Source organism: Lactuca sativa, chromosome 8 (genome assembly GCF_002870075.4).
Source record: "Lactuca sativa cultivar Salinas chromosome 8, Lsat_Salinas_v11, whole genome shotgun sequence".
Lineage (NCBI taxonomy): Eukaryota > Viridiplantae > Streptophyta > Magnoliopsida > Asterales > Asteraceae > Lactuca > Lactuca sativa.
In genome coordinates, this window is record NC_056630.2 from 126,526,886 (window position 1) to 126,589,251 (window position 62,366).

General features: G+C 34.9%; 3 protein-coding genes across 7 annotated transcripts in view; 2 read left to right on the forward strand and 1 right to left on the reverse strand.

Moving 5' to 3' along the window:
• Positions 1-802, reverse strand: part of LOC111920121 (putative calcium-transporting ATPase 11, plasma membrane-type) — a 9,721-nt gene extending 8,919 nt beyond the window's left edge. Inside the window, exon 1 of the mRNA XM_023915699.3 lies at positions 459-802. Within this exon, the coding sequence (XP_023771467.1) occupies positions 459-632 (174 nt within the window). The 5' untranslated portion in view covers positions 633-802. The remainder of the gene's footprint in view (positions 1-458) is intronic.
• Positions 803-32,706: 31,904 nt separating this feature from the next.
• On the forward strand, positions 32,707-39,221 carry LOC111920122 (nuclear pore complex protein NUP93A). Its single transcript, XM_023915701.3, has 15 exons — positions 32,707-32,963; positions 33,088-33,179; positions 33,658-33,724; positions 34,316-34,375; positions 34,843-34,932; positions 35,081-35,335; positions 35,410-35,505; positions 35,593-35,727; positions 35,840-35,893; positions 35,973-36,056; positions 36,190-36,276; positions 36,967-37,857; positions 37,975-38,156; positions 38,254-38,548; positions 38,939-39,221. The coding sequence occupies exons 1-15, from the start codon at positions 32,862-32,864 to the stop codon at positions 39,014-39,016; spliced, it is 2,568 nt and encodes an 855-aa protein (XP_023771469.1). The 5' UTR covers positions 32,707-32,861; the 3' UTR covers positions 39,017-39,221.
• A 9,078-nt stretch (positions 39,222-48,299) lies between these two features.
• On the forward strand, positions 48,300-59,509 carry LOC111920123 (E3 ubiquitin-protein ligase PRT6). 5 transcript variants are annotated; one of them, XM_052767098.1, is made up of 19 exons: positions 48,300-48,611; positions 49,075-50,181; positions 50,927-51,984; positions 52,072-52,212; positions 52,727-52,970; positions 53,058-53,768; positions 54,458-54,643; positions 54,731-55,428; positions 55,678-55,729; positions 55,813-56,443; positions 56,516-56,724; positions 56,880-57,394; positions 57,521-57,625; positions 57,918-57,984; positions 58,066-58,143; positions 58,265-58,333; positions 58,417-58,548; positions 58,829-58,889; positions 59,205-59,509. In XM_052767098.1, exons 1-17 carry the CDS (start codon positions 48,531-48,533, stop codon positions 58,489-58,491), a joined length of 6,027 nt encoding a protein of 2,008 aa, XP_052623058.1. In that variant the 5' UTR covers positions 48,300-48,530; the 3' UTR covers positions 58,492-58,548; positions 58,829-58,889; positions 59,205-59,509. The 5 variants fall into 5 exon arrangements, with proteins under 5 accessions (XP_052623058.1, XP_052623059.1, XP_052623057.1 ...); XM_052767099.1 differs by having other exon boundaries at positions 58,835-58,889; XM_052767097.1 differs by lacking the exon at positions 58,829-58,889.
• The last annotated feature ends 2,857 nt before the right edge of the window (positions 59,510-62,366 follow it).

The following is a 62,366-nucleotide window of genomic DNA, read 5'->3' on the forward strand; positions in this document are numbered from 1 at the left end:
CTATTCATGCTATATGTTTCTGTAACGTTTACATTGACCAGATAATAAAATAAGAGAGAAATACTGTGGGGGTGGAAATGAAATATGACGTTTACAAAATAAAGAGCGATAGACAATTAGTATATGTATGGATTTAACTCATTGAAGCCGAAAATTTTGAATTTGAACAAATGAAATTTTCAATATATTCTGTCTGTTCCATACCAATATTTTTCTAACAAACTTTAACGGCAGATTTTATTATGTTCATCACGATTTGACTTCTGACTTTTATGTTTAACTTAATGATTCCGTGTTATAGATCTTAATCAACAGAAATTTTGATTGTTTCCTTCAAGCATGTAAAGTTTTTTTTGGCGATAGAACAATTTACGAGGGCTTTGATTATCAAATCAAATACATATAGGCATGAGAGAGAGAGAGAGAGAGAGAGAGAGAGAGAGAGAGAGGATTAGAACCTTGATTTTGCTAAGTCGGTTCTGGTGAATAGAGCGCTTTTCGAGATCAGCGACATGACGGAAGCGACGGCGGTGGTTTTTGACGAGGGAAACGGCGTTGCGCCATTTCTTCAGAGCCGCTTCCGACGGATGCTTGGCCGGAAAATCAAAATCCTTCTTCAAATAGTCTTCCATTTCAACTGGCTAGCAGCTGCACCGCCAGCCGGCGGAGCACAAATTAGTAAGCGAGAGATTGAGGATGAGACCAATATTCGGTTGATGGCATATGACTAGAGTATCATCCTCTCCTTTGTAACGCAAATGAACCTCTTTATTACAGACTTGGAATTTGGAGACGCATCGGAATGAGATATATGTTGCTCTTTATAACTATAGGAACATAAACATTTACGGATAGTGGGGCCGGGTCCTGAGTCCTGATGGGTGGAAAAAATAAATTAGCAAAAAATAGGCCCATCAACGGTATGGCCGGCCCAAATTGGAATACTTATTTATTTTAGTTTTTGAAAGATGTGATACAGCCCGAACCTGAATTTTATCGAAGCCTCTCCGAAGCTGTTTTTATTCGCACACGTAACACTTCATTTATAGCCCATAGTCTATACCATCCACGTTTACTTTGACAATAAAGATGAAGGATAATGACGGGTAATATATAATTTTGATCTTCATCTATTTGGTCATTGAGTATTTTTTTTTTTGTCTATATTTATCTTTATAACTTGTTAAACTGTACATATTCAGTTCTTATGACCGGTTACTCCAAGTTAGCCTGGAAAATGATTTGATAGGATAATATATTTATCATTTTCTACACATTTAGTCCTTAATATTTTTGTACACTTTTAGTCCTTAATATTTTTTTGTTCAAAATAAGTCATTTTTATTTTTGTACTCATTAAGTACTTATGAATGATTTATTTAGATTTTCCTCACAACATCTTACGTGGGACAATTTTTGATGAAGTGTGTGAGGCTTTTAATGTTTATGTACAATGTCTCATTTTCACAACCAAAAATTTTCATTTTTAAATAAAGCAAAACTCTTTAATTATAAATCAATTATTAAGAAAAAAATGTTTATTCCAAAATACGTTTATCAAAAATCAGAGTAATATAAAAAACACGAAATCCTCAATATTGTTGATGAGTGTGTACAACAAATGTATTACCAAGCATAACTGGCCCACACGGCCACACTCATCATATTGGAATACATTTTCGGACTGGAAAGCCAACATGCAGGCTGCAACAGGTCCAATCAGTCATCGTACTGGAATACACAGGGTTTGTTGGCATGTCGCCTTAACCTAACCGTTCTTCTCGAGCCTCCGTGCCTATGGCTTACAGTCGGGCCGCAACAGGTATCTTGGCCTAGAACATATAGCAGGACCACCTCAACCTATCCCATCATCTATGGCTATCCCACGTAAGATGTCGTGAGAAAAAAACTAAAGAAATCATTCATAAGTATTGAATCAAGAACAAAAATGACTTATTGTGCAACAAAAAAAAAATATTAAGGACTAAATGTGCACAAAAATATTAAGGACTAAATGTGTACAGAGTGAGAAATATATTACCCTAATAAGTCATTTTTACCAGCTAACCTGGAGTAGCCGGTCATCAGGACTTAATGTGTACAGTTTAAAAAGTTGAAGGGGTAAATGTGGACGAAAAAACTCAGTGACTAAATGTGTACAAATCAGAAAATATATTACTCTTTTAAGTCATTATGCCTAAAGATAAAGTTGTCGTTTCTAATCAGTTTTTCATTTTCAGTCCTTTTCATTGCGAAATAAATATACTACATCCTCTAAAATATTAATATTACATATACAGTCCTTCTTTTAAACGTTAAATTAAAACACTAACAAATATAACTCAAAATCCAAATATTAGATTTTAAGTAGGGGTGAGTAGAGGTGGCAATCGTGTTGTGTCGTGTTGGGTTCGTGTCGTGTCGAAACATTAAACGAAGTTAAAAGTGTTTGACCCTAAACCGACTCATTTAATTAACGTGTCGTGTCGTGTCAACCTGTTTATTTTCGTGTCGAGTTCGTATCGGGTTTCGTATTAGGGGTATACATTGACATATGTCGTGTCATGTGAGGTTAAAAGATTTAGCATGATGAAAGAGTAAGAGTTTGGTAGGAGGAAAGGAAAAACTAATAGTTTGGAGGTGGAATAGATGAAATCATATCAAGTTCAAATGACAAAATTGTAAGAGTGGGAGTTGGGGAGGTTGAAGACGAGGTCACGAGGATGAGAGAGTGTTCAAAGGGACTGTGTAGTTTAGAGGATGAGAGAGTGGTCAAAGGGACTATGTAGGAGGAAAGGAAAAACTAATAGTTTGGAGGCGGAATAGATGAAATCATATCAAGTTCAAATGACAAAATTGTAAGAGTGGGAGTCGGGGAGGTTGAAGACGAGGTCACGATGATGAGAGAGTGGTCAAAGGGACTGTACAAAACGACTAAGTCCTTTCAACATTACAAAACGACTAAATTCGAAGGTTTTCTTTTACTTATGGTTTTGGTTTTGTATTTTTTCTAGTTTATTTAAATAATACAAAATTTTGCATATAAATAAACGAGTCATATTCGAATTGAAATTCTTAACCCTAACCTTACCCGTTTAATTTTCATATTGTGTCGAGTGAATTTGTTTATTAACACGGGTTGAAATATCTTACTTAAACCTGTTTATTTCGTGTCAAGTTCGTGTCGGGATTCGTGTCGTGACAATTTTTGCCACCTCTAGGGGTGAGCATGTGTCAATTGGGTCGGTTTTGACCTAAAACTGAACCCAATCCGAAAAGATTCAGTTACAACAAATTAAACCCAAACCGAAACCAATGGGTTCGGTGTCTTGGTTTTCGGTTTTTAATGGGTCGGTTTTCTTATAATGAGGCATTTTCTCTTGCACCATATGCATTTGAAACCTCCAAATTTTTTTATTTTTCACATAATTAATGACAACTATTCAAAAGTTTTGTAATTTATATATACTTAATGTTATTTTATGAAACAAATTGATTAAATCATGTTCATTTTTTTAAGTTATTTATAGTTAATGGTATTTGATGGTCATTGCACTCTAAAGGATTCCTCGTAATATCTTTACATAATAAGGGCTTGATGTCATTATGTTAATAAAAAATGGCTCGGTGGTATGTTAACGAATTGGTCCACTATAGAAACAAGACTTCATAAGTTTAGAGACTTGAGAACCGAATAAAAAATAGGGGGGCTCGATCGTCTTCCGAAAAAAGATGCGGCTATGTTGAAAAGACAATTATCTCATTTGCAAACATATATGGGCGGGATTAAATATATGACAGGGTTACCCGATATTGTAATCATCGTTGATCAGCACGAAGAATATACGGCCCTTCAAGAATGTATCACGTTGGGAATTCCAACAATTTGTTTAATTGATATAAATTGTGACACCGGTCTCGCAGATACTTCGATTCCAACCAATGATGACGCTAAATCTTCAATCCGATTAATTCTTAACAAATTAGTATTTGCATTTTGTGAAGGCCGTTCTGGCTATATAAGAAATCTGTTATTAATAATAAGATAAATAACTTATTTCATTTCGGAACCTTCATAGATTTATCGAATCGGTTACTATTTATGAATCTCAAAAATAGAGATAAAAATAACTAGGAATAGAATTTGATTAGTTGGTATTCAAAATATATGATTCAAGTAGTCAAGTCGAGAAAGAGATGGTTGAATCAAAATAATTTTATTTAAAGTTCTATGCATAATTTCATTTTTTTGCAGAGAATATCAATAGATGTATTGTCGTTAAAAAATTTGGACTCTTTTGTTACAATGTTTGTTAATTTAATACTCTTTGTATTGCACACTCTAAGGAAAACTCGAGGGCATGCATAACTTGACCAGCAACATACTCTTCAACATTAAGGGTGCATCTGTCCAAAAAATAGTTAAAAATGAAAAGTAAAAAGTTTATTTATGTCGATAATCCTTATTCAATATTCTAGTAGTGCTAAAAAAGAAACAAAATTCCATTGACATCTAAATCGATATAGTCAAACAAATGACAGTAAAGCATGCCTTTATTTAACAAATCTATATTTCATAGGTTTAAAAAAGTATAATGCTATGATATATGGTTCTGCTAACTTTGTTTAACAAAAGCCTTTTTAATATATATATATATATATATATATATATATATATATATATATATATATATATATATATATATATATATATATATATATATATATATTTTGCAAGTAACATGTGATGCTAAAAAAAAAAAAAAAAACAACTATGTTGGGTATTCTAATAGAAAACATAAGATGATAAAATCATATATATATATATATATATATATATATATATATATATATATATATATATATATATATATATATATATATATATATATATATATATATATATATATCAAAGATTAAATTAAAATATATGAAGTAGTAAAAAAATAATAAAGGCTTAGAAACTCAATTGTTGTGTCAAGAAAGTTACTTGTTAGTTTAAAAAATTTTGCAATAAGGTTAGGAATCTCTACATTTCTTCCATCTCTTGACTGTGCAACTTTTACAGCAACCTAAGTTTCCATCACATAAAAACTTTTTTAGATTTTCAAAGAAAAGTTAACCAAATGATACATTTTTGAAATCCTACATAAGTAATTTGGTGTATTCAATTTACTTCTCTTTCATGTATTGTTATTTACTTCTCTTTCATGTATTGTTGTTTACTTCTCTTTCATGTATTGTTGCTTCTTTTCTTTCCTGTAATGACATAAATTACATCAAAATCTGATTGTTATGAATCAAAACTTAGTGAGAGTTGTCGTTCAAGAATTACCCATGTGGCTGAAGTATCAGTTGGCTTCAAATTGTATTGTTCACCCAGAACCTTATTGGGTTGATTAATGTACATTTTCACCAACAAAAACCCCAATAATTAAAAAAACACACAAATAACTTCTAAATTTTAAATCACCTGACATTTGGTACCGTTTTCAATGGTGTTGGATGAGCTGTTTCCATCAGTTGGTCGGTCGTCATTCCTGCCCTCCAGCGACGCCGTCGTGTTTTAACTTACAACCTACAAAATCTGGAACACCATTAAACTGAGGGGAAAAAAGAAACTCTTACTCAAGGCAACTTACAAATCGATCCCAATATAGTCTGAAATTGAAATCATTGGGGGAAGTCCTTCATACCTCGTGGGCTTGCAGTTGCTCCTAACCCCAATCATCGCAGCCATCATCGGCGTTGAAGTTGTGAGTTCTCCACCTAAGCCCTCGGACGTCGACACCTTAACGGAGAAGGCACTGAAATTGAAATCGTTGGGGAAAGTCCTCCATACTGATATAGGCATATTTAGTTATAAAATCCATGCATTATCTTAATACTTTATGTTGTTTTTGTCTCAAATATTGAAAAATGGTACTTAATTACTTTAAAATTTCATTTTTAGAAACAAAGACATGCTCGGAAGGAAAAGAAAGCGGATTTAGCGATTGGAAGATTTGAATTTGTTTTTTGAAGAAAGAAGGCAAAATTGAAGAAGAACTTGGTGAGTTTATCCTAAAACTCGACAAGTTGAAATGGAAGATCCCGACAAAATAGTGCTTTGTCGTACACGCGATTTTAGTGAAAAACTCGGCGAGTTTGGGTCCTTCAACTCAACGTGTTGAGCCTATTTTCAGAATCTGTTTAAGGATCGTTTTTGATCGAAACCCTAACGTTGGCTGGAGACTTTTAGTGATTTTGGAACCCAGAGACATTCTCAAGAATCTTTGGAACTCAGAATCCGACTAGAGGCTATTTTTGAATAGATCAAAGGCAACTAATCATTACTTTTCTCTTAATTCTTTGTGTAAATCATGTTTACAACATTAGATTTCAAGTTTATGTGTTTATTTGTTGAATTCATGGGCTAAAACACCATACTTTCGTTTAGAGTAGATAATCTTATGAATATGGTTTGATTAGTGGCTTTAGATTATATTGATTTGGTTATTTATCTTGTTACGCTTGTTAAAAGATTCTTATGTGTTAATGACAATTATTTTATGTTAATAACTAAGTATATTGAGACTTTTAGCAACTTTTGGAACCCAGAGACATTCTCAAGAATCTTTGGAACTCAGAATCCGACTATAGGCTACTTTTGAATATATCAAAGGCAACTAATCATTACTTTTCTCTTAATTCTTTGTGTAAATCATGTTTACAACATTAGATTTCGAGTTTATGTGTTTATTTGCTGAATTCATGGGCTAAAACACCATACTTTCGTTTAGAGTAGATAATCTTATGAATATGGTTTGATTAGTGGCTTTGGATTATATTGATTTGGTTATTTATCTTGTTACGCTTGTTAAAAGATTCTTATGTGTTAATGACAATTATTTTATGTTAATAACTAAGTATATTGAGTTGTATGAACATCTGCTTGATTACTTGAATCTTATGGTTTTGTGAAAACAAGATTGTATGCCTAGTGTTGTGAACATAACCTAGGGTTAACTAGATAAAAAATAAATTAACGTGTGAGCATGTATGATGACCAACCATATATGAGTTAATTGAACCAACCAATTTGATTAGCTATTGTAACATCCATTAAATTCATACAAATTTAAAACTTTTTCATGCATCCAAAAACCATTACTTATTACAAAGTGTTTTCAAAATAGTTTCATATTAGAGTATCCTAGAAATTAAAATCATAAAATGTGAGGAGGTGCATGATCAAGCCTTCGCCTTCCCGCAATTATCCGAAATACCTAAACAAAATCCAAAACTATACGCCCGAAGCTTAGTGAATCTCCCCCCCCCCCCCCTCCCCTCCCAAAATACTGATACATAACAAATAGCACACATAATAACATAATGTAATAGGTCCACAACTTCACAAACTGGATTACCCTCGAGCCCACAGTATGAGTCTAGATTGCCTTTCAGGCCTACAACTCAGTTATGGCTTGCTCCCGAGCCCACAACATAAGTCTTACTTACTCTCGAGCCTACAGCTTATGACTGGCTTGCCCCCTTCAGTCCTAAGACTGGAATATAACTGATCAGCCCTTAGTGCGAGTCTGGCATGCTCCCCTGGCCCTCAGCTTGCATCTGGAATGCTTAGGAGTCCTCAATATGAGTCTGGCATGCCCTCCCAGACCCTCAGCTCATATATGGCATACTCCAGGGTTTGTTGGTTACCGCTCGGAATAGTATAACCTCAACCTTACCCACCCAACATGTTGACATGTAACAACTAAATACACATATAGATAGTTAGACGGTATCACAGGTAGTCCTACAGATCTACCAGGCTAGCATAGCAAACTAGCATGCATAACTAACTCATACTCATCATATCAACAACTACTAGGATATCAAATCCAATGAGCCGACCTTAGTGCCTTCGACTCCTAAGTATAGTGAGGAAAACTCACCTTACAATGTCGAACTTTATCTGACAAGATCAAACTCCCGAAACACGGCTCCAAACTCAAACACCTATAACCATCATTGACCCAATCCCATAAAAAATCCCAAATTACCAAAATACCCTTAGAAGTCAAACTTGGTCAAGGTCAAAGTCAAAGTCAACGGTCAAGGTCAGTAGTCCATGTTGACCCAACTTGTCGAGTGTAGCTTACTAACTCATTGGGTTCCTTCAGAACTCAGAAACCGTGAAAACTCGAGTCAACTCGCCGAGTTGTCAAGCAACTCGTCGAGTCCATGTAGTGTCCAGAAGATCGGGAAAACCTTAACCAACTCGTCGAGTTCACTCAAAATCTAGAAAGCGGGAAAACCCTTTATCCAACTTGTCGAGTTAGCTAAGCAACTCGTCGAGTTCCTTCAGCCATTTTTCATTCAGACGCTTTTAAGAGAAACCGAGGCTCCATATTATAGATTTAGCCCCATAAGGTGTAGTTACCATGTAAAGTTGCCAACTATACGTGCATGCAAGGCCTCAAGAGGCTAAAATACTCAAAACTAAGCTTAGTAGGAGGCTTAGGGCATGGAGAAGGGACAAGACTAAATAAAGTCGAAAACTTTATGTCCATGGGGGCCTAGAGGAGTCCAGATCTGAGACCATGTATTTAATTAGTCTCTTTTTGATCACTTAGCCCACTATATAAGAATAGATTATTTACACAATCAACCCCATATATTTAATTAGTCTCTTTTTGAACACTTAATTAATTTCAAATAAATTATTTGATCAATACTAATTAAATAATATTATTAATATATTAGAACTTATAATATATTACTAATCCTTAAGTGTCATTTCTCTCATTTAGTCTATCCAAGTGTTGCAATGCCAAGCAACCCAAATGGACCATGCCAAACGGGTCAAGTACATCCCATAAATAGTTATGAACTTAGACACCTAATCCAACAGCCTCCTACTTGGATAAGTCTAATAACTAAATCTGCAAGAATAATTTCAGGAACCGATCAGCAATCGTAGCTCTTTCAAGGTCTCGCAGAACTGAGATGATGATGATCGTCATTTAAGATAAGTGATCATATAAATCTTTGTTCTAGATATCAACCGGACAAATACATGGAACAATGACTTACTTATTGTCCAACAGTTTGTTTCCCGATTTCTGATTTGTTTGACATAGAACTTATTTAAACACATTAACTTAGTTCTGACCGGGCCCATACATGTGTCAACACAAAATCATCGAGGGGCCCAGATATTGCTTCTAATCCAAGAAGAAACAGATAAACTTCGACTCATATGCTTGTTCTACTACTTGTTGGATTATACACAAAGGCACGTTTTATAACATTGAGTTACCAATGCGTTTTCGTACAATCAATGTATAACCAACTCATAGGCAACAAGTCATATCTCTAGGTTTAAAGACTTATATGATATTACCGTCTCATGATCACTCGAGATAAATTCCATGATGTGATACCAGTGAGCGTGGGTTGAATCCAATACTCAAAACTTATGAGCACTCATGAATGTTGCAACAATCCTTGCTATGTCCCATACCTTAGACATCTACAATCCAGCTTCATGACAATCTTGATTCATATCTACTTCCAACATACGACCGACTGTGGATGGTTTGAATAACTTAGTCATTCAGGAAGAGCGACTTAATTATTCTGGAAGTCAAAACATGCAAAGTGAAACACGAGAATAATCGAATCCAATATGGTCTCAGAACTTACGAATATAAATAAAACATATTTTATTTATTACCATATTAATTACCCATCATTCATTGCATATTGTTTCAAACTATCAACTGTATACTTGAATTAAAACAATAGTTGTCCCATGCACCAAGCATGTACACTATGTTTTTTCTAAACACTAGTCATGCCATACACCAAGTATGCACACTATGTTTTTCCAAACATTAGTTATGCCATACACCAAGTATGCACACTAAGCTTATCTATGATCTTTACTCTGTGAAATAGATCGATTGAACATAATTCCAGTGATACTCATTTCACAATCCCAAATCCTTACCACAAATGCAAGAATTCCAAATTCCTGTCATTTACCTAAATCAGTTAGATTCTAAACTTATATGCATTGGTCCTCTTGTAATGATTATGCACAAAGTCACAAAGACTTGTGAACAAACATTACAGAGTATTCCAATGGAGATCAACTCCATGGAAACGAAGTCTCATATTCAAAGTTCATTGCTTTGAACATTCTTCTTGCATTAAGTTTGCTAATTTTACACATATTTAATTAATAACTTCCACCTATGGGAACATTTTCCATATTCCCCTGTTGACTATCACTCGTGAACAAGAGTTGCCTCTTTTCATAATATATCAATATGGTCATTCCAAAACTAACACTATACTTCTGTAACGCTCGTAGATCCGGGCTAGTCAATTTAGAGAAGATAAGCATCAAAGTGACTTTTTGATAAAAGACTATTTAGAATGAATACTCTTAACTAGGTTGTAGTGGTCATGACAAGGATTCCAAATATATAAAAATGCTGAAATTCGAGTAATAACGAAGAAGTTATGACCTGTCAAAGTTTCGCGATAGAACCGGCACGACGTTGTTGTAGAGTTTGTTAAACCGATAGCGTGCATAAAAAGAACGTCCAAATCTGATTTCGTATGAAGAAGTTGTGATTTTTCTAAGTTTCAGCTTAGCGGTATGCAACCCGAAACTCAAATTTTAGTTCGAGTGTTTTTTAGCCGAAACAATCTAAACAGGAATAGAAGATCTCGTTAATAGTAGTGCAACGGTAAAAAGACAGACGAAAATGGACGTCGGATGAAAAAGTTATGAATTTATAACGGAATTTTCCTGTTCCGGCCTACTAAAAATAATATAATATAAATAAAGTCAAAATTAGCCGGCGAAGTATAAATGAAAGTTGTAGAGCACAGTCTCACCTACGCGTGGATATAAAGAACGTCGAAAACGGAGCTCGTATGAGGAAGATATGAATTTCTGAAGTTTTCAAAATATTTAAAATTTATTAATAAAATATAAATTCGGATAATGCCCGAATTCGTGACGCCCCGATCCTATCCACCCGGTACGCCCTGGTACAATACCCGAATTCGTGACGCGCCGATCCTATCCACCCGGTACGCCTAGCGTACCAGGAGTACACCCAATGTATGCATGAAAGAGGCATTATGCCCCATATATATGGAAGATACGCTCAGCGTAACCCGATGACCAACAACATATAAATAGAAGACGGGGGCTGTCAATGTTGTTTGCTAAGTTTCAATTCTCTCCCTTTGTTCTTTCTTCTTCTTGGCAATTTATACCCTCGAAGCCCTGATATCAATCTCGACACCCAAAGCAAGTCCCGAAGCCCTGAAGATCCCAAGAATTTAAGTTTCCGAGCCGAAACTCTGCCCGCGAGAGGCCCGATTTTCAAGGAAGTATCCCGGTTTCACCGGAGAATTCTACATTTAGAGTCGCAGTGTTGTCTGATCATCGTATTATCAAGTGAGTGTGTGGTTACTTTCTTCTAACACATAAATATGAAGTATTTGCTATGGAATACGTGCTATGTGTTTATATATTGTCTGTTTATTTAAGGTGTAATAACATAAATTTCAAAAAAAAATTCACCTTTTAAAAAAATGTAATTTCATTCATAAAGATTCTCAATTCTCAATGTATCACATAACAAATCCATAAAATCACATCCCAAGATCAAAATGTACGAAACTCCAATAGTGTGTACTGATCATGCCGTCGTCTTCCCGCGATCCTCACTGGTACCTGAAACACATAACACAAACACTGTAAGCACAAGGCTTAGTGAGTTCCCCAAAATACCGCATATAACACATATTAGCCACTCGAGGCTATAACTCTGTGGACCCTCCGGTCCTAACTCTATGGACCCTCTGGTCCTAACTCTGTGAACCTTTCGGTTATAACTCTATAAACGCTGGAACATACACAACATAAATCACATAGAAATAATGCATTGTATCACAATCACATGAACAACATACAAGATACTCTGTCATATAACTCTAATTACCACTCTAGGTAAAGTATAGTGAGAAGACTCACCTCGGGTAACTCGGTAAATCTCGAACTCGGTAAAAAATCTGGTCTAGCCTCCGCTGAATCATATGGAATAAGTACTCTAATCAATACAACTCTCAAGGCTAGACTAATCCCTCTCTTAGCATTTTCAGAAGGGTAAAAGACCATTTTACCCCTCTCATGACTCAAAGACCCTAACATTGACCAAACCCTAAAAGTCAAAAAAAGTAAACTCTCCGGGTTACGCTGCGCGTACCAAACCTGTAAGTTGGGCGTACCCGGCAACCTCACAGAAACGGGGAACGCGACCCCTTACGTTGCGCGTACTGGGATTACGCCCCGCGTAAGTCCCAGTTTCATGCTCCTTAGCTTTTGGGGTCTTAAACGGTTAAGACACACGTCCAACTCTCATATCTGACCACCCCTAAGCCTCTTAATCTATAAAGTTGGTGACTTTAAGCCTTTGCATGGCTGTGAGAGTCACCAACACCTAAATCTTTCCACTTTCAACACTCCAAAGCCCATAACTCAAACATGACTTCCTAATGACGACCAAGCTGGGATTTTTATGGATCAACATCACATATAACATTGAAATGGGACAGATCTAGGTCCATGGAGACCCTCTTACTCATAAAGTCTCCACCTTTGGGACTTAAACCCTAGAAATGGACCATAAAACACCAAACCAAAATAAAGAGGAAAGTTCTGAGCTTTTTACCTCAAAGTGAAGCTCCTTCCTCTGAAGAACTCAGATCCAAGCTTGAACTCCAAACCTTAGCCTCTACAAGCACCCCTCCTTCTTCACTAACACACAAAGGCACTTTTAGCTCAAAACACTCACACACAAGCTTTTGGACGAAGGAAATTCTCTCTTAGGGTTTCATTCCCTGAAATGGTGGCCGAGGATAAGGCCTTAGCATTCGTTTTATAGTACACAAGCCATAAATTAGGGTTTGCATCTGGGCTCGCTACACCCAGCGTAACCTTGGGTACGCCCAACGTACCTAGGCGAGTCTGCATCCAATTAAAGCGCATGAGTACACGCAACGTACTCTTTAGTACGCCTATCGTACTCATTTGCCTTAATATTTCAATTAAGGGCTTAACTTGACAACCTTGGAAAAGGAAAAGGGATAAAGAGACACACCTGAAATTCAGGATGTTACATAAGGTGGATGTGAAATGAATGTTTGTAGCACCCGGTTCCTGGTACGTAAATCTTATTTGAAGTATTTCCTTTCTTTTAGCCTTGGACTCGGCTAGTCATAGGTCCGACTCGCCGAGTGGATGCGGGACCCGGGACACGTTTAAGTTGGCGACTCGGCGAGTCACAACTGTTGGATGAAACCCTAAGTTTCAGGGGTTTGCACCCTATTTAAGCGACTTATCCGCCCCAGGCCAGCCCCCATTCTCTCCCCAGAGCTCCCAACCCTCGTTTATGCTTGTTCTTTGAAGAATTGATGCTTTGTTATGTGCTTTTGAAGGCTTTGAAGGAGGAAGGAAGTAGATCCAGAAGAAGGGAAGCCATCCAGGCATTATTGTGTTCTTCCAGCAGTTCCTTTGAGGTATAACCCGTTTTCCCCATGATTCTATGCTTAGTACTTCATTTAGGTCTTTCTTGGACAAATCCCCAAGCTTGTATGTCCCTTATATGTTGTAATAAGATGTTTGGCCTCTAGATCTAGGCAATATTGAGCTCCAGGAGCTCAGATCTGTTAGCTTTATGGCCCCATGTTGCTTGTTCACCCTAGATCTACCCTTTTAAGGCATTTTGAGCCCTAAAATCCATATTGGTGAATATCTACACGTAAAGTTGGAAACTTTACGTGTGATTCATGTCCTAGAAGTCCAGATCTGTGAATGGCATGGACTGGAATCGAGCAAATCGGTGTATTTAGTGGGTGCATGGCAACGACTCGGCGAGTCGTTCATGTGACTTGGCGAGTCTGTTCGCGAGTCTCCGAGTTTGTCCCCTTTTCGTAGTGTCGAGTGAGCAGTGAGTCACGGGGTGTGACTCAGCGAGTCGGAAGCTGAACTCATCTATGGAGGTACTCGGCGAGTTAATGCACTGACTCGGCGAGTTCAAGGCAATCTCCTTAGATTAAGAACAGACTCAACGAGTTGTTCATACAACTCGGCGAGTCTTAGCATAAGTGTTCATCGGATGAAGATGAACTCGACGAGTTGTTCATACAACTCGGCGAGTAGGATGAAGGACTTGAGTATCTGTTAAGAAGGAGAACTCGTCGAGTCGTCGCCCAACTCGACGAGTAGGAACGGGATTCAGGGCAACGTTTGGGTAGGGACTCGGCGAGTTGGAAAGCCAACTCGGCGAGTCTGGTCAACTGAAAGTTGACTCTGAATTTGACCTAGGTCATGATCAGGGGTAAAGTGGTCATTTTACCCAAAGGACAGTTAGCAGTGTTTGATTGAGTATGTTGTGGGAATTGCAGCCGAAGGATTTCCAGAGCAGCAGCAGCAACAACAGTAGACAGTCAGTTCCCGCTCAGTTCAGCAGCTACTTCGAGGTGAGTTACCTTCCAGTAGCGGTGGGTCTACGGCCACAATGCCGGCCCACCAGTAGGAGTCGTATGTTAGATGATTGTCTTTGTGATATCATCTATGTTGCTACTACCTGATATGTTATATGATAGCATGATATGTTATGTGTGATAATAGTAGAGTTCGGTTGTTAGGACCGGAGGGTAGTCAAACGCCCCAGAAATGTCTGACAATACGTGATGATATGTTTGCATGCTGGCCTGTTATGTTATATGCGATAGTGGTAGTAGGAGGGGACTAGTCCCCGAGGATCGGTTGTTAGGACCGATGGGTAGTCAGCACCCCAGAATGGCTTGACATGGGTAGTCAGCACCCCATAATGGCTTGACACGGGTAGGTCGGCACCCCAGAATAGTCTGGCAGTATGTATGTTATGTGTTTGTATGGTATGTGGTACGATGGGGGAACTCACTAAGCTTTGTGCTTACAGTTTGCAGTTTTGGTTTCAGGTACCTCTTCGTCGAAGGGGAAGGAGTCGGCGCGGTAGCGGCACATCATGCGCACACACGGGTTTCCGCACTTACGAGATTCTCTGGGATTTTTACTCTGATATTTTGGTGGTTGTATGATTTGACTTTTTGACATGGCTTACGTTTGTTATGGTTTGATCAAACAATGTTTTTAACTATTAATGTTTTTCTAAAGTAATGTTTTTAAAACGAAATTTTTGGACGTGAAATTTGGGTCGTTACAATGTTTTATATAGGTTCTAAATGAGTTAACCTGAATTTGTATTTTAGATCTACAAATATGTTAAGTATAACATGGGTAGATGGAATAATTGGTGTGTAATGAAAGATGGTATGCGTGAACCATGGTGACAATGGAGTTAGCGCCTGTTAAAGTGAACCTTGGTGACTATGGAGTTAGCGCCCGTTAAGTGAACCTTGGTGACTATAGAGTTAGCACCTGTTAAGTGAACGAGTTAGCGCTTGTTAAGTGAACATTGATGACTATGGAGTTAGCGTATGTTAAGTGAACCTTGGTGACTATGGAGTTAGCGCCTTATAGCTATGGATTTAATATATGATAGATAAACTTTGGCAGCAATGGACTTCATGCCAATTCCTTAGGTAAATCCTTAGGAATGAATGAATGAAAGATAGTTGATTCTTAGGGTAAAACCTTAAGAGTAAAGAAGATAATGGGGATGGGTAATTGGGTTGATTGTTAGATGATTAAATATAATAAATATAATATTATGGCATGAAAACCCTATATACTCACCAGGCTCCCAAGCCTGACCCACTCAGTTTTCTTTGCATTACAGGTAATGGCACAAGGGTATAAGTTGGTGACTTGACGAGAGATTTTGGATTATAAATCAGTAGTTATAAATAACTGTTGTAAGGTCTATTTTATATTATTTATGCTTTTGGTTTGTATCTGAACATAACATCCCGAGATTTTGTTATTTAATGAAAATACATTTCTGTAAAGAAATGCTTTGATGAATTCTTATCATATTTTGTTTTGAAACAAATTCCACAACTCTTTTAATCAAAGGATTACTCTGATTTTATAAAACAAAGCATAAACAAATCAGTCTTTTTTGACCGTGAAAATGGGGATGTCACAACTTTCAATTGTCCCTGAGCAACCAATTTTTGGTAAACCTTAGATTGTCCTCAACAATTGCTTAATCAAATTAGTCATATCTAGTTCTAGTACTTTTTCTCTCTTAATGCTCTAGGCATTTGGAAAAATTTAAAATAGATGAATATTATAGCACATGCAATCGATCCTATATCCGAAGCATATGGGACACGATTCATAAAGACATGATACTAGACCAGTCTTTTGCTATAATATTTCTATTTCTATTTGCCAAGTTATCATAATTCAAATTATGAAAAGGGATGCCGTAATCATAATCAAATTTTATAATGCAAATAATGGACCCATATATAGAATTTCCTTATGTTGAGCCATTCCAACATAAAATTCATATATATATATATATATATATATATATATATATATATATATATATATATATATACATACATATATATCCTTGACTAAAGATGATTAAAACCCCAATCTAAGCTTTTAGAATTGAAATGAAGTATAATTTCCTTTCCCTTAATTATAGCAAAAAAAACTTTTTCCCAAATGAAACCTTTTGATTTCTATAATTAACATTGCTAACTTGCGACACTTATTATAATTATCATGCTCCCACTTGCATGATTATTATTAGCATAATACTTATGCTCCCATTAGCTTTGATATATACTCAGAAATCAGCTGGACTTCTAGAAATCAATACTTTATTGACCTTCTTACCAAAGTTCATATTTCTGGTACGAGATGCTTTGATAAAACTTTATCAAAATCATACACCTTTTCCTTAGATAACACACATGTGTTTCTAAACAATTTAAGAAGTATGAAAAGGGATGCCGTAATCATAGTCTCAATTGTTTAGACCTTTGCCATTTCTTACAAGTCCATGTTAGTGTGTCGGTTAACCACACACGCTCCACTAATGACTTTGAGAATGCAAATATCACAATTGCTATTTATTTAAAATCTACTTAGTGAAAGCGTTTCCTCACCATCATTTTCATGAATCGGAGAGAAACCTTATGACACTTTAGATTTTATGGTGTATGTGTTCCTATCCATGTAAATTTGTCAAAACCACAATGACAAGACAAGGTTAGTGACAAACCCAAACTCTTATGGATTGAACTTGTGCAGTCTTAACTTCTTGCCACCTGGCAGCATAAGGGTCTACCATTGTTTCCAAGTTGTTATGCAACCAATTGAGAAGTCTCAGAACTCATATGCAAAGCCAACTTTAACTGAAATGGGCACATAAATAGGAATATGTCAACACAATAGGTTATAAACCTCAAGTCGTGTGCTAGTGATAAACTATAGGTTTTTCTTCTTGATTGGATCTAGAAGCTTTTTCAAGATCTTTAAGACTCCCACTGTCCTCTTGACATACAAGACTAACTTGCCAAGTATTCAAGAGATAGTACGAATTTTTTATCAAGACAAACACTTCACACAATTGGCCTTAATTGGTCTTTGTTTTATCCAAAACATCACAACTTACCAATTTCATATGTACAAGAGTAGGACACATTTTACTCTTACATTTGACAAGTGTTATAAACCTTTCTTTAAGATATGTCACTCCAGTTACAATCTTGGAGTATGACTCTAGACTTGTTTTGGAATGAAGTATGACTCATCTTCTTGATTAACAATTTCAACAATTCAAGATTTCTCTTCTTAGCCATAGGAATGCACTAAGATTTCCTTAGAGGACCAATTGTGATATGTTTTCTTAATCATTAAGATGATCACAAAACATGATACTAAAGTACTCTCACATCTTTTTATATTTGAAAAATTTTATCTTTCTGCCTAATTTGAATCTTCTCATTCGTCCAGCAATACATCGAAACTTTTCCAATGTTTCAGAGTTATACTTAAACTTGTAAGTATAACCATATTTACTAAACCATAGTAAATCATGACGAATAGTCTTATCAATCTTTTGTGGTGGACTTGACCAGTGCACAAGAATGTGTACTCGATCTCTTAGTCCTTCACTTGACTCACATATATATGTGAACAAGGAATTAGTCTTAATTTTCCAAAGATATTTTCATTCATCATACTATGCAACTTGCACGATTCCAAGTTTTGGTCCAATTAAATATTGGTTGATGAGAATCTTTCCTTATTTGGTAAATTTAGATACTACAACAAATGAAAAAATTAAATTCATATTTCCAATATTGCTAGAAACATACAAACATCACTTTTCCATAAATGTCATTGCAAGGAGATATAAAATAAAGTAAACAAAATTTTATTTATTTATAAAATGCGGATTTTTTTTCCTTACAATGCAGCTTTAAATGGAAACTATGTTATTACATATTTCCTAGAAATCTATCATAACTCTCTAAGTAGTAGCTCAAGAATTCGATCTTCGAACCATGCCATTGAAATCCATCTTCGCGATTAAATTCGGCATACTCTTTCTTTAAGTGTCCTTCCCTTTGCTTGATTCTGTCAAACACCAAAATGTAACCAAGTCACATTTGTATTAAGAATCATCAATAAGGAACTTAACCGAGTTAGATAGTGGACTTACCTGAAGCATAGTCGAACCTTTTTTATTTTTCTTTTCTCTTAGATCTTTCAGGTAGTTAGGGCAGTTTTCGCAACCAATGCCCCTTCTCTTGACAATGAAAACATATAGACTCTTTGGGAATGGTACACAAGACTATCACAGACTTAGCTTTTCCCTTTACCTTTTGGTCAACCGGGTTGACCAAGGTTGATCCCTTTCCATTGGGAAGAGAAAGCTTTTCTGGACTTCCAATGTTACCATTGTTATTGTCCATGGAAGTTTGAGAAATAGACCTTCCGCCCATATTTGCTTGACCATTGCGCCACATCATTTCTGACTCAATAGCAACAAGCAAATAAGATAGATCTATTAGGGTCATGTCGTGATCTGTCACATAGTAGCTCTTAATGAACTCACTATATGACTTAGGAAGTGACTGAATAACCCAATCAATAGCCAACTTCCTTGGGACAACGACACCCAACATTCTCAATCTGTTAATGTGTGACTTCATTCCTAAGACATGAGTGCACACATGTCTTCCATCTTTATGTTTCATTACTAGTAGGGCGTGAGTGACCTTGAATTTTTTCAAGTCTTCAAGCTTGTAGGCCAGGGAGAATAAAGGGAGGAGGTGGAGGTAGAGAAGTATGATTTCCATAAGATTTGGGAAGATCATAGTTGTCTAAACCAGACATCTTTTGGGAGATATTCAATATAGTTGATTTAAAGTCCTTAATATAACACCCAATATGAAATATTAAGGCCAGGACCCGACACAATATTTTATAACTTGGAAGAGGGATGCCGTAATCCAAGCTATAGAATATTTGAAGGTAGGAGAATGATGATTCACCAATTTCCACCATGAAAAACGAAATAAATTATTAGGTTTTAATTGGTTTTGAAACTCCTAGATTCTTTGAGATTCATTGAACTTTTCAATGGCATGTTTCAATCTCGAGTGTGCCTTTCAGGTTTTGTGACTGGGATGCCGAGGATCATAAAACAATGTGTGAAGTAACCATGCAAATTACTTGGTACCCTTAATGTATTACCCCTCAATCGATGTGCCGGTTAACCACACACGCTCCATTGATACCATGATAAACATTAAGTTACCCTTTGTCTACCTTGTTAAGTCCAGTTAGTGCGTCGGTTGACCACACGCGCTCCACTAACCGAATTAAGCAAAGTGCAAAGTGTAATTTCATGGGTTAGCACCTTATTCACATTTTCCTAAAATAACTAAGATTGAGAATTTATAAAACATTTAGTTACTTTATATTTATCATTAATACTTTTAATGAAGATTTAAAGTCCTTGTCTTACCCGTTCGGCTAGCGACCCTCCACCGATCAAGGAAGTGGTGGGTGAGAGTGGACACCCATTAAGCTGCCATTTTATAGGCAGCAACCTTATACCCTCCTTATAGATTGGCTTCGTGAATGAGGTCTACTAATGGTAAAATGACTTTTTCTTATACATATATAATTATTATTAAATTTATAATATTATAAAGTATAAGGGTTGAATTTTAACTTTTAAAATTCTAGGGGTTGGAACTAAAGTTTTTAAGGTGACTTTACATGTTCCAAAACTTGAGGGCAAGTTTTGTAACTTTCAAAACTTTTCATCTTTCATAACTTATGAGTTAAATGATTTATTAAAAGGAGTGACTTTTCATTTTATGTAACCTATGTGTTTCTTTAATGGACTTTAAAAGAATGACTTTTGGTAATCCATAACTTGAGGACAAATTATGGATTCCATTAAAATATATAATGATCAATAATTAAACTAACAATCAAGTTACAAAAAATTCATATGATCTTTTTGTTGGATTTGTGTCTAAGTCCATAACTATTTTGGTATGTTCTTGACCCGATTATGAGCATGGTCCTTTTGGGTTGCCTTCACCATAGCAATATGTAGGATGATTTAAGGAGAGAAAGATTTAAATATGATTTATTAATATATTATGAGAATAATATATTAAAGGAGAAATCATATTGTTTAATTAATATTAGTCAAGAATTAATTGATAATTAATTTTGTTGCTAAAAGAGAATAATTAAACTCAGGGGACTGGACTACAATTATTGGATAATTGAGTTATTGGGCTAAGGAATGCTAAAGGAACAAGGGGTGAACGAAATTATGATGGGAGCCCATCATATTTTCGTCCATGGCCTTATCCAGAAGATTCCATGGGCTGCTTAGAGTTTAAGCTGTCCATTAGGGTTTTGACTGAAACCCTAGCAGCCCACACAAGTATATAAAGGACCCCTTAGGCTCCAAAAACGTGGACAACTAATTCTCTAGGGTTTCCAGCCGTTTTTGGTGCCTCCCCTCTCTTCTCCTCTTCATCCAAGTTGCATAAGGTGTTTGTGACTCCATTAGAGGTGCAGTACTTGAGGCACTAAGCTTTTGAAGCCAATTCAAGCAAGGAATTGATTGTTATTGCTATATAACAATCAAAGGTAATTCTATAAACCCTAATTCAGTTCATAATATGTTAGATCTAAGTTTATTAGTCTTGGATACAAAGCATGTACAATAGAGAAACCTAAATCCAAGCATTAGGGTTTGTATGAGCACATAGGATAGTTCTTATGCATAAAACCATCAGTGGTATCAGAGCCTTGATTGGTTTCAGTTGTATGTGATGCTTAACTGTTTTATTTACTAAAAAATCGATTTTTGGCCTCTGCCCGACCTGACTCGGCGAGTCAGAGGATGAACTCGGCGAGTCTGTCCCTGACTTGGCGAGTCCAGGGGCCAGACAGAGGGAATTCCAGGTTTTTGCTGCTGTTTTGACTTGGATTTGATACCTAATTCGTTTTTTGAAGTTAAAATCCGATTTTTATCTTAAATTAGTGATTATCCTTGCCAAAACAATAGATAATTTCAAATCTTTTAAATAATAGTTTGTTTATATGATAAATATGGATTATTTCAAATTATTTGGTAATTATCTAATGACTAAAATAAGATTAGGTCAAATATAGATAATTGTGAAATTAATTGTTTAATTTGAATTATTTGTTATTTGATCCCTTATGTTTTGAAATGTTTCAAAACTTGCCCTCAAGTTTTTTTTTGGAGTTTAAAAGTTAATTAAAAGCTTAATTTTGAAATGTTAAATTCTAAAACCCTAGTATTTTGAAAAGTTCAAATCACACCCTTATGGTTTATTAATTAATTAAAGTGTATAACTAAAAGTGATTTAATAAACCCATAAAGTTTTGGTTTATATTTAATTAAATTAAAAGCATAATTTTACTAAATTAAACCACCTAGTGTTTTAAAAGTGTAAAATACACCCTATACTATATATAACATTAAAAGTCTAATATTATATATATGTATGAGTAAACAGTCAGTCTTACCGTTAGTAGGCCTCATTCACGAAGCTGGTCTATAAGGGGTGTTTAAGGAAATTGCCTATAAAATGGCGATTGAATGGATATCCACTCTTACCCACCGCACTCTTGACTAGTGGAGGGTCGTTAGCCGAACGGGTAGGATAGGACAGAAACCTTCCATTATAAGTATAATGAAGTACAAAGTAACTAAATGCTTTTACAAATTCCCAAATCATAGCACTTTAGGAAAAATGTGAAATTGTATGCTAACCCATGGAATTACACTTCGTACCCTTGTCAAACGTTAGTGGAGCGTGTGTAGTTAACCGGCACACTAATTTGGGGATGAAATTGGTGGCGAAGGGTGGCTCGATGCTTATCATAGATCAATGGAGCGTGTGTGGCTAACCGACACATTGATTAGGTGATTGTAGCATTGGGTGCACCGCGTGATTCGTATGGTTATTCACACCTTGTTTGTGATCCTCGGCATCCCAGTCACAAATAGTAGGGCATAATCGAGATTAAACATGCCATTGAAAGGTTCAATGAATCTCTAAAGATCTAGGAGTTTCAATTCATTTAAAACTTAAACTTCCTTTCGTTTTTCATGGTGGAAATTGGTAAATCGTCATTTACCTACCTTCAAATATTTTGCAACTAGATTACGACATCCCTATTCTAGGTTGTAGAATATTATGTTGGATCCTAGCCTTAATAACTCATTTGGGTGTTTTATTAAGGACTCTAATCAACTTAACTTGAATTTTCTCCCGTTTTGTATATGTCTAACCGTGGTATTCCCGAATCCCAAGGAAAAAGTGTTCCTAATGAAAGTGAAAGCTTGATTCAAAGTGAGAGATCAATGTGGACTAGCTTAATTTCACTTCCTCCTTTTCCTCCCGTTGTTCTCCCTAGCCCTAATGATCGAAGACTTGAAAGGTTCAAGATCACCGAATCCCTATTGGAAATGGAACATCAAGATGGCAAACCCGTGTGTGCTCACATCCTAGGGATGAAATCACACATTGATAGGTTGATCATGTTGGGTGCGTCTATCTCAAATAAGTTGGTTGTGGACTGGGTTCTTCAGTTACTCCCTGAATCATATGATAAGTTCATTAGAGAGTATCATATGATGAAACTTGACGCAACCCTCATTGATTTGACTCATATGCTTATTACTGTTGAATCAGAAATTATTTGGCGAAGTAAGGGAGCATATTTGTCTGATAAATCAACCAACCATGCTTCCGTGGACAATCTAGGAGAATCCACCTGTTCCTGCTGCCAAGGAAAGGGGAAATGGATACGAAGCTGCCCGAAGGACCTGAAGAATCTAAGAGATGGGAGAGTCGATAAGTATGACTCTACTTCAGGTATAAAATCCACTATCTAACTCCATTTAAATTCCTATTCTTTATTCATAATGTGATAAGATTACATTTGCATGTTTTGCAGGTTTAGAGAAAAGAGAGGAAGTTTGATGGAAGAGCAAGATGAGTCTGATCACGAAGAAATGGATTTCGATCGCATGAATTTGAAGATCAGATTTTGAGCTTAGGAAGTTATGATAGATTTGTTAGGAGTATATGATTACATAGTTTTTCATTTGAATCTTGCATTGTAAGGACATGTTTTCCGCTGTTTTATGAATAAAATAAATTTTGTTTTTATCTTATTTGTTTATCCTTGCAATGAAATATATGAAAAAATTGATGTTTGTGTACTTCTATTATTAGCAAAATGGATTTGATTCTTAATTATGTTATTTGTGGAAATGTCAAAAATTTACCAAATAGGGAGAGTTTCTCATCGCCCAAGTTTCAAGTGGACAGAAACTTGGAATCATGCAATGTGTATTGCATGATGAATGAAAAAACTTTCACATTTGGGAAACTTAGACTAATTATGTGGCAAAGTGTCAATTGAAGGACTAGGAGATCGAGTACACTAGGTCGTACGTTGATCAAGTCTACCACAAGAGTGACAAAGATATTCGTCATGATTTACTAAAGTTTAGTAAATATGGTTATACTTATAAGATTGAGTATAATTCTGAGTTAACTGAAATAGTTTCAATCAATAGCAGAACGAATAAGAAGAATCAAGAAGGCAGAAAGATAAAAGTTTCTCCATTCTAAGAAGAAGGGAGAGTACCTTTTATTGTGTTTTATGATGAAGTCTTAATGATTAAGAACCATATCTCAATTGATCATCTAAGTGAGTCTTAGTACATTTGCATGTCTAAGAAGAGGAATCAAGAATTGTAGAAATGGTTAAATCAAAGAGTCAATCATACTTCGTTCCAATATCAAGTCTTGGAGTCATACTCCAAGATTGTGACATTGAGTGAAAAGTCTTAAGTAGGTTTATAACACTCATCAAATGTGGAACTTGGAAAAGTTTTCTTATTCTTTCACATTTGAAATTGGTAAGTTGTGTTGTCTTGGATAAGACAAAGACCAACTAGGACCAATTATGTGAAGTGTTTTGTCTTGATAAGAACTACACTAACTCTTGAATATTTACTTTGTCAAGAAATGTTTCTTGACAAGAGAATCTTATATGTCAAGGAGTCAGTGGGAGTCTTAATGGTCTTGAAAAGTTTCAAGAACAAATCAAGAATAAACCTTATCGATCATCACTAGCACACGACTTGAGGTTTACAACCTATCGTGCTGACATTATTTTGTTTCTATGCCATTCCAATTGAGTTAATTGTGTATATGAGTTCTATGAGTTCTCATTTGAATGCATACTAGAGCCTTAGTCGATGGAAAGTACATTGATATGTAAGGACAAATTACTAAACTACTTGGAAGACATGGTGGGCACTTGTGTTACCATAGGGCAAGAAATCAAGATTAAGAAAGTTCAGTCCATATGAGTTTGGTTTTGTCGCAAACCTTGGTTTTGGCAAATTCACATGGATAGGAACTCATACACCATAAAATCTAAGTGTCATAAGATTCCCTCCTTCATGAAAATGACTGTGAGGAAATACTTCCACTAAGAGAGGTTTTAAGAAGATAGCGATTGTGAAAATTGTATTCTCACATTCGATTATGGTTACGGCATCCCTTTCCATAATTCGAATTGTGAGATCTGGCAATTAGTTTGAACATTTGGAACTTAGTAACATAAGTTCTAGATTGTTTAAACACACATATGAGCTATCTAAGGCAAAGGTGTATAAGTTTAAGAAGCTTAGATAAAGGCTTATCGAAGCATCTGGTATTAGAAATATGAATTTCAGAAATTCAATAGGCATTGTTTTCTGGAAGTTCATTTGTTTTCTGAATACATGTCAAGGCTAGTGGGAGCATAAGTGTTATGCTTATATGATAATAATCATCATGATAGTGGAGCATAAGTGTTATGATTGTATGATTATTACGGAAAGTATTGCAAGTTAGCAATATTAATTATAGAAAAACAAAGGTTCCATTTGCAGAGATGCATGGGTTGAAAAGTTGTTTTGCTATAATTAAGGGAGAGAATATTATACTTCGTTTCAAAATCTAAAGCTTAGATTGAGAAATTTTAATAGATTCAGTCAAAGGATACATTGTGAGTTCTTAAAATTCGATTATGATTACGGCATCCCTCTTCATAGTTCGAATTATGAGAACATGACACATAAAATATTATGGAAAAAGATTGGTAAAGTATCATATCTTTATGTGAGACATTATGCATCGTGTCCCATACACTTCGGGTATAGGATCGATTGCAAATGCTATAATGATTTACCATTCTAAAATTTTCCAAATGCCTAGCGCATTAAGAGGGAAAAAGGACTAGAATTGGTTTTGACTAAAATAATTAAACAACTATCAAAGGACGATCCAAAGTTCGCTGAGGATTGGTCACTTGTGAGTAGTTGGAAGTATGGTATTGGATGGACCATATCAACATTATTATGAATAGATAAGATTCTATTAAGAATGAGCTGTCATATGGCAAATGTGGAAATGTTTCCATATTGGGAATTGGATATTGAGAGTCTATGCCTAGATAGAAACTTTTATGCAAGAAGGATGTTCAAATGAATGTACTTTGAATGTGAGACTTCACGTCTATGGAATTATCTTGTAACAATTTCCGATAGAGTACCTTGTAATTTCATTAGCCAAGTCTTGGTGACTTTTGTGCTGTGACTTTACGAAAGGATCGTTGCGTAAAATGTTAGAATCTAGCATATTCTAATAGTAGCAAAGAACCTTGTGTTCTTACACTAACCATGGGGATTGAGGAATTGTGAAATAAGAATCATTAGAAAAGTTTACAATTGTTCTATTTCACAAAGCATGGACCATAGGAAACAAAGTGTGCATGCTTAGAGCATGGGACAATTGTTGTTGTAATTCAAGTAATGAGTTGATTATCCGAAACATTAAATAATAAATAATGAGTAATCAATATGGTGGATAAATAGAAGTGTTTTATTTACTCTCACAAGTTTGGGGCCATATAGGATTAAGTTTTATTGTTATGTTTAAATTTGCATGTTTTGACTTCCAGAATAACTAGGTTATTCAAACATCCACATTCGGTCATATGTTGGGAGTAGGTATGAATAAAGACTGTCATGAATCTGTCTGTAGATTGTCTGAAGTGTTTAGACATGGCACAAGTTGCTGCAGAATTCATGAGTGCTTTGATAAGATTAGAGTATTGGATTAAACCCACGCTCACTTGGATCACTTCATGGTTTTATCACGAGTGATTAGTGAGACGATAATATTGTATATTCTTGAAACCGAGACGTGTGAGTTGTTATCTGTTGGTCGGTTACACATTGATAATAAGTAAACGCACCAGTAACTTGGTGTTATAAAACTTATTGTTGTGTGTGATTCGATTAGTAAATTCAAGCGAGCATATGAGTCGAAGTTAATCCATTCCTTTTACCCAAAGTAGGATAAAAGCGATAGGGATGTGCATGGGTCGGTTTGGGTCGGTTTTGACCTAAAACCGAACCCAAACCGAAAATGATCGGTTTCTAAAAACTCAAACCCAAACCGAAACCCAAACCAATGGGTTCGGTTTATCGGTTTTCGGTTTTAAACTTCGGTTTCATGGTTCGGTTTCGGTTTTATAATTCAAACCAAATCTCAAACTTATTTCTAAATCCCAACTCAACCATAAACTATATAATGGAGAGGCCAAGTGATATTTAGATATCACAAGCGATGTGGGACTCAATCAAAGTTAGAGATAATAGAAAGAAAGAGGGTGGAAAGCTTATATAGAAGAGAATATTGGCTGAGTTTAGTAATTGGGGCGATGTGGGATGAACTTAACTCATTGCCAAAATAAATCGAGAAAAACAACACTAGAAAGATTCGAACCTGCGACGCTTCAAACAATTGCCGAACGCGTTAACCAGTGGAGCAATGCTTCAGCTTGTGTTTATAGCCCAAAAACTACATATATATACATATATAACTCACAGAATACATATAATATATGATATTCGGTTCGGTTTGGTTTCTTTCGGTTTTTTCCAAACCCAAAAACTGAACCCAACCCGAAAATTTCGGTTTTTGAAAATTCTAAACCCAAACCGTCGGTTTATGCTTCGGTTTCGGTTTTTTGGTTTCGGTTTTGTCGGTTTTTTTCGGTTTTTCGGTTTCCGGGTTCGGTTTTGCTCACCCCTAAAAAGCGATATCTGTGGGCCTCTCGATGATTTAATGATGAAACCTAAGCGCTTGGCCAAGACGGGACTAAGTTGATGTGTTCAATTGTAGTTTGTTGTCAGTCGTCATAAATCGGAAGTCGGGAAACAGTATAGAGAGAATGATTGAAATTCATGTCTTTTGTCTATACCATATCTTGAGAATGGAGGAATATATAATCCCTTATCTAGAGGACACGCTGTCTGATAAGATCAGAGTTGACAACGGCTTTTGAAAGCTACGATTGCTGATCAGGTTCTGAAGTCATACGGAAAATAGTTATTAGACTTATCCAAGTGGGAGACTGTTGGATTAGTGTCTAAATCCATAACTATTTTGGTATGTTCTTGACCCAATTATGAGCATGGTCCTTTTGGGTTGCCTTCACCATAGCAATATGTAGGATGATTTAAGGAGAGAAAGGTTTAAATATGATTTATTAATATATTATGAGAATAATATATTAAAGGAGAAATCATATTGTTTAATTAATATTAGTCAAGAATTAATTGATAATTAATTTTGTGGCTAAAAGAGATTAATTAAACTCAGGGGACTGGACTACAATTATTAGATAATTGAGTTATTGGGCTAAGGAATGCTAAAGGAACAAGGGGTGAACGAAATTATGATGGGAGCCCATAATATTTTCGTCCATGGCCTTATCCAGAAGATTCCATGGGCTGCTTAGAGTTTAAGCTGTCCATTAGGGTTTTGACTGCAACCCTAGTAGCCCACACAAGTATATAAAGGACCCCTTAGGCTCCAAAAACGTGGACAACTGATTCTCTAGGGTTCCGACCGTTTTTGGTGCCTCCCCTCTCTTCTCCTCTTCATCCAAGTTGCATAAGGTGTTTGTGACTCCATTAGAGGTGCAGCACTTGAGGCACTAAGCTTTTGAAGCCAATTCAAGCAAGGAATTGATTGTTATTGCTATATAACAATCAAAGGTAATTCTATAAACCCTAATTCAGTTCATAATATGTTAGATCTAAGTTTATTAGCCTTGGATACAAAGCATGTACAATAGAGAAACCTAGATCCAAGCATTAGGGTTTGTATGAGCACATAGGATAGTTCTTATGCATAAAACCTATCACTTTTAAACTCATAAGTTCATAAACATGTATATCAACAATTTCAAGAATCATAAATAAACCATGCAAAGCTTGAAAATTTGATAATAACCTTTGAAATTGGATTAGCATAATCATTACCACATCAAAAACATGTTTTAAGGTTCAAAAAACAGTTTAGGGTAACGATACTCATCCAATACCAAGGAAAACCCGAAAATTATGCATACACGGGCATCACCACGTCGTGGTGAGCAGTCAGATGCACAAAATGCATAATGTATAGTCCCTAATAATGCCACCACCTGCTGCCATGCCATTCCTTGAAGAACCATCAATTTTTGAAAAAACATGTAGCATCAAGTATCAAGCAAACAACCATAGGCTCTGATACTACTGAAGGATTTTGAGCATTCTAACACTCCTATGGTGTACATGCAACCCTAGAAACCTTGGATCTATGTTTTATCTATGATACATGCAAATTTGTTTTTCCAAGGTTCATAACCTATCTAGCATACATTGGGAGCTTTTAAACATAAAAGTTAGTAAGAAATACATACCTTTAGTTGCTTGGATTCCTTGAGAACCCTGTGAGCCTAGCACCTCAAGTATGATGCCTTAAATGTCTTACACAATACTACAACTCTTGGAATAGACTTCAGAGAAGCTCACGTAACCTCAAAATCGGCTAGCCCTCTATTTTGTACAAGTAGTTCCAATTTCGCTAGACTAGGGGTCTTTATATAGTTGTGGCACAAGTAGGGTTACACCATGTAAACCGTAATTGTCATGGCTTTTCATATTCCATGATCCATGGGTTTGTAACCTCCATGGATTATCCATGGAGCACCTTATGGGTTTTAGCCCAATCCATACAAACCATGGATTACTAGCCCACCATATAAGAATAGATTATTTACACAATCAACCTCATATATTTAATTAGTCTCTTTTTGATCACTTAATTAATTTCAAATCAATTCTTTGATCAATACTAATTAAATAATATTATTAATATATTAGAACTTATAATATATTAATAATCCTTAGTGTCCTTTCTCTCATTTAGTCAATCTAAGTGTTGTAATGCTATGTAACCCAAATGGACCATGCCAAACGGGTCAAGTACATCCCATAAATAGTTATGAACTTAGACACCTAATCCAATAGTCCTCATGACAAGTTCAAACCCGAAAGTGACTCCATTTTGCACTAGAAATGGCCATATTCTTGCATAAATGAAGATCTAAGCAATAAAAGGTAAAGGTAAAGACTTTTTTACCTCCAAATGGATGCCAAAACCAAGTAGATGTCGGATCTACTGCTTCTCTTTTTACTCCAACCTCTTCAAACTTCAAAACCCTTCCAAAAGAGCACAAAAATGACATTCTAAGCTCTCACATACAAGGAAGTAGTAAAGCACGGCTAAGGTTTACTTCTCTGGGTAATGAGGTGATAAGGGACGCCAAAGAATGCGGGTTAAGTCCTTTAAATAGGGTGCAAACACTAAAAATTAGGGTTTTCCCATTCAGCTCCAACTCGTTGAGTCGGGGTCCTCCAACTCGTCGAGTAGGTTCCAAAATCCATGCGGCATACTTAGCTTCTACACGACGAGTTAGGGCCTCCAACTCGTCGTGTATGTCTTGTGAAATATACAAAATCCTTAAAATTTCATACCCAAGGATCGGGATGTTACAACTATTATTACAAGTCTTGCTTGATTCGGATTGAACACTAGTAAATTTTTTGATTTAATTACTTGATCACTGCTTGAATTGATTTATTTGCTAAAGGATTAGTAATAGTGAACATGAACCTAATCACATTCGAAATCGGAGAATAAACTTTTATTTATTAGAATATATATATATATATATATATATATATATATATATATATATATATATATATATATATATATATATATAGTTTATATAATATTTATTTAATAAAAATGTAATTTTTTTCAAAAATCCTTTTCACATAAGCGGGATACATACGAGACACAAGCGTAAAAATCAAAATACCTCTTCACTTCACCTTCGTGGTTGCGTGCCCTAGCCTCCGTCCGGCCTCCACCTCGTCCCTCTCCTCCAAAAGTACCAACACCATACATCAAACTTTGAAAATATATTAATCGTCGGTAGCACCGGCGACTCGCACTCCGACGACCTTTAGGAGTCGAATTCGTCTCATACTCTCATGTAAACCACTGCAATTTCCGACCATTCTTCTACTGTTTTCGATATGTTTCCTATTCGGTTCTTATCCGCTGTATGCATTAAGCTATCTTCAAGCACTTTCCCAACAAAGATTTAGTTGTTTGTGCAGTTTGATTTTAGATTACATTAGTTGTTTTATTAATTTGATTTGTATTTTGTATCACCAAATGTCAGTGAACATAATCTTGAAAACTAGGGGTGAGCAAACCCAAACCAAAAAATAAGAAATCGACTAAAACCGACGAAACCGAAACCAAAGCAAAATCGACGGTTAGGGTTTGAATTTTTTAAAAACCGAAAAATCGGGTCCGAATTTGATTTTCACCCAGAAACTGACCCATCCAACCCGAGAAACCGACCCATACTTAAAACCGACAAACCGCCTCAAGAAACCGACCCATCCAATCCGAGAAACCGACCCATACTTGATTATGTTTTGTTTGTAATAGATTATTTCAGGCTATGGTTGCAACTTGTAATAAACTATTTGTTGTAAGACTTATGTTTTTTGAAGTACTTAACTTAAATTTGATGTTTTTTGAAGTATTTAACTTGTTGCTTCACTTATAGAAAATGGGTTAAAACCTAAAACCCATGGGTTTAAACCCAGAACCCGTGAGTGTATGGGTTGAACCCAAGAAACCGAAAAACCGCCCAAACCGACCTTAGAACCCGAGAAACTGAACCAACCAGAAACCGATCCTATTGGATTCTGAAAACCAGAAACCGACCATTTTATGGGTTGGGTTGGGTTTGGGTCCAAGACCGACCCATGCACATCCTTATTGAAAACTATTTCATTCTTGTTAATTACAGAGGTGTTTGACTTTGTATATGTGTATTTTGAGTCCTGAGTATGATTGTTTGACTGTTTTGCAACAAAATTCTGCTCTACTTTAAATGAAAGTCAATAAAAAAAATTATTTGACATGGAAAACCATACCGATTTATTTTTTGGTTAAAAACCGAATCATTACCGAAATAATTACATAACCGCACTGAATAACAACCGTAAATTTTGGTTTTTTCCTTTAAATAACCGAAACTTGTGGTCGGTGGTTCGGTTTGGTTCAAACCCTGCATCATACACTTGTAGGTGTACCAATGAGGGTAAGTAACAAAGTAATAAAAGGGTAAAAATGCAAAATATTATCCTTTAGTGAACCCACAAACAACAAAAGGTAAAAAGGAACATTTTATAATTTTGGCATTAGCCCACAACCATGGTTTTAATCATGGTTCTAAAAAGTGCGCCATGGCGTGCCATGACGCGAGGCGTGGTGTAGCCGTTATGAAAACGTCCAAGGCGGATTTGTGAAGCGTAGCGCCCAAATAATGTGTCAAGGCGTGCCTTATCACGTTATAACGCGAGTTTTTTTGAAGGCGCGGGTTTTTTGGATTTTTTTCTTTTGTTTTTTTATCGGGCCTAAAATAAATGAGTTTTTATTAACTTTTTTCTATTAGATATTAATATAACACTTCTAAAAACTTCATATATTTTATAAAATTCAATAATTATATGATTAATATCTTTTGATATATATAATATAGTCACGTCTTGAAAAATACCATGGCTTGCTAAAGTTTGTGATCGCTTAACTTTTGCATTTCCGCCATGCTGCGCCTTAGATTTAGATTATCTCGAACCTTGGTTTTAATCCTTTTGAATAATACTTGAAATAACGCTTTTTCTGCCGGCTTCTTTCCGCTAGGGCTCTTGCGTTCTGAGCTCCAAAACCCCAAAATAAAAATTCGGCTTCCTCCTTTCGGCGTATCGCTCCATACAAGCGTTCTTCCTCACAACATCAACCTTCCAACAATGACGAGCGACGCAGATATGAGTAGCTGGACGGATCTTCTGCATTCATCTTCGAAACTCGTCGAGCAAGCTGCTCCTTCTGCTCAGTTTCCTCCTCTCCAGGTAATTATTGCTCTTTCGATTTTGTTTTTGTGGCGCAAGTTATTTCTCATTTCTTACAGTGCTTATATATATATATATATATACATATATCTCTGCGTGCCTATAATTGTTTTTGTATCTGCAGAGAAATTTGGATCAATTAGAAGCATTGTCAAAGAAGCTCAAGTCGAAAACGCTCAGAACCGAGGCTCCCTCTCAATCGATTGCAGCTACAAGGTAGATTCTGGTGATTTCGTTAATTTTATGTGTACATTTTTCTATATTTATAGTGCTACATACTTTGTTACTATGGTTTTTAATTTCTATATCCGTGAACGTAGACTACAGTGTTTTTAACGAAGATAGTTTGTATAGAAAAACTAACTCGAAAAGGAATACAAGTTTCACCCACACTCAGACAAGAGTGCATCCGTAGCTGTTTAGATTTGAAAGATCGTAATGTGATTTCTCCATGCTATTCAATTGTTTGTGTCATTTAGATTTGAAATCATAATTTATGTGCATCTTCTCTATGCAATAGAATACTCTAAGGCTATAATATCTATCTTATGTTTATTGGTCCTGATTTCTAGGCTGATCCTGGATTTTTCTGCTCTTATTAGTGCACTGAAGTTTACTATTGCTACATGATGTTCAAAATACAAGCATCTTATAAGCAGTGTCTAAAATATGTAGCTTGTTAAATATTGTGCAGGCTACTTGCACGTGAGGGGATAAATGCTGAGCAACTGGCACGGGATCTTAAGTCATTTGAATTGAAGGTATCAGCTCTTTCTTTGATTCATGTCAGGCTAAATTAATCTGATTGATCATGTATGCAAATCATATGCTTAGTTTGTTTCACAAGGTAAGTAAGTATACAATAACAACCTCTCTGCAATAAGTGCATGGGAAATGTTGTGCATAAGATCTTTCTTCAGTTGGTGTTGTAACACTAAGAAGCATCATGGTTTGGTGGCCCCTTGTACATGATAAGCAATGAATCTCAGTCATCTTAGAAAGTAGACATGTCTAAGTGTCTCATGATTTAGTTCAGTAGCCACTACTGTTCTATTTCAGCACTGTCTCTCCATGTATTCATGAATGATATCAAGTTAAAAATGTTCTAGACCTCAAGGGTGGTGAATTTTGTTTCTTGCTTAAAAACAGCATTTAGTTCAAATTACACTTTCCCACATTCGTTTCTGATTTTCCAGTTTGAGCATTGTATTAGATTTTCTATATTCTTTAGTTTTTAAATGATCGATCTTGACTTTTGAGATTTTGAGATCACCATCTGTTTATTTTATTCTTGTGAGATTCATATCAATCACTTATTTTTCTTGAGTTAAATCTTGTTACTTTCTTTGTAGACAACTTTTGAGGATGTTTTCCCTGCCGAAGCTACAAGCGTTGAGGAATACTTGCAGCAGGTACTTACTGCAACTTATTGCTATTGAATTACATTTTTTTTTTCTTAAAGAATTGAGCTATACAATCTTGGTCCTTTTTTGTATAACGTTATGAGGAATATTAGCTGTTGCATGAGTGTCTATGCTGATTATTTGTTGTTGCATATGAGTATCTGTTTGTGCACTTGTGTCTTCTTTTAATTGTTTTGCAAGAGGGCAATAGTCAACAGAGAATAAAATAATCCATACCTTTATTTTCTCATGTGTGCATTTGTATGTTAAACTTTTCTCAACATGATTATATTGTGCTAATGTCTTAGAGTTTTTTCATGCTGAATTTTTCTTTCATGAGTGTTAGTTATGTATAAATTATTATGTCAGAATGTTCTATGTGAATGTTGCTATGCTATAAGTATTCAGTAACGTATTCTTTTTGGCTCACATGGTTATATATTCATGATCTTTATGTTACATTTTCATAATCTCAGGTCCGTGAAATGGCAATGGTTTCTGCTGTTCAGGAAGCTCAGAAAGATAATCTCAGAAATTTTAGTGACTACATGATGACAGTGTTAGAGGTTAGTTGCTACACAAAGTCAAAGTTACACTTCACTTCTGTATTTTGATATCTAGTATATTACCCTTTTACCCCTTGTTTAATAATATTAAATTACCTTTTTTTTTTTTTTTTTTTTTTTTTTTTTTTTTTTTTTTTCTATCTGTCAGGATGACTGGCAAAAGGAAAAAAGGGACTTTCTTCACAGCCTGAGCCGCATCTCCAGTTTACCAAGGACCAATGTAACTGATTCAAGCATTGGGGCTAACCGATCAGGGCCAATACTATCTTTAACTTCCAGTCCTCACATTTCATCTGGTCCTTCTAACATGGAGCTTTTGGCAATAGCTGATAAAAAGGCTGCAGCATATGCTGAGGTTGTGAGAAATCTCAATGATGCAAGACAGCGTAGTTTAGAATATAAAGTAAGTCCATCAACTTATCATACTTTTATTACTCGATTTATTTATTAATATGTGTATTTTGTTCCATTTGTCAGCCAGCTACTGCTTTTAAGAATGCATATGACAATCTTGGCCTGGATTCTTCTGGTGGTAAATCAGTTACCATGAACAAGATCTGGCATCTAATTCAGGTACACATGCCTACTATGTAATCTTGTTCATATGAGTTTTAATTGCAATAATCTTTTTTACAAATCATCATCTTATATAATTCACAGACTTTGACGGGTGAGAATTCAAGTGTCCAAAGAAATCTTTCAAAGAAAATGTCACTAATAATTGGTGCAAGGCGACACCTGGAATGGGGGCATGATAAATATATCATGGAAATGATACACAGTCATCCAGCACAGGTAATAAAACTACACATAGTTTTTATGTTTGTTTTTTTGCTGTCATCCACTATGCAGTTATGCTCCTTGTACAAAGTTTGATTTTACGGTTTTTCTGTTTATCTTATTGTAGGCTGCTCTTGGTGGAGTGGTGGGAAATTTGCCAAAGATCCATGCTTTTCTTAGGGTTTGTGATCACTTCTTACTTTAAATTACCATATTACCCTCTCATGTTTGCACCTTACCAACTTATTTCTTTCTTCCAGATCCGGTTGAGAGACTACGGGGTTCTTGATTTCGATGCAGGCGATGCTCGTAGACAGCCTCCTGTTGATACCACATGGCAGCAGGTATTCAACTCTTGATTTCTATTCCAGTCATGTGTATCATCCTTCACATAAAATACAACCTTTTTTTTTTTTTTTTTTTTTTTTTTTTTTTTGTAAATGTAACCACAACTTAATTCTATTCTTTCTTAAATAGATCTATTTCTGCTTGAGAACTGGGTACTATGATGATGCACAAAGGGTTGCTTCAAGCTCCCGTGTTTCTCACCATTTTGCATCACAGGTATTGATCTCATGGTGTATCTTTGTTTTGAATGAAAATGAACCTTGTCGTACTGAATATGGAAAATGACCATTTTACCCTTCTGTCTAGAAGTGATTCTGAATGATAACTGACTGGATATTTGATAGATATAACTGGAAGTTGTATATAACTATGATAAAAAGCTAGTAAAAAATGTTCACATTAAGTTTTACATTCACATTAATAGTTTTCAGTTTAGTGAAAAATAACCAAAATCATCCACAATGGAATATGCTCAAATTCAAAGGATTAGTGTTCTAATAATCGTATTTAGAGAGCTTACAACCAAATATGAATAATACAAATTTTCTTGTGTTACAGGTTATTTTCAATCAAATTTATCATTTTGATATGAATGAGATCAAATGTGTAGTTGGAATCTTTCTGATATTATTACAGTAGACGAACAACTGTTTTTCCCTTTCGTTTCTCATCTTTATTTCATACTACACAAGTGTTGTAAACAATAATTTTAAATCCATAGAGCTGTTTTCATTAATTATTTTTCAATAACAAGATAGATAATAACTTTAAGTCAAAAAGAAACACCACTATATACCTGTCCAGATTAAGTTCTGTCCCCATTAAATTCATTAAGTCAAAAAGAAACAGCACCTTACTCATCTCATTCTTTTTTTTTTTTTTTTTTTTTTTTTTTTATCAAAACAGCTTACAGAATGGATCTCAAACGGAGGCATGGTATCAGTAGAAACCGCTTCCATTGCTGCAGAAGAATGTGAAAAAATGTTACGTATGGGCGATCGATCAGGCCGAGGAACATTTGACAAAAAAAAACTACTTCTCTACGCCCTCATATCCGGGTCCCGCAGGCAAATCGATCGCCTACTGAGAGAACACCCCACACTTTTCAACACCATAGAAGACTTCCTCTGGTTCAAACTCTGTGCTGTTCGAGACTCCCCCACCAATTCAAACGAAGGCTTATCACCTTACACCTTACACGATCTACAAGCCTACTTAAACAAATTCGAACCATCTTACTACACAAAAAACGGGAAAGACCCGTTGGTGTATCCGTATGTCTTGCTACTAAGCATACAGTTGCTTCCAGCTGTTTTATATCTGTCTAAAGATATCGGAGACGATGGGTACAACATCGATGCTACTCATATAGCAATTGTGCTAGCAGACCATGGTGTTCTCGCTGATGTCACTGGGACAGGTGGTCATAAGTTGGGTGTGATGGATGGTTTTGCTGAGTCAGCGAGTATAATTAGACAATATGGTTCGTTGTATCTACGACATAACAATCTTTCGATGGCGTTGGAGTATTACGCGCAGGCTGCTGCTGCTGTTGGTGGTGGGAAGTTGTCTTGGTCTGGGAGAGGGAATGTGGATCAACAAAGGCAACGCAGTTTGATGATGCAGCAGTTGTTGATGGAGTTGCTGTTGCGTGATGGTGGGATACTTTTGTTGCTTGGGGCAAGAGGGGAGGGAGAAGAAGGTGAGTTAAAGAGGTTTTTGGTTGATGGAAAAGAGAGGTACCAGTTTTTGTTTGAAGCTGCTCGCAGGTGTCTGGAAGCTGGGCTTAATGACAAGGTAAACTTTCATTCTCTTCTCCTTTTGGCTCTTTTTTCACAATTTGTTTATTGTATGATATAGTAACCAGGTTTTACTAGTTTATTTATTTTTGCCAATTGTTTATCTCGATTTCAGTCTATAGAAATTCAAAAGAGAATTGGGGCGTTTTCAGCAGCACTGGATACAATAAACAAGAGTCTCTCTGAAGCTATCTGTTCTTTATCACGAGGTAGACTCGATGGAGAGAGCCGAACAGCTGGGCTTGTTCATTCTGGAAATGAGCTGCTGGAGACGTTTAAATACTTTCCGAATGTCAGGTGAGAAATCATTTGAACAATTCCATTTCAAAATTTCTAATAAATCAAAAACCCTTAATCCCAATTTATCCACTTATTACTAACGTTGTGGATGCAGTCTACAAGAAAGAGAACTTGTTTTAGAGCAAGAAACCGTGTTAAGACAACTTGAGAACATTTTGGTTATTCATAAATTGGCAAGGCAAGAACATCATCTAGATGCTTTAAGGGAGATTGCCAAGCTTCCATTTCTTCCATTTGATCCCAGGGCATCTGATACAGCAGCAACAGATACTTTTCAAAATTTGTCCCCTCATGTTCAAGCTTGTATTCCAGACCTTCTTAAGGTCTCTCTTCAGTCTATAGACAATGTCAGAGACTCAGATGGCTCACTTCGTGCCTTGAGGATCAAGGTATGTTGTTATACTGACATCTTGTAATGATATGGGCAAATACGTAAATTTGCAAACTATGCTTTTTCCATAAACTTAAAATTTGCATTTTTTTTAATCTTCACACAAAATTGAAATCTTGCAATTTTTGGGATGGAGGGAGTATTCTTTATTTTTCTCCATTCATCCACTTAAAAAAAGGTGTTTTGACTTTTATACCCCTCATTTTAAGTGGATGGATCAAAAGCATAAGTAGAATAGGAAGAAAATAAATGACATCACAATGCTGTAAATTGTAATACTTAGAAAAAAAAAATGAAAGTAGGATATGCTATAGCACATTAATATATGAAAGTGCATTGCTATTTTTTACATTATGGATCAAGATCAGTAATTATTTGGGTTGTGCAGATTGCCAATTTCCTTGCGAATAATTTGAATCGAAACTGGCCACGGGACTTATACGAGAGAGTAGCTAGAAGTCTGTGAAACATCAAGAGAGAGTTGTGTGTTTCATGCTGTTTTGGTGAGTAGTGACTTGTTTTAGAGAGTTTTATATGCAATTGTATGACTATAATGGTGTGTATGAGGATGTTATCTTTAGCTCGGTTTTTATATTTGCAAATGCCAATTTCAAGAGCTATTTTAGGCATAATGGAATGGTAAATATAATTTTCCATCATTTGCTTGTAAAGTTTATGTTGATTTTAATTATGTTTTATCTTTAGGGAGTCAATGATAAATAGTTGGAAAGGAGAGAGATGACATTGGGTCAAAAGTCGTTCAAACCTGACAATTTTATTTTTACTACATAGATATTTGGCTTTCTTAAATAATCAATAATTTACCAGAAAAATTATATACCAAATCTAATAGTATAAGGTTATACATTCTTTGATCTATTACCTTATTGGTCTATTTTACTTTTAGTGTTAAATGTTTAAACATGATTTGGTTCAAAAAAACATTGAATGCATGCATTACTTTTTTGGAAGTGATTAAAATGGTGATATTAAAGTTTGTTGTATTTGTCACTATGTGAAGTTTGAGTGCAACTCATGTTATATGACCTAAGCAAAATTTGGGTGTCTTATCAAGTATCATCGGACATGTTTTAGAAAAGTCGGAATACATTTTGAAAAAGTGATGATACGTACGAAATTTAATCTGTTACATTTTTTAGAATAAGGCTACAATTGGCAGACCGTTTTAATATAACAGGATTAATTTAGGTAGTTTTTGCATCTCCTTCAATTCATTAGTTAGTCGACACTATCACACAACCTTGCATTCCTTTTTTTTTTTTTTATGTATTTATATTTCTTATCTAAAAAAAATATAACATGTATTAATAAATTTAAAATTAAATATATTTATTATCATTTAGTAATTATTAGTTTTAATCTTCAGTACGCTTGATGTAACTTTTTCCCCCCATTTTTCTTTGTTAAAAGGCGTTTAATTGATTTTTTTTTTGTCGATTCAAATATCTTCTTACAACTTTATCACAACTTAACAATATTACTTGACTTGCAACATTGGAACTTAACAAAAACTTACATTATTCACAAGAGAAACTAAAACCAATGTTAATAAAAACTGCTAATGATTTTCTCAAAATGTAACATCTCGACTTTTAACAATGAGAATATGCAATCAAATGACATCATTTGCTATGATGTTGATGTCCAACAAAATCCACTCCAATTTTTTGCTTTTCATTTAACAATATATTACAAACCGAATGAGTGTTACAATCAGAAACCATATAGAAACACTAAATAAATACAAAACAACTATATAATATTGGAACTCTAGTGTTTCACTTTTGCTAATCCCTAATCAAAGGTCCTTCAATGAATAGTATCCAAAATTGGAGGAATTGTTGATGAAAATGTCACTTACTCATGAAAATCGATTGAATAACCTTCAACTAACTGACAGAGTGGTGGGTGATACTGTTTGTAGACCTTCGACTCTAACTTTGATACATGGTACACATGTCATTTAAAAGAGAATATGAGTACATGAGTTTAAGAGCAAAAATATAATGTTTGAAAATATATATTTTTATTTCATTCTTTCAAAGTAATGACTTTCAAAATGCATTTACTTTCCAAAAAATTTTCTATAGCAAAATCACTCATTTATCAAATTGCTGTCTTCTGGTCAAATGGTATTTACCCCTGTAGAAATTAAAAAACTAATGTAACATCCTAAATTTTCAACCAAAACTTTCTTTTTTAAACAATAATTAAACAACCCCAAAATCATTATTTTAATAGCACATAAAAATCCATTTGTTCAAACCAAACATAGCAACAAATCAAAGTCATATCATAAAACCAACGGAAGTCTCAAAACAAAATCAAACAACGATGTGAGTACAGTCAACCAAAAATTTCTTTTTAAACTATAATTAAACAATCCCAAACGATTATTTCAGATACACATAGAAATCCATTTGTTCAAACCTAACATAGCAACATATCTGAGTCATATCATAAAACCAACAGAAGTCTCAAAACAAAAGCAAACGCCAATGTGAGTAGAGTCATGTCGTGCCCTTCCCATTCCCACAAGAACAGCCTAAAAAACATTTAACTTTAAAACGTAAACACAAAGCTTAGTGAGTTTTCCAATATACCACACATCCCATTACACATACAGCGTATACACTTACGAATGTTATAATCCTATTATAGGCTTACAATGTTATAATCTCACACACAATTACTATAGTCCAGTTATAGTCTCACATATCATTGCTATAGTCCAACTATAGTCTCACATTCAATAGATATAGTCTAATTATAGTCTCACAATAGTCATACATACAACCTACCACCTAAGGACATCTAATGTCACACTTAGTATAGTGGGAAAACTCACATGAATCTAGAAACCGCAATCTCAAAAGCAGTCTCCAATAACGACACAGCTAGCACGGACCCGCTAATACAAACAAAGGTCAAACCTTAGTCCAAAACTTATATCCAACAAAGTTTGACCAAAAAGTCAAACAGGTAAAAAGTCAACGATAAACGGGTCAACGCGACCAGCACCAGTCCCGTTGCGACCAATTTAGTCCAAAATAGTCGTGAATCAGCTAAACTTCACGTCGTGACTAAGCCTTAGCCGTGTTGCGTCTCCTAGGCAGAATCACTTATTATATTAAGTGCTTAATGCTTTAAGCCAGATGCTACAATTTTCTAGAAACCATCAAAATAGGTTTGTAATGGATAAAGTTTCCAAATTTATCCATATCCAAGCCTCTAACAAGGCAAACACTAACCCAAGATCTATAATGAAGCAAAAAACGCTTAAAGCTTCTCGTATAGTTCAAAGAGAGCTTGCTTGCTCTCTTTTTCACCTCCAAGTGTCCATAAATGATCTTCAAATATGTATATAATCATGGATTTTCCAAATCTCTGGGGAACATCTAGTAAATGGGACCAAAATGCATATAAACACCCAAAACACTAGATCTATGCATACGAAACATAAAAGGTTGAAGCTTTATAACTTATAAAGGTCCAGAAGACAATGATAATGTTGAAATTTCTTTGGATCTTGCTTCTCTATCACTAATGTCACATTCTACTTCTACAAACTTCACACTCAATGCACTAAAACACCACATAGGAATAAGAGGAGGCTAGAGTTTGCTTCTAGGTTTCTCTAGATGATGGAGGATACAAATGAGAGAAAAACTAAGAGTTAGTGCCTTTAAATATGACTTAAATCCTAAGACCTAAGGTTTTGAGTTGTTGAGGCCACACATCACAACCCACTTAAAGGACGCATCGCGACTAAAACAACTAGCACGCAAAGCGAAAAAACACCTAGTCTTGTCGCGAAGCCAACCAAAACCCACATTCTTATTCTAATAAAATAATTAAAAAACATTATGGGAAATAAGCGTTACAACTAGTTACTTCCAATAAAAGGCTTCAAACAAAAGCATGTTTCAAAGATATATAAATAGTTTCAAATGCATATTTCCAATGTTTGTATTAAATCAAAATATTCACTTCAAATTACTAGAATAATCTAAGTATTATATCTTAAAAAATTTACAAATAGTCAAAGTACATACAACTTAAAATTATGCAAATAGTCAAAGTACTTATAATCCGTAATAGAAAATTACTCAAAGTACGTATAACCCAATACGTATAAATAGCAAAAGTACTCAAGACCCAAAACACACACAACTAAATACTCAACAGATGTAAACAAACTTGCATTTCCCTTGAAACGCAAGAACACCGATCAACATGGATTTTCCTATGATCCCCTCAAAGGACCATAATCTACCTTGATATAGAATATAATTCATCCATTGACTCGATACTTCGCATCTAAGGTTACTACGTTTTCTGAAGCTTGTTTCCAATGTACGACCCCTTGTTATGGAATTTTTTTCCTACATCCGGAATCCCACACAGGGATATGTCACTCCTTCGCAAAGAGAGGTATCATCCCAATAGTGCCTCAATTTGTTTAGACAAGTTCAAATGGTCACACAAATACTCACACAACCAAACATAATCTATACTTACTAAAATCATGTTCCTAATCAAATTCAAGTGACTCCATAAACTAGCAATTAACAAGATAACACACTTGTGAGAATTTATTAGCTCTAAAATGATCCGCTAAACAAAGCTTTCTAGTGAATTTCAAATCTCAAGTAGTCAATTAAAAAACAATACAAGACAAAATACTTGCAAAACAAATTAGATTAACAAAATATACATCTAATACCAAAAAAAAACAATAAATTTTTACCCACTATTTTTGGGTCGTTAAACATACCAAGATCCAGGCGTTACAGATTGGGCCTGAGCATTCGAACCGGGAGGTTGTGGGCCGTTATGCATGCTTGTATGTTTATCGTATGATGTATTTTGGGGGAAACTCACTAAGCTTTATGATGATGTTTTGGATTACAGTTTTATTAATTTATAAATGAAATTTTTTGATCTTATTCTTTGGACGTTTTAAAATTCCCACTTACACATAAGGGCTAGCTACCCCTTGTGTGACACTTGGGATAACGTGACATCCCCATTTTCACGGCCAGAAAAGACCGATTTTTGTTTATGTTTTGTTTAAAAAGCATAGTAACATTTTAAATAAAAGTGTTGCGGAATTTATTCCCAGTAAAACATGATAAATACGTTATTAAAGCATTTCTGAAGAAAAAGTATTTTTATTCATTTTAAAACATTTGGGATGTCATCGTTAATACAGAAACATAAACATAAATATAACTTACATTCATTATCACTAGTGATTTATATCTCCTTAATCTCTCAGTGTAATGTGACTTCATATCAACACCTATGATATAAATAAACTAAGTGGGTCAGGTTGGGAAACCTGGTGAGTACATAGGGTTTTCAATTCACAATAATATAATTATTATGTTTAAACATCAAACAATCAACCCAATTACCCATCCCCATTATCTTCTTAAGGATTTACCCTAAGAATCAGCTACTCCTCGTTCATTCATTCCTAAGGATCATCCCAAGGAAACGACACAAAGTCCATCGTTGCCAATGACACAATTGTCAAACACATCTGCTAATATTATCACTTAGGTGCAGCTGCCAGAATTGTGACATTCTCTATTAGGCGCATCTGCCGGTATTGTCCTTTAGACGCTACTGTCATGGTTATAATGTTCTCTATTAGGCGCAACTGCCGATACTATCCTTAGAACGCAGCTGCTAGGATGTTTGCCGTAGATCAACAACATCTACAGGTTGTGGCGCTGCTGCCAATGCTCATTTATAGGGTACTAGGTCCATTGCTGCCAATGTTCACCTATAGGGCACTATGTCCATACTCCCAATGTTCCTCTATATCAACTTTCATCCCTCATCATTCATCTACCCATGTTTTACCCAACATATTTTGTAGATATAAAATATATATATAGTTTAAATCATTTAAAACATGTATAAAATCGTTTATTCAACATAGATAACAAGTATACAGATAATATGCACACATAGCACGTAATTTATATAAAATACTTCATATCTATGTGTAAGATGAAAGTAACTATGTACTCACTTGTTAATGTGACGACTTGAAATTTGAGCAGCGCTTCGCTTCTTAACAATATGATTTCCTTCGACGAAACCTAGTATTATTATCACTAAATTTTAGTCTAATATTTCTTGCGACTAGTTATTAATCTAGATTCATCATTAACTCATAGTCTACTTCATGATCTATCAAGTAAGGAACAACCAGGTAGGATAATATCGGAGGTAGGGTCCGTTTGGTATACAAAGTATACTGTTTAGAAATCCCACTTTAAACACCTCACTAAATCATAGCCTAGACAACATTCCCATAAGTAGATCAATCAGTATAATGACTTTGAATCACTGGTAAATCTTGTTTACAAGTTCATAATAACGATAATGAACTTAAACATAAGTTATACTAAAGATAGGGTAGACATAGCTCACCTACAACAAGTTTTTCTCAAAATCGGGCTCCGTCGAAGCAGAGTTTCTGAGCCGAAGTCTCTTCTTTTCGGAGCCGTCGGGCGCTCCGGGGCTTCCGCCTCGTGCTAGGGGGTTTACCTAGACTTTAGGGGGCTTAAGGAGAGCTAGAGAGAGGTTCTAGAAAACACCTCACTAAATCACAGCATATATATCATTCCCGTAAGTAGATCAATTAGTATAATGGCTTTGAATCACTGATAAATCTTGTTTATAAGTTCATAATAACGATAATGAACTTAAACATAAGTTATACTAAAGATAGGGTAGACGTAGCTCACTTACAGCGGGTTTTTCTCAAAATCGGGTTCCGCCGAAGCAGAGTTTCTGAGCCAAAGTCTCTTCTTTTTGGAGCCGTCGGGCGCTCTGGGGCTTCCGCCTCGTGCTAAGGGGTTTACCTAGACTTTAGGGGGCTTAAGGAGAGCTAAAGAGAGGTTCTAGAAAGAGAAAGAAAAGGGTTGAGGGGTGAGGAAATGAGGGAACCTGACACTCTTATTTATAGGTTGAATTCTTGATGGACTCGTCGAGTCAGTGTCATGTGTCATCATCTGATGGCTTTCCTTGGAGAGAAAGCAACGGCTGTGATCGCGCCACATCACCCAAACTTGCACAACACCCTCTCGACTTAGAAAAATCATAACTCTCGCATACGAGCTCCGTTTTCGACGTTCTTTTTTTCCACGCGTAGCTAAAAACAAGATCTACAACTTTCATTTAGACTCGTCGGCTAATTCTTGACCGATCTTAAATTTAACAGTAGGAGGAGATTAGACTGTTAAATGACCGCGAAGAATTCGTAACTCCTTCATACGGACTCCGTTTTCGTCTGTCTTTTTATCGTTTAGTTCCTATTAATGAGATCTTCAACTCTCATTTAGGTCGCGTAGGCCAAAAACCGTTCGAACTAAAATTCGAGTTTCGGGTCGTGCATTGCTATGCCAAATCTTAGAAAATTCATAACTTCCTCATACGTTGTCAGATTTGGACGTTCTTTTTATGGACGCTCTTTAGATCACTAAGACTAAAAAAACCTCTATCGTAAATTCACTATTTACGTCTCCCGGTGCCGTGCCGGTTCTGTCACGAAACTTCGACGAGTCATAAATTCTTCGTTATAATTCGGATTTCTGCGTTCTTTATATGTACGAAACCCTTGTAACATATAATACCACTTGGTTAAGATTACTCATTCTAAATAATCTTCCATCAACAAGTCATTTTTGATGCTCATTGTCTTTAAATTGACTAGCCCGGATCTACAGGCGTTACAAATAATGACACCCTAGTTCTTAGTATGATGGAATTTTCGTCATCAAAAATATAGGTGGGATTTCTGCCTAATGGTAAGATTTCTACCATTAGCTTGAGGGGATTTCTCTGAAGCGTCCATTGCCATTTATGTGATGGACTATTAAGATTGACATGAGATTATGATAAATGTATGCATTACATAACTACATCATGAAATATTCTTGATTGTCCCTTTTGTGAATTTGAAATGATTTTTCAATATTTGCAACAAATACTTAGCTTTTGAGTGTGTGAAAACTTATAAGGCATATAACACCCATTTTAAACTTGTTTTTGGTTAATAAAATCCAAAAGTTTTTTGGAGGTTTGATTTGAGTAAATTGGATTGCTATCCATTACGTTAAATGAATTATGCATTACATAACTACATCATGAAATATTCTTGATTGTCCCTTTTGTGAATTTGAAATGATTTTTCAATATTTGCAACAAATACTTAGCTTTTGAGTGTGTGAAAACTTATAAGGCATATAACACCCATTTTAAACTTGTTTTTGGTTAATAAAATCCAAAAGTTTTTTGGAGGTTTGATTTGAGTAAATTGGATTGCTATCCATTACGTTAAATGAATCAACGTCGGATGAACCCAATAGGAAATTTCATGCCTAACTTTATTTTGATGTGTGCTTAGATTGAAGACCCTAACTTGAGTTTGAGATTAACATGGACCTTAAGAAAACCATAGAATGTGCGGTGAGCTTGAACCATGTTGTGATATTTTATTGTTAACAATCTCTTTATTTAAAAACTTACTAATGTGTTTTTGAGATAATGAGGGTGTATTTTCTGCAATTATTTTCAAATTAAATACTTGAATTTTAACATGTTTTTCTTTAACTATGTTTTCAAATAGACCCTAACAGGGATGTTACAAAATTCCCTCTATAATATGGCTTAATAACATTACTATTACTTTAGAAAATTCGACTAACTTAAAGTCGAAAAATAAAGCAATTTCCAAATGATATTTAGCTCGTTAATAAATAACCAATTGAAAATAATTGGTCCACCAAAAAGACTCGACCGATCAATCTTATAAAAGTAACTCCTTCATAGCATTGTTGATTGCTCCAAAAGTCGTTTTAATGGGATTATTATTATGACACACCACCTTTTATACACGTACTTGGGAGATCCGAAAGACAGGGTAACACATATTATGGTTTCAATCGGGAACGATAAGATTAAATATGGTAAATCAATAGTTAATTATGTATAAATAAATCGACCCAAAATTAAAATCAAGATATCTAAGTAGGTTGTTTATAAATGAAAATTTATCCATATCTAATAATTAAAAACTTTTGGAAATAAATGCTTAAGTATAAAGCAAGAATTACATTGACATTGAAAAATCAATTAGAGGCTATATTGCTACCTATTCTTCCAGGTGAAAAAATATGCGTTTTCTTACTTTGAGGTACATGATACAATATGATTGTATTTCTCTTTTGCATGAAATGTTATCATGAAATGATATGTGTATATGATTAAAATAGCACCTTATGAAATGTTTATGTTACAAATGGTCTTTATGATAGAATATCATCATGCATTGAACATGATATTATGAAATGTTTATGTTACAAATGGTCTTTATGATAGAATATCATCATGCATTGAACATGATATTTGTGAAAGGTATGATGAAATGAAAAGAGTTCTTGTTGCGTGCACATCTATACATTGAATGTGAATTTCGTTTGGTTGATAGTCTAGGCACCCTTGAGAACTAATGGTTCGCTCGCGAAGTAGTTGTAGCCGTCTTCTAGTTAGCTAACAACCTAATAAGATATCGTCTAGTTAGGGAACGACCTATTACAAGGGACAAGAAGCGGCAAGTGTTGAAAAGTGAAGGGTGTAAGTTGGCAAAATGGTAAAACTAATGGCGGTGACATGATTTAACCGCAGAAAGCGTTGGTATGTAAAATAGGAAAAAGGGGAATTCTGCACGCAATTAGTCCTTTGAACCGTGGTTCTTTCTTGAGAGCCTCGAGTGGAGACGGGGGTTGGTTAATATCCTGTAGTTGTACTCCAAGATAAAAGTGATATAAAAATCTCAGAGGGGATTAGGATTCTGATGCAATACTGCTTCTTCAGCCCTGGGGCATCAAAGCTGTGAAATCGGCAACTGTTATTGCGCCGATTGGCTTCTTCGATACATGTTCAGGATGGAGATTGATTCATCATCATCATCCGAACCCAACACGCCTCCGCTTTCTCCAAAAGATCATATACTCAAGGTAGTATTTTATCTTTAAATTCATTAACCCTGAATTTGTACCGGAAATTGGGCATTTTCGATAGTGACAATCATGGATTGGAAATGTATCTGGAAATGTGAAATTTGTTGTGATTTTTCTTTCAGTACGCATTTAGATTAGTTTGGAATTTGGTTAATATAATTGATTCTCACTGTTTTGCTGACAATTTTCAGTTAAGGAACAGTAAATTTGAACGGCTACCCCCATAGTTGACTGATTCTGGAATAGAGGAGTATAATGATCCTCATATTCAATGGGGGAAAGTTTACGTTTTCACTAGTAAAAAGTCACAATCAGTTCTTCTCATACTAAATTGAGATCTTTTATCATTTTCCAAAAACCAGACATTTTCTTCTAGTGGTTTAGGTCACTTAAAATTGCCATTTTCGGTCAGTTAAAATCACGATGTTGACATATTTTCTTTTTTTTTTTTTGGTATCAGAGGCTTGTCCTGATTGGAGTTCCTGAAGACAGACTCGATCATCAGGAGTCTGGCTTAGTTTCATATGTTAAAGAAAACAAACATCGAATACCAGATATCGTCTCTGCACTTTTACCAACTGATGTTGAAATGGAAACTGCCATGGAAGTCCAGTCAGAACCTCCTGCTAGATCAAAGATTGAAGATTTACTACATGAAAGTATGATCTGGTTACAGTGGTTGATGTTTGATGGTGATCCTAGTGAAGTCCTGCAACGCCTGGCAATCATGAATATCGGTCAACGTGGTGTTTGTGGGGCTGTTTGGGGTCACAATGATATAGCATATCGCTGTAGAACATGCGAACATGATCCCACTTGTGCAATTTGTGTCCCATGTTTCCAAAATGGTAACCACAAAGACCATGATTACTCCATCATATATACAGGTGGTGGATGCTGTGATTGTGGGGATGTGACTGCATGGAAACGTAGTGGCTTTTGTTCTAAACATAAAGGAGCTGAACAGATACAGCCACTTCAACAAGATGTTGCAAATACTTTATCTCCTGTTCTTGATTCCCTTCTCGTTTTCTGGAAGAACAAACTGCTATTTGCAGAGAGCATTCATCAAGATCGCGATCGACCCACTCTTGATGATAATGTTGCAGAACAGAAAAAGGTTGCAGATGAGCTGACATCAGCGGTGGTAGGGATGCTTTTGGAATTTTGCAAGTGTAGTGAAAGTTTACTCAGTTTTGTTTCTGGAAGGGTATGCTCTTTGGTTGGTTTGTTGGATGTTCTTGTAATGGCAGAGAGGTTTTTAAGCACTGAAGTTGTCCGGAAGCTTCAGGAGTTACTGTTGAAATTACTAAGTGATCCTTTCTTCAAGTATGAGTTTGCAAAGGCTTTTTTACGGTATTACCCTACAGTTGTGAATGAAGCTGTAAAAGAGTGTAAAGATTCTATTTTTAGAAAGTATCCACTGCTGCCGACATTTTCTGTTCAAATCTTCACTGTTCCTACTTTGACACCACGCCTTGTTAAGGAGATGGATCTTTTGGCAATGCTGTTGGATTGTTTGACCAATATATTCAGTTCTTGTTCTAGAGAGGATCATCGACTACAGGTAAAATCAACTTCTATCTGTATTCTTATCAGGGTATTATGGTGTTTTAATATCATCTTTGATGTTGAAATTATGATCACTTTCTTTGTTTGACATTCATCTACTTATTTACTCTAAGGTAGTGTTTGGTATGTAGTAATCAAGGAAAGAATGGAACGGATCATTACAACGGAATGAAAAAATTATGTTTGTTTGTCTCATAGGAATGGAATGGATCATTCGTGATTCCTTTTTCTAGGATTATATTCATTTATATGGAGGAGTGTTTTCCAAACTTGAATTAAATTATTTATCGTCATTTTCCAAAAACAAATAATATTTTTACTTTAATCCTATCTTAAGATTTCATTGTAGCTAATTGAATTTGTTTTTTATTTTTATAAAAAGTTATTTAAAGTGTTGAATGAACTTTTCTTGATTATTTGAAATACAAATAATACAATTTTAAATGACATTAAATATGTTGATAGGAAATTTATTTAGCTATATATTTTTATTTGATTAGTTTTTTTTTTAATTATTTTTTATAGAATATTGTTCTTTTTCCATATTTATCAATATAATCTCATTTAGTTCTCTGATTATATGTATCAAACAGCATGCCTGAATGACTCATTCCATTCCTTGAAACAAACCAAACATGATCACCCCGTTCCATCTCTTTGTGATTCCATTCCTTAATACGAAACAGAGTTTAAATTTCATTTTCCAATCATTGTTTTCTGTTGACGATTTCTTTTTCCAGGTTTCCAAATGGGGAAACTTATATGAAACAACTCATCGTGTGGTTGAAGACATTCGATTTGTCATGAGCCATTCAACAATTCCCAAATACATGACATGTGACAGGCGTGATATCTCAAGAACATGGATGAAACTTTTAGCTTTTGTCCAAGGCATGAGCCCTCAAAAAAGAGAAACAAATATTCACATAGAAGAAGAAAACGAAAACATGCATTTACCTTTCGTTTTAGGTCATTCAATTGCAAATATTCATGCTCTGTTAGTGGCTGGAGCATTTTCCAACAAAGAAACAGAAGATGAATCAGTTATTGATGAACAAGATAGTTTAAGACATGCAAAAGTGGGAAGACTTTCACAAGAAAGCTCTGTTTCTAGTGTGACTGGGAGTGGAAGGGGTAGTGATAGTTTCACAGTGTTGACTTCAATTTCATGGTTGACTTTTGAGTGTTTAAGAGCGATTGAAAACTGGTTGAAAGTGGACAATACATCAGGAGATCTTAATTCGAGAGGAACCAATGCTTCTGGTAGTAATTTCTTTCAGTTAAAGAGAACACTTTCTAAGTTTAGAAAGGGAAAAACTATCTTCAAGTCACCTTCAAGTAAAACTATGGGTGGTGGTGTTCATCAACGTTTGACCGGGTCAAATGAGACCATTTCTGCAGGTTTAATCGATCATCAAATGGAAGGAGATTATACAAACGAATTGGAATCACTTAGTGTTCTAAGTTTATCAGATTGGCCAGAAATTGAATATGATGTTAGTTCACAGGAGATATCAGTACACATTCCATTACACCGATTGCTGTCATTGGTTTTACAAAGAGCATTAAAAAGATGTTATGGTGAATCTGAATCTGAATCTGAATCTGGATTGCCAGCTGTATATGGTGATTTCTTTGGTCATGTTTTAGGTGGTTGCCACCCGTATGGATTCTCAGCTTTTGTAATGGAACATCCTTTGCGAATTAGGGTTTTCTGTAGTGAAGTTCATGCTGGAATGTGGAGAAAAAACGGGGATGCTGCAATATTATCTTATGAGTGGTATCGTTCTGTTCGATGGTATGTATGCAAAAATTTCCAAATTACATCTTTTTACCTACCCTTCTTCTAAGATTGATTTTCATTCTTCTTTTTCTCTCTTTTCAGGTCTGAACAGGGTTTAGAACTTGATCTATTTCTTCTACAGTGTTGTGCTGCATTAGCCCCTGCAGATCTTTATATTGCTAGAATCATCGAACGTTTTGGTCTTTCAAGTTATCTTTCCTTAAATTTGGAAAGAGCTAGTGAGTACGTATCTTTCCTGAAACTTTCTCTTTGTGTGTGAGAACATGTTATTGTTATGCATAGATGTTGATGAACAATTGGAATAAATTCAATGCTGTCCTAACTCCTAAATCAACAGGATCAATATGGAAAGTAATTTTCTATTTTGAATGGAAGATTCACAAAAAAGCTAATCTAGAAGGAAAGCTCATATAAGTGATTCTCACACAAAAGGCTATAACATATTTTTCTGTTTAACAAATTGAGAGACTGTTGCACCGATTCCCTTCATAAGGAATGAACATGTATTTATAAAATCTTCATGATAACTATGTTAAAGATTTTGGTGCCATGTCAGCAAAAGCTTCTTTATAAACTGACTAGGTAAAACCGACCACAGCACTTGAAAGACCTTTTTAAACCGACCGGCTCGGTTATCGAGACTCTGTATTTTTTTCTAATGTCATCACCAAAGCTAATATCTAATCAGTGAGACTAACAATAGGTAATGTAACAATAATATCTATGATATTTTCAGGTATGAAGCGGTTTTGGTACAAGAAATGCTAAATCTTATTATACAGATAGTAAAAGAAAGGCGATTTTGTGGATTAACTACAGCTCAATGTCTACAACGTGAGTTAATCTATAAGCTATCAACCGGAAATGCTACTCATAGTCAACTGGTCAAATCCCTTCCTCGTGACCTTTCCAAAGTAGAACAATTTCAACAAATTTTAGACACTGTAGCCGAGTATTCATATCCATCTGGAATCAAACAGGTAATGGGATGAGTAATTTTTTTTAATCAACGTGAAGTTAAATTCCTTTCCATGCGCTAAAATTACGATACTGCCATTTTATCTTAGGGTATGTACAAATTACGGTTGGAATACTGGAAAGAGTTGGATTTGTATCATCCTCGTTGGAACTCACGAGACTTGCAAGTTGCAGAAGAAAGATACTTGCGTTTTTGTAGTGTTTCTGCATTGATGAATCAGCTCCCAAAATGGACAAAAATCTATCCTCCTCTTAATGGGTTAGCTAAAGTAGCCACATGTAAAATAGTTCTTCAAATCATCCGATCTGTTCTTTTCTACGCGCTTTTTACAGATAAATTAATCGCATCGCGTGCGCCAGATGGCGTTCTTATAACAGCATTGCACTTGTTGTCACTAGCTTTGGACATTTCTCAAGCACAGATCGAGTCACAATCTGGTGGTTTTGATAATTCTATTCCCCTTTTAGTCTTTGCTGCTGAAGAAATATCTACAGGGTTGAATGATGGATATGATGATCAAAGCTTGCTGTCGCTTCTTGTGTCGCTAATGAGGATAAATAAGAAGGAAAATGCTTATAACTATGTGGAGTCTGGTGGGTTTGACCTTTCTTCTTTGATTAAGAATCTTCTTCAGAAGTTTGCTGAGCTGGATGCTGGATGTTTAACAAAACTGCAAATGTTGGCGCCTGAAGTTGTTAATCAGTTATCTTATTCTGGTGATGTGAGTAACAACAGTGCACCTGTTTCTGATAGTGAAAAAAGAAAGGCAAAAGCACGTGAGAGACAAGCTGCTATAATGGTCAGTTACTCAGTTATAGTTTTCCAGCTTTTTTAGATTTAAGAAAAACATTGTATCTATTAGCTTTATACAAATTTCACCCATATTTTTTTTTGTTACAGTAACTTCTTAAATTACATTATTAGACAAGTTATAACAAAAATAAATTATTCATATATAATTACACTTGTATTTTGAAATAAATATATTCAACACACATTAAAATAAATGTTCCACATGCATTTTGAAAATAGTAGACATATTTTTGAAAAATATTGCACATTTATGCGTTGGAATGGTTTCTCCACAGATGATCAATTAGTTAAAGCATTTTGTGGACTGAAATGAGCTTCAGCTATGTGTTTTATTTAAATATGTATTTTGTTTTAAATTATTAGGAAGTACTACATTTTTAAATAAGTTTGAAATATAAACGTTAAATTAATACACATAATAGGTTATATCAATCAAATTCGTAATATAACGTCACAAGTAACAAATATTACATAAATAAAATTATCATACAAATAATAAACTAAAAATGCATAATTTTAAAGTTGAAGGATCAATTTGTACAGAGGAAACTTTTAACACCGAATTTTGATAACACCATTTTGGTGTAACAAATGGTTTTGGATTGGAGATGCCCTTAGAAAATAAGAGATTTCTCCTACCCTTTTTAATTTTTAATTTTGTTATGTTACATACAGGAAAAGATGAAGGCTCAGCAGTCAAAGTTCATGGAGAATATGACAGAAGACACTGGCTTAGATGACACAAATGACCCTGAAGAAAGTCTTCCTGATGTCACAAATGATTCAGATGTACAAGTTGTCTGCTCTCTTTGTCATGATGCAAATTCCAAGATTCCTGTCTCTTTTCTAATTCTACTCCAGGTTGGTAATCTACTATTGTTTATATTACATTTGACTATTTGACTATTTGACCATGAACTGACCTCATATCTGATTTCCTGATACAAGAAATCCAGGCTTGTGAGTTTACTTGACAAAGGTCCCCCATCATGGGAAAAAGAAGCTCAAAGATCTGGAAAGGAACAAGTCAATGAGGACACATTGACTGTTAAATCATCTGAAACAGTAAATTCCCAGTTAATGGAAGTCATTCAGACTGCAATTAATGAATTTGCATCCACTGGTCAACCAAGAGAGGTTGATGCTTTTCTGGAGTTTATAAAAACCCGATTCCCTTCTCTCAACAATATAAATATTCCTCCTCAAACAGCACATGATAGTAGTCAAAGTCAACAAACCACAGCTTCAGCTTCGGGTGATGCATTTGAAGAAGATATGTACACACTCATTCTGGATGTTATGGAAAATAATGTGGGGGAATCAGACGTTTTGATTGATGAGGTGGATTTTTCGATTCCTGGAAGTAGTTCATACAGTAGTTATGATACAAATGAATCTCTTTTGCTTGGAAAGTACATTGCCTCTCTCTCTCATGAAGTTGTAAATAATCCATCATCATCATCATCATCTTCATCAGAAAACGTGGGGTCCCCTAATGGTAAGCCACAGATAGGTGCTTCAGTTACTTCACGGTTGCCATATGATGGATTTGGGCCTTCGGATTGTAATGGCATTTATGTTACTTCTTGTGGCCATGCTGTCCATCAAGGTTGCCTTGATCGTTATCTACGCTCCCTGAAGGAAAGGTAAAATGACTATTTTACCCTTATCTCTCATTATTTCTTTTTTTATAAAATTAACAAGGGTTAATTGTAAGTTTCGTCCCTGAAAGAAAGTTCCCGTTTTGGCTATCGATGTGGTTTGGTTTTGTTTTGGCTTTGGTCCATGACCAACGTAAAATGACTATGTTGCCCTTATCAGAAATATACATGACCAAAACATTGTATGTACATATATTTTGGGATCACCTAAGATGTGGGATATATTGTCTGCAGATACACAAGAAGGATTGATTTTGAAGGAGGACATATTGTGGATCCGGATCAGGTGCATCTTGTTCAAGTCCATTGTAGATCTTTATGCAAATAATTTATAATTTTTTTCTTATATTTTTATTTTTTGATGTCCAGGGGGAGTTTTTATGTCCTGTTTGTCGGGGCCTTGCAAATTCTGTCCTACCTGATTTGCCTAGAGAAGGAACGATAATGAAGGAGAGTGTAGCATCCAAAATTCCAAATCTGTCCCCCATGGATGCTGCTAACTACGAATCATCTGAACATCTTCTTCTTCTTAAACAATCCCTCTCTCTTTTACAAGCTTCTGCAGATGTTTCTAGAAGGAACGAGTTCCTCAAATCTTTTCCAGTAAAACACAAAGGAGGAACAGGGGCGAATCTTGAATCTGTGGTTCATTTACTACATGAAATGTATTTTCCAGGAAATGATAAAATCTCAGGATCAAGTCGATTGAGCGACTCCATGATCATGTGGGACACACTCAAGTATTCCCTTGTGTCTACAGAAATTGCTGCTAGATCTGAAAAAACTTCACATGCCACCAATTATAGCGTTAGTTCATTGTATGAGGAATTAAGATCTTCCAGTGGCTTCATTTTGTCATTGTTGCTGAAAATTGTCCACAGCATCCGTTCCCAAAATTCTCTTGATGTTCTTTTAAGATTAAGGTGTATTCAACAGTTTGCAAAGTCTATACATGCTGATACTCTCAATGAACTACCTGGTCATACAAACAGAGTTGAAGGTATGTTATTACTTTTACTTTAATGAGTTTACATGTTTTTTGTGAAATTGATTTTGTTGATTTTGTTTTCAGAAAATATGATGAGCATATTGGAAAATGCTGACATGGGCATACGATTCCCTGATGTACAGTTTTGGACCATGGCATCCAATCCTGTCCTTGCATCTGATCCCTTTTCAACTTTAATGTGGATCCTCTTCTGTCTTCCAGTCCCATTTATGTCCTCTGAGAAATCATTCTTGCCTCTTGTTCATATGTGCTATGTTGTCTCCATTACTCAGGTTCATATAACTTCTCTTCTATTTGAGTAAATTGCAAACCTCCTTTATCCTTCTTATCAATATAGACAAATAAATATACTTTATAGTTTACTCTTTCTAGTTTATTTAATCTATTTCTCCTTTGGTTTAAGTCATTTGTTAATTCTGTTTTACAGGCTGTAATAACATATTTTGGGAAAAACGAATCTGCTATGGATGATTTCAGTTACCATGAATCTCTCATCACAGACATATACAAATTCATGGGTGAACACGTGTTGATACGTCAATATTTTGTTTCCAATTATATTGATAGTTCTCGTGATATTAAGGAGACAATTCGTAGCTTGAGCTTTCCATTCTTAAGAAGGTGTGCACTGTTATGGAAATTAATGAACTCTTCAAGTTTAGCACCGTTTAGTGGGGCCCATAGATCATCACAATCATTTGAAGATAGAATGGATTTTGCTTATGGTTTTGCTGAAGAGTTTGTTGAAATTGAAGAGTTGGAGAAGATGTTCAAGATTCCAACATTAGAGAACATTGTTAATGATGAGGTGTCACGTTCTCTGGTTTTAAAATGGTTGAATCATTTTGCTAGAGAATTTGAAGTAGGGGTTTTGTACAAAACCCCTGTTGTCCCATTTAAGTTGATGGTTTTGCCTTACCTCTACCAAGATCTCTTACAAAGGTTCTTACTATTCTTTTAAAAAAATGTCTTAATTAAACTATGATTTTGATCTTTATTTGATTTATTAGGGCTTTTTTTTTTTTTTTTTTTTTTTTTTTTTTTTTATTTTTTTTTTTTAATCTTCAGGTACATAAAACAGAAGTGTGTTGACTGTGGAGCAGTTCAAGATGAACCTGCATTATGCTTGTTGTGTGGTAAATTGTGCTCACCAAGCTGGAAGACATGCTGCAGGTTTATTTAATACTTAATTTTATTTAATGCCAAGTAAATTACATTTTTTGGTCCCCAAGTATTGCTGATTTTTGCAATTTTGGTCCCAAAAATAGTCATTATACTTGTAAGAGAGACGAAAAACATTATACAAACCTCAAATAAGGACCAAAATTGCTAGAGAAATTTTTTTTGGGACCAAAATTGAAACAAAACAACTATACTCAGGGACCAAAAATGTACTTGGGTCCCAATTTTTTTAGTTTGAATATGAAATTATATTTGACAATTGACACATGTTGTTTGTGTTTAGGAATAACAAGTGCCAAACTCATGCAATGTCTTGTGGTGCTGGTACTGGTGTGTTTCTTTTAATCAGGGTAAGTCTCACTGATTGGATTAATTTTTTTTTTATTATTTAAATAATATCATGTTCTGATATTAGATATTGATGAGTGTAGAAAACCACAATATTACTTCAAAGATCTGCACGTCAGGCACGTTGGCCATCTCCATACTTGGATGCATTTGGTGAAGAGGTAGGCAGTTTTTATTGTTCAAAGTTTTTACTTTTTTGGAAGAAAACATCAGAAGAAATTAAAAACGGATAATATAATCTATATATAAAGTTTTTGTGTGAATAATAATGGTTGATTGCAGGATGTTGAAATGCATAGGGGAAAGCCATTGTATCTGAACGAGGAACGCTATGCAGCATTGAGTCATATGGTAGATTGATTACAAATTCATAATGATTATTTTAAGTTGTTAATAATCCCCCATCCATGTTGTTGATTTGATGATATTGATAGGTGGCTTCTCATGGACTTGATCGTAGTTCAAAAGTGTTGCATCAGACATCAATTGGAGCTTTTCTAATGCTATAGAGATATATATATATATAATATAGTCTTCATGTGACCTATACTTCTACTCTACTGGAGGTCTGTTCTCCACACTCTTAGTTATAATTTTTTCTGCTTTTTGAAATTTAAATTAAAACCTCAAAACTATCAGAATTGGCTTTTGCTTTATTGCTTCTAGTGTTGGCAATGAGTTCTTAGATCATCTTCATCTATATTTTTTTGATTATTTTATCCGCATTAATTGGTTTACCCAAATGACTTGAGGGAGGGAGGGCAAGTTAATTATAGTTTTCAACATTATTATAAAGTAATTTTAGGATATTATATGTTATATAATCAGTTTATTATTTTTGGTCAGGGTCAGGGTCAGGGGAGTGGCAGATTGGGTAGGAAATTAAGATGAATTTTTCATGTTCATGGTACGACATCCTGTATATGTGGATTTGAATATTTGATCCACCTGCCTCTTAATCTATCTGTACAGTTATTGTAAATATTTATGCCCAAAAAATCATTTTAGTTTAACTATGAAAACAACATAATATATTATTTATATTATATAGTGGTTGTATAAATATTTGCCAAATTTCGATATTATTTATCTCAATGTTTGTTTACTGCTTGGTTATTCCATTGAATCTCATCAGTCATGACATGACATGAGTAGTGTTGTAGTTTTATGACATTATAAATATCTGTTATGTGTTAATTGTTTTCAATGGGTACTTTATTAGGTTAGGTGTTTAGGAGGGCTTGAGAGAAGGTTATTGATGAAGCCAAGTTGCAGACACACATACAGGGTTGATTGGTGCACTCAATTCGTATGCTGATGAAACATTTGACTAAAGAAAGAGTCGTTGGGTGGGGGGGTGGGTATATGTAAATGTATATGTGCAAGTGGGCTGTGTTGGTGGTGTATGTGTGTATGTTTGTGTTGCAGATGCAGGATTTGAATTGACATGCAACCAGAAATGTTTTATTTGTCAAGTTTTCTTTAAAATTTCAAAAAAGTAAAGCGTTCTTTTAGTTAAAATCTAAATACCATGTTCCATGTGTATTCTTTTCATATATATATATATATATATATATATATATATATATATATATATATATATATATATATATATATATATATATATATATATATATATATATATATATATATATATAAAGAAAAACAGACTCCCTTAAAATAATCCACCACAACCGTAATTGTAGAATTTTGAATAAAATGATATTTGGAGTGGACAAATAATAATTAAAGTTGAGGATTGTTTGATATGCTTCTTACCAATTCTGATAAGTGGCTGTGTCTTACTTGGTATATTACATTTAGAATTCTCTGAGGTTCTGACTCTGATATATGCCTTTGGCTTGTCCGATGTTGTCAGACATAAGATTTTAAAATCTTGTTTTTTAGTTGCACGGGTTTTATGTCTGGTTCGACCGACGGTTGATCTATGTACACTTTGGGTAACTTGATCAACTGAACTTTTTAATTTTCTTTGGAAATAATTGTTTTTTTAATGGACCAAGTGAAATCCATCTATCAAAATACAATAAAACGGTTCAAATGGTTTTTTACCTGTTGTATCACACTGGTTCACCTTGGTTTTTGAAGATACTGTCTGGTTTGATCCAGTCTAGGAATTGATACAAAACCGGTTGTTGCTGCTGATCCAGTCTAGAAATTGACTAGACCTTAACTAAATAAAATTTGATTCAAGCATTAACTATCAAACAACCATTTATTCGATATAGTAGTACTTGTGCATGCACATTTTCGGTTCAGTTCATGAATATGACCAGTTTCACACGTATTGCTTTGTGTAGTTTGAGGGATCTGTATAATAATCCATGATTGGAAAATATATAATTTTATATGGTAAATAATAAAATCATTGTTAAGAAACAAACAAATTATGGTAAATGATATAATATCTACTATAAACCAATGGAATCTTTACAAAATAAATCAAAAGATATTATGATTCATGAGAGCAAAAATGGTCATGTATCTTTACATTGATTAGACATTATTCTATAAATTTTTATGATGTATAGATACAATACTATTTACCATTATAAATACTTGTTAGCTATGAATTATAGGTTAATTTGTATGTCCATTTGAACATGGTATACACATACATCTTATTCTGAAAAAAATGACATCTTTTTCAGATGAAAACTTGTTAGACGCAACATCGTGGAAGAAACGTTCATATGTTCTTGATTTAAATGCGTATGTAAGAATTTTAGCATCTTATCAGTTTTTAAATCGTTTAAGATGCAATTTCTATCTTCAATCACATGTGAAATAGTTATGGGTTATACCTCATGTTAGTTTTTTTTTATATGGATCTTTGCATTTTATTTATTTAAGTAATGATAGTTTTGTTTAATGTTGTAGCCAAGGATATCCTATGAGAAAGAGGATACACTTTTTAGTGAAAATACAATTCCTACAATTTCCACCATTTGTCATCATGGACTAAAAGCTAATGTCAACATGGTTGAGGTAATTTATATTTCAATTCATCATTGTTTCATCAACTCCACATGATCATTAATTTTAAGTTATTTAGAGATGACTGTAATTAAGTGCATAAAATTGTAAATACGGGCATATAGAGTTAAGAATGACTCATTTGTAATAGACTCATAGACTTACAGCTTTTGAAAACAATATCTTCATCGTTTTTATAGTGCTCATACATATGCATGAGTAACTATGCATTTATAGCTATTTACATATTTAACTATTAAAATGACTTTAATTATTATATATGTGTATTATGTATCTATATGTTTGTACATATGTGTATGCGTGTGTATTTGTATGTGTATTATAACATATGATTTTTTTTGTTATGATTGATTCATTTGATTATGTGATAAACAAGGAAGCACTTGCAAGCATCCCATTATCATTCAAGAGGCAGGAGGAGACTTCAGAGAGTATATTGGTTATAGAGAAAGTAAGCATCATGCGCTTGCATTAAGAAAAAAAACAAGCATCAATATATGGATTTTTAAGTATTAGTAAGAGGTAGCAAAATAACCTGGTTTTGTAACAAATCAAAGTGAGTTCATATGAAACAAGTATTTTTTTAGATAAGGTAAAATGAGTTGTCGGGTTGATATAAGATAGTGAGTTAATGGTTCAATTAAATGCTATCTAAACTTTTATAAGATACCACATTACTCCTTTTGTTTCTTACACTTTGATTCAATTTCCAAAATAGCTATTTGACAATTTTGCCCACAACAATAGGGGATATTAACGTTAGTCCAAAATCCAACAAATGATTGCCCACAACAAGGGATGCATAAAAGAGGCCTAAGAACATCATGGACTGTCCATCATGTTGATGGACACTTTGAACTTCCAAGTGAATGTGTCAAGTACCTTCTCGTAAGGGATAAGGTAACCCCCCCCCCCCCCCCCCCCCCCACCTTCTCTCTCTCTCTCTCTCCTTTTTTTTTTTTTTTTTTTTTTTTTTTTTTTTTTTGTAAAAAACTTATATTTTCATTAAAATGTTATTTTTTTAAAATATAAAATATATATGGTTTTTTTCCACATCTGGAGAAGAAGATGTGGAAAAAAGTCTGTAGTATGTAAAAAACGATTGTTTGTTTTTAAAAATTTGTTGAGAAGATCAGTAAGTTATATATATATATATATATATATATATATATATATATATATATATATATATATATATATATATATATATATATATGCAGTGTCGTCAACGACTATCAAGATTTGGTAAGAGGCTCTCCGATGCTGAGACCCGAAATTGTCCTATATCAGTACATATTCGGCTGGAAGGATGGAGAGTGGAGACTAGAAAACGGCCGGACAAAACCCATGACAAGGTTTGATCTTC

Excerpts from the sequence above, each read along its gene's own strand:
- LOC111920123 (XM_052767098.1), top strand. The coding sequence starts at position 48,531 with ATGTTCAGGATGGAGATTGATTCATCATCATCATCCGAACCCAACACG. Across the intron at positions 54,644-54,730 it reads CTTTTCTAATTCTACTCCAG|AAATCCAGGCTTGTGAGTTT; the intron begins GTTGGTAATCTA and ends TCCTGATACAAG. Across the intron at positions 58,144-58,264 it reads TGGATGCATTTGGTGAAGAG|GATGTTGAAATGCATAGGGG; the intron begins GTAGGCAGTTTT and ends GGTTGATTGCAG.
- LOC111920122 (XM_023915701.3), top strand. The coding sequence starts at position 32,862 with ATGACGAGCGACGCAGATATGAGTAGCTGGACGGATCTTCTGCATTCA. Across the intron at positions 33,180-33,657 it reads CAATCGATTGCAGCTACAAG|GCTACTTGCACGTGAGGGGA; the intron begins GTAGATTCTGGT and ends AATATTGTGCAG. Across the intron at positions 34,376-34,842 it reads TTGAGGAATACTTGCAGCAG|GTCCGTGAAATGGCAATGGT; the intron begins GTACTTACTGCA and ends TCATAATCTCAG.